The following is a 58838-nucleotide window of genomic DNA, read 5'->3' as shown; positions in this document are numbered from 1 at the left end:
TGAAATGCCTTCTTGAAGATGATTCTGGGGGTCGCTGGCACAGCCCGATGCCCTCTTACACCTGTTGCCCGATGCCCCCTTGCTCCTGTTGCCCGATGCCCTCTTACACCTGTTGTCCGATGCCCCCCTTGCTCCTGTTGCCCGATGCCCTCTTACACCTGTTGTCCGATGCCCCCCTTGCTCCTGTTGCCCAATGCCCTCTTACACCTGTTGCCCGATGCCCCCTTGCTCCTGTTGCCCGATGCCCTCTTACACCTGTTGTCCGATGCCCCTCTTGCTCCTGTTGCCCAATGCCCTCTTGCCCCTGTAGCCTGGTGCTCCCTTGTTGCTGCTCCCCGGACGCTCCAACCTTAAAGGGGACTCGGCGATACTGAGACACGCAAACTCTCTCCCAGCCTCTCAGAGATTTAAACCAGAATGAGAAAGCCCGAGTCTCTTTAGTGTCGAGTGTCCTTGGGGCGATTTTAATCGCTCTCATTGGTCGGGATGTTTTGATGGACTCAAATGGTAAATGCAGGGAGTTGGAGAGGGAAGGGGTTGGGATTTAAAGGGCCCCTGTCCTGTGTGATCTCAGCCCAGAGATTACTCACTCCCCTTCAGATATTCCTGGGCAAACTACAGCCAATACTTTCATAGTCAGACTGGCTGGCAGGTTATACTGTATTACAATGTTGTTTTAATTTAAATTGGGTTAGGAGTCACGGAACATAAATTGATAGGGACTATGCAGAGGTTAAACCTTTTTTTAAACAGACAAATATTTCCCCCAACTCTCATTAATCATTGTCTTTGGCAGTGAATGTTTTTCCGAACATGTTCGTCTTTCTCTCCCCTTTCTCTTGTGAAAACGCTGGCAGATGCGGCGATACTCAGCGCCCCCCTGTGCCCAGGTGGCCATTCATCCTGTGTGGCAGCCTAGCCAGTGAGGGTCCGCAGCGGTTTGACTGTGTGAGGCATCGCAAGCTCAACCGATCCCATCTCCGCGACGTGGTTACGGTGCTCCCTGTACAAAGCGTCAGCCGTGGCTCAGTGGGTAGCACCCTCTCGTCTCTGAGTCAGAAGGTCATGGGTTCACAGTCCCCACTCCAGCGACTCAAGCACAGAAAACCCAGGCTGACACGCCCAGTGCAGTACTGAGGGAGCGTTGCACTGTCAGAGGTGCCAGTGTTCAGATAAGGCATTTAACAGAAGCCCGGTCTGCCATCTCCGACCTAAGCTGACACTCCCAGTGCAATACTGAGGGAACTCCGCTGCACTGTCGGAGGTGCCGTCTTTCGGATGAGACGTTAAACCAGTCCACTCTCTCAGGTGGACGTAAAAGATCCCACGGCACTCTTGGAAGAAGAGCAGGGGAGTTCTCCCCGGTGTCCTGGGGCCAATATTTATCCCTCAACCAACATCATGAAATCAGATGATCCGGTCATTATCACATTGCTGTTTGTGGGAGCTTGCTGTGCGCAAATTGGCTGCCGCGTTTCCTACATTACAACAGTGACTACACTTCAAAAGTACTTCATTGGCTATAAAGTGCTTTGGGACATCGTGAGGTTGTGAAAGGTGCTATAGAAATATCTTCCTTTCTTTTACAATGTAACACCTGAGAGCACCTAAGGAGGTGGATTAGGTGGACCTGATCAGGAAAGTGGCTGGGATGGTGGGGAACTTACATGGGGGAGGGGAGACACAGTTACAGAGAAGAGTTTTAACGGGAAGACTTTTGAACTTAGGAAGGGAGAGAATTACAGGTAGCCCGTGCCTTGGACAGTAGACCTTAAACATCCACTCCATGGTTGCAGTGTGTACCATCTACAAGAGGCACTGTAGCAACTCGCCAAGGCTTCTTCAGCAGCACCTCCCAAACCCGCGACATCTTCCACCTAGAAGGACAAGGGCAGCAGGCGTACGGGAACACCACCACCTCCAAGTTCCCCTCCAAGTCACACACACCATCCTGACTTGGAAATATATCTGTAAGAAGTCACACAACACCAGGTTATAGTCCAACAGCTTTATTTGAAATCACAAGCTTTCGGAGCGCTGCTCCTTCTTCAGGTGGACTATAACCTGGTGTTGTGTGACTTCTTACATTTGTCCACCCCAGTCCAACTCCGGCATCTCCACACCATGGAAATATATCGGCCGCTCCTTCATTGTCGCTGGGTCAAAATCCTGGAACTCCCTCCCTAACGGCACTGTGGGAGCACCTTCACCACACGGGACTGCAGCGGTTACATAAGAACATAAGAAATAGGAGCAGGAGTAGGCCAATCGGCCCCTCGAGCCTGCTCCGCCATTCAATAAGATCATGGCTGATCTGATCCTAACCGCCAATCTACTATCACAGAACCATCTCCTGAATCTAACAGAATTAGACACACGAAATAGGAGCAGGATCAGGCTACACAGCCCCTGGGCCCACTCCGCTACCCATAGGGCCATGTCCGATCCGAACCTAGACTCATGTCCAAATTCCTGCCCGCTCCCCGTAACCCTTAATTCCCTTTACTTCTAGGAAACTGTCTATTTCTGTTTTAAATTTATGTAATGATGTAGCTTCGACAGCTTTTTGGGGCAGCATATTCCATGGACCTACCACCCTCTGAGTGAAGTAGTTCCTCCTCATCTCAGTTTTGAAAGAGCAGCCCCTTATTCTAAGACTATGCCCCCTAGTTCTAGTTTCACCCATCATCGGGAACATCCTCCCCGCATCCACCCGATCCAACCCCTTCACAATCTTATATGTTTCAATAAGATCGCCTCTCATTCTTCTGAACTCCAATGAGTAGAGTCCCAATCTACTCAACCTCTCCTCATATGTCCATCCCCGGGATTAACCGAGTGAACCTTCTTTGTACTGACTCGAGAGCAAGTATGTCTTTTCTTAAGTATGGACACCAAAACTGTACGCAGTATTCCAGGTGCGGTCTCACCAATACCTTGTACAACTGAAGCAATACCTCCCTATTTTTATATTCTATCCCCCTAGCAATGAAAGCCAACATTCCATTGGCCTTCTTAATCACTTGCTGCACCTGCATACTAACCTTTTGAGTTTCGTGCACCAGGGCCCCCAGATCCCTTTGTACTTCCCTTTGGCTCACCACCACCTTCTCAAGGGCAACTAGGGATGGGCAATAAATGCTGGCATTGCCAGGGACGCCCACATCCCGAGAATGAATAAAAATAAGTGTAGCCTGATGTGCATTCACATGCAGCTTCCACAGGGGTCACTAGATGGCGATCAGGCGCCAGAGCCCTGGCTGACTTGCCCAGGGGCACTGCAGCCAACTGCAGGAACCCTGTAAATAAAAGCACATGGGGTCCTGGGCTTTATTAACAGAGGCATAGACTAATGCAATAAAGTTTTGCTAAACCTTTATCAAACACTGGTTAGGCCTCAGCTGGTGTATTGTGTTCGGTTCTGGGCACCACACTTTAGAGGGTGCCGAGGGGATTTACTAGAATGGTTCCGGGGATGAGGGGCTTCAGTTATGTGGAGAGACTGGAGAAGCTGGGGTTGTTCTCCTTGGAGCAGAGAAGGTTAAGAGGAGATTTGATAGAGGCGTTCCAAATCATGAAGGGTTCAATTATTTCCAGTGGCAGGAGGGTGGGTAACCAGAGGGACACAGACTCAAGGTGATTGGCAAAAGAACCAGAGGGGGAGACGAGGAAAATTTTTTTTTTTTTTTACGCGGCGAGTTGTGATCTGGAACGCGCTGCCTGAAAGGGCGGTGGAGGCAGATTCAATCGTGGTTTTCAAAAGGGATTTGGATAAATACTTAAAGGGAAAAAAATTTGCTGGGCTATGGGAAAAGAGCAGGGGGGCAGTGGGATTAATTGGAGAGCATAATAGAGTCATAGAGTCATAGAGTCATAGAGGTAGATTTTCCCGAACCTGTCGGGAAGAAGGCGGGACTACAACTTTCGGGTTTCTGACCCGCCTACATCGACGTCCGGCCAATCCGCTCGATTTTCCCTTGATTGACCTTGTTGAGCCTGCCCAGCGGGCTCAGCAGGCCAATTAAGGGCCACCCGGCAACAGGTGACGTCACAGATTGACATTTCATCTGTCAAGAGTTCTTGACAGATGAAATATCAGTGTTTCACAGCTGTTTGAAGCTGTGAAACACTGACAATCTGAGTTCTAACATGAGTCCTTCTGCACAGACTCAGTTAGAACTGTCACTGACACTCAAAGCTGAAGGCTGTCACTTTTCACAGATCGCAGCCGTTCAGCTTTAAGTGCCGGCTGAGTGATAGGCTCCAGACGGCTACCGGAAGAAAGGCTGTTAAGGTAAGTACAGGTAAGTAAAAGTTCTTTACACACTTTAGACACACCAAACACACTTACCTTTACACTCATGCACCCATCACTCACCTGAACACCGACATCGTGACCCCTCCAAGTCCTTCAACCCGACGGTCCGCCTGCTCTAACCTGGCGTGGTTTGGAGCCGTCAGGAATCCCACACGACACCCCTCAAAATAGGGATTAGGCTAAAAACTGCCTGTTAACCAACAGGCAGTAAATTGGCACTAATCCCTTCCCGCCTGGTTTCGGCGGGTCCCAGTGCGGGGCGGGTACCCGCTGCCCCTGAAAGTTGCGTGGGGCGGGGTTTTGGGCGGGATGGTGTCGGGACCCCCGAATTCGGGATTTCCCCCCCCCCCCCCCACGCCTGAAATCCCACCTGACAGCTCCAGGAAAATCTAGCCCATAGATTAATAGAGTTATACAGCACAGAAAGAGGCCCTTCGGCCCATCGTGTCCGCGCCGGCCATCAAGCCCTGTCTATTCTAATCCCATTTTCCAGCACTTGGTCCGTAGCCTTCTATGCTATGGCATTTCAAGTGCTCATCTAAATGCTTCTTGAATGTTGTGAGGGTTCCTGCCTCTACCACCCTTTCAGGCAGTGAGTTCCAGATTCCAACCACCCTCTGGGTGAAAAAGTTTTTCCTCAAATCCCCTCTAAACCTCCTGCCCCTTACCTTGAAACTATGCCCCCTGGTTATTGACCCCTCTACTAAGGGGAAAAGTTCCATTCTATCTACCCTATCTATGCCCCTCATAATTTTGTACACCTCAATCAGGTCCCCCCTCAGCCTTCTCTGCTCTAAGGAAAACAACCCCAGCCTGTCCAGTCTCTCTTCATAGCTGAAGCGCTCCAGCCCAGGTAACATCCTGGTGAAACTCCTCTGCACCCTCTCCAATGCAGTCACATCCCTCCTATAGTTTGGCGACCAGAACTGCACACAGTATTCCAGCTGTGGCCTAACTAGCGTTTTGTACAGCTCCATCATAGCCTCCCTGCCCTTATATTCTATGCCTCAGCTAATGAAGGCAAGTGTCCCATATGCCTTTTTAACCACCTTATCTACCTGTCCTGCTGTCTTCAGGGATCTATGTACATGCACACCAAGGTCCCTCTGATCCTATGTCCTTCCTAGGGTCCTACCATTCATTGTGTATTCCCTTGCCTTGTTAGTCCTCCCAAAATGCATCACCTCACACTTTTCAGGGTTAAATTCCATTTGCCACTATTCTGCCCATCTGACCAACCCGTCTATATCGTCCTGTAGCCTGAGGCTTCCCTCCTCTCTATTTACCACTCCACCAATTTTCGTGTCATCTGCGAACTTACTGATCATACCTCCTACATTCATATCTAAATCATTAATGTACACTACAAACAGCAAAGGACCCAGCACCGATCCCTGCGCTACACCACTGGACACAGGCTTCCAGTCACAAAAACAACCTTCGACCATCACCCTCTGCCTCCTGCCACGAAGCCAATTTTGGATCCAATGTGCCAAATTGCCCTGGATCCCACGGGCTCTTACCTTCTTGACCAGTCTCCCATGCGGGACTTTGTCAAAAGCCTTACTGAAGTCCATGTAGACTACATCAACTGCACTACCCTCATTCACACACCTAGTCACCCCCTCGAAAAATTCAATCAAATTGGTTAGACATGAAATAACAACAGAAAACGCTGGAAAAACTCAGCAGGCCAGGGCAACATCCGTGGAGAGAGAAACAGAGTCAATGTTTCAGGTCGAAACCCTTCGTCAGGACTGAGAAAAAACACAGGAAATGAAACCGATTAAAAGGCCAGTTTGGGGGCTGGGAAATGGGGATGAAAGAACAAAAGAGAAGTGAAGAGACATTAAGAGGTATTCAAAACCAGACGAGATGGTGGTCGGACTAGTGGAGACAAAAGACGGCTCAGATTAGGTGTGAAATGCGCTGGCAGAATGGGAGACAGCTGCCATGTGGGAGAGAGAAAAAGGGGGAAGGGCACAAACAAAGGTGTGGATAAAAAGTATATATAAAAATGTAATAGGGGCCGAGGTTATGATCTGAAATTGTTGAACTCGATATTGAGTCCGGAAGACTGTAAAGTGCCTAATCGGAAGATGAGGTGCTGTTCCTCGAGCTTACGCTGAGCTTCCGTGGAACAATGCAAGAGGCCGCGGACGGTGAGGTCCGAGTGGGAATGGGGCGGAGAATTAAAATGACAGGCGACCGGAAGCTCGGGGTCACCCTTACGGACTGAACGGAGGTGTTCCGCAAAGCGGTCACCCAATCTGCGTTTGGTTTCCCCAATGTAGAGGAGACCGCATCGTGAGCAGCGAATACGGTATACTAGATATGGTTAGACATGATCTCCCCCTGACAAAGCCATGCTGACTATCCTTGATTGATCCTTGCCTCTCCAAGTGGAGACTAATTCTGTCCCTCAGAATAGCACTACCAAAGAGCCAGCACAGGCACGATAGGCCGAACGGCCTCCTTCTGTGCTGTATCATTCTATGGCTTCACTGTTGCCCTGGCTGTGAGTGATTAACCCACCACAGACTGGAGCTCAAGTCTGGTCTGTGCGTCTCAGGGAGATGCTGCAAATAGATCACCAACTGCACGGAAATAATGTGGACCAGAGTTTTAGACAAAGACCTTAACCAGTGTACGAGCAGAAGTCACTAACTAGTTAAAAAGTAATTAAGCTCTTTCGAAGTTTTCGTACAAAAGTTTATCATCCCAGCAGCGTGCCTATGGTGCCCTCTGGTGGCCGATTGCGACAGTACAGGTTTCAGCTCCTCCGGCCCAAGGCACTGATGCTCTGTGAAGCTCTTCCCATGTGTAAGAGGAATGGGGAGTTGCTGGAGGTTGGAAAAAGTCTGGGGTGATTGATCTATGAGTCATTCAAAGACCCACATGGGCCCCACTCCAGAAGACCTGAGTACATAATCCAGGCTGACACTCCCAGTGCGGTACTGAGGGAGTGCTGCACAGTCGGAGGTGCCGTCTTTCGGACGCGAGGTTAAACTGAGGCCCCCGTCTGCTCTCTCGGGTGGATGTAAAAAAATTCCACAGCCACTATTTCGAAGAAGAACAGGGTCCCCGGTGTCCTGGCCGATATTTATCTGTCAACCGACGTAACAAAAACAGATGATCTGGTCATTTATCACACTGCTGTTTGTGGGAGCTTGCTGTGCGCAAATTGGCTGCTGCGTTTCCTACATTACAACAGTGACTACACTTCAAAAAGTACTTCACTGGCTGTAAAGCGCTTTGGGAGGTCCGGTGGTCCTGAAAGGCGCTATAGAAATGCAAGTCTTTCTTTTTTTTTCTTTCGCTCCCGAGGCCTGAGCAGATAATCAAGGCTGACAGGCCACTGCTGCACTGCCAGAGGTCCCACCACAAACAATTACGGTAAGACAAGCCACAGATGCGCTGTGCTAAGATACCGTAGGGCATCCTGCGCTGGGGAAACCGCACCACAGCACGAGTCAGCGCAGGGAGGAGGGCTGGAGATAGAAAAAGATAAGCCTTCAAATTAAACATCACATTGCCGTTTTTCGGATGAGACGTTAAACCGAGGCCCCGTCTGCTCTCTCAGGTGGACGTAAAAGATCCCGCGGCCACTATTTCGAAGAAGAGCAGGGGAGTTCTCGCCAGTGTCCTGGGGCCAATAGTTATCCCTCAATTTTTCCCCTCCGACATGACAGCTGTCCTTCATTCTGCCAGCGCAATCCACACCCCATCTAGAGCCATCCTTTGTTCCTTAACCTGTCCCATTACCACCTCCTCTCGCCTTGAATATCTCTTAATGTCTCTCAATGTCTCTTAATCTCTCCTGCTTTCTATCCTATCACTGACCTTCCCTTTTGTTCTTTCACCCCCTCCCCCTTTTCCCAGCCCCTAAACTTGCTTTCCATTTCCTGCTTGTTTCTCAGTTCTGACGAAGGGTCACAGACCTGAAACGTTAACTCTGTTTCTCTCTCCACGGATGCTGCCCTGGCCTGCTGAGTTTTTCCAGCGTTTCCTGTTGTTATTTCGGATTTCCAGCATCCGCAGTATTTTGCTATCGTCACTAAAAACAGATGATCCGATCATTATCACATCGCTGTTTGTGGGAGCTTGCTGTGCGCAAATTGGCTGGCGCGTTTCCTACATCACAACACTGACTGACGTAATAAAACTCACTACGCACTTGGTTTGAGTATAAAGCAAGGCTTTAATCAACTTGTTTCAGAACATGGAGGTCTAGTTGTACTTCACTAGTTCCTGTCTTACAAAATGTCCCTGGTAAGCTGGGGCCCACGCCCAAGTATTTATACTCCTTGGACAGCGCCACCAGCTGGCCGTCCAGCATTATTTCGCGAGTAGTTTCTTGATGAATGATGAGATTTATAACAGTGACTACACTTCAAAAAGTACTTAATTGGTTGTAAAGTGCTTTGGGACGCCCTGAGTTTGTGAAAGGCGCTATATAAATGTAAAGTTCTTTCTTTCTTTATGATGCATTGGTCCACTGAGCCCTCACTGAGGGACTCTGCTCCAAACCCATTACGTAAAGCAAACACTGCGCTGTATTAAGCGTAAGGCGAGCGCTTTCAAAGGTTTTCTGTCCGCACTCATCCTGAAGATCGCACTAAGGCTCGAGGGGCCGATTGGCCTACTCCTGCTCCTATTTCTTATGTTCTTATGTTCTTATGATGCTACGTTCCTCGAGGTGGCGCTGTTGAAACACGTATGTGCTGTGAACATATTAAAGAGAAACAGTAACTGCCCCAGCCAGTGTTGCCAGCCCGCCGGGATTTTTTTTTTTAAATTCGTTCATGGGATGTGGGCGTCGCTGGCAAAGCCAGGATTTATTGCCCATCCCCTAGTTGCCCTCGAGAAGGTGGTGGTGAGCCGCCTTCTTGAACCGCTGTAGTCCCGTGCGGTGAAGGTGCTCCCACAGTGCTGTTAGGGAGGGAGTTCCAGGATTCTGACCCAGCGACGATGAAGGATCGGCCGATCTATTTCCGAGTCAGGATGGTGTGTGACTCGGAGGGGAACTTGGAGGTGGTGCTGTTCCCATGCTCCTGCTGCCCTTGTCCTTCTAGGTGGAAGAGGTCGCGGGTTTGGGAGGTGCTGCCGAAGAAGCCTTGGCGAGCTGCTGCAGTGCATCTTGTAGATGGTACACACTGCAGCCACGGTGCGCCGGTGGTGGAGGGAGTGAATGTTTAAGGTGGTGGATGGGGTGCCAATCAAGCGGGCTGCTTTGTCCTGGATGTTGTCGAGCTTCTTGAGTGTTGTTGGAGCTGCACTCATCCAGGTAAGGGGAGAGTATTCCATCACACTCCTGACTTGTGCCTTGTAGATGGTGGAAAGGCTTTGGGGAGTCAGGAGGTGAGACACTCGCCACAGAATACCCAGCCTCTGACCTGCTCTTGTTGCCACAGTATTTACGTGGCTGGTCCAGTTAAGTTTCTGGTCAATGGTGACCCCCAGGATGTTGATGGTGGGGGATTTGGCGATGGTGATGCTGATGGTATTGCCCTGGAGTCTCCAGGAATTAAAAGTTAACCTCCTGGCCAGTGCTGCGAGCAAACCCGGAAGAAAAATCACAGGTCCGTTAAAAAATGGTGTGCTCTTTACATCTTGAACACTTTCCTTTACTGGTTACAAAAATATTGGCGATGGGTGAAAAAAGGCTGTTTGATTGGGTGGGGCGGTTGGAGTTGGAGGTCTGGCGGACATACGCCCAACCAGAGTTGGCAACCCAAACACCCAGCCAAACCCTAACCCCTGGCCCCAGTCAGCAGGTCGTGGGTTCCAGGCCCAGCCCAGAGACTTGAGCACAAAATTCTAGGCCGACACTCCAGTGCAGTGCTGAGGGAGTGCCGCACTGTCGGAGGTGCCATCTTTCGGATGAGGCGTTAAACCGAGGCCCCGTCTGCTCTCTCAGGTGGATGTAAAAGATCCCACTGCCACTATTTCGAAGAAGAGCAGGGGGGAGTTCTCCCCGGTGTCCTGGGGCCAATATTTATCCCTCAATCAACATCGCTAAAAAACTGATGATCTGGTCATTATCACATTGCTGTTTGTGGGAGCTTGCTGTGCGCAATTGGCTGCCCCATTTCTTACATTACGACAGTGACCACACTTCAAAAAGTATTTCATTGGCTGTAAAGCGCTTTGAGACGTCCGGTGGTCGTGAAAGGCGCTATAGAAATGCAAGTCTTTCTTTTTTTTCTTTCACTCAAGTAGCACTGACGAAAGGTCATCGACCTGAAACGTTAACTCTATTTCTCTCTTCACAGATGCTGCCTGACCCGTTGAGTATCTCCAGCATTTTCTGTTTTTATTTCAGATTTTCAGCATCTGCGATATTTTCTTTTTGTATTGTTGTAGCACAGAACCAAACAGGTCTAGGAGACTCGGGGGGAAAATATTATAGCCGAACTATTATGGACTATCCCAGCTTGAATAAACCACCCTCGAGGTCCCAGGTCTGACCTCCCTCCCCCGGTCTGTGCCATTTTAGTTGACATCATCGGGGCAGCGGTTGTGGTTCTACAATTGGCCTCAGTGCCATTGAGGGAGGGAAGAAGTGGGAATGGGACGGAAATCGACCAGGGTTCTTGCTGCTGGTCCCTGGCCAGTGACTCCCACTGGCGAGTGCACCTATGGGCGTCAGGTGAGGGCCGGACAGGGGGCTGTGAGGCCTTTAACAGTTGAATAGCCCGCCGTCCAAGTTCGACCCGAGGAACGGGTTCGCGAGTGAGAGGCTAGCGGGCGGCTCATTCCCCAGCGCGAGCCAGAAATTTCAGGAGGAGAGCCAGTTGTAACGACATCACCAACTTGCATTTATATACAGGAACGGTAGCTTACTGCACTAGTAATCCAGAGGCCCGGACTAATGATCCCCGAGACGTGAGTTCAAATCCCACTCACGGCAGTTGGGGTTTTTAAATTCAGTTAATTAAATAAATCTGGAACAAAAAGCTAATGGCCCAGAAATTCGGGTCTCCACGGGTGAGTACGCACGGGGTACTCACCCGTAGGCCTAATGGAAGTGCCAGTTTCGTGCATGCACTGCGCATGCGCGGGAAACCGGAACTTCCGTTCCCCTGAAAGAAGGGGTTCAGAGGTCGAACACGTGCGCCGGAGAGGCAGCGCGTACGCATCGAACTAAGGTTTTTTTTCCAGGTTTCTCCGGGAGGGTAAGTCTCCAGAAGTTAGACATGTAAAAAGCAGTCGCAAGGCCTGCTTTTCACAAGGTAAGTGGTGAATTAATTAAAATTAAAACATTTTTTCCACAGGTTTATTATTTTTAAATACTTTAAAGAAAGGTAAGTTTATTTTTAGCCCCGTTAGAAAATGTAATTAATTTTTTCAAAAATTTAAATTATTGTTTAAAATAGTTATTTCATGTAATTTATAATTTATTTAAAAAATGTGATTTAAAAAAAAATGTATTTTAAGTTTTAGTGATGTTTTGGGGCTTATAGTATTTATAGTTTTGACAGCTCTTCCTGTCAAACTTATGAATGAAGCATTCCCTGCTACCATTGGCTCTCCATGGCCCATGTGATCCCAGGGGATGCATCGAACTAACTGCGCCCCTGGGATACGCAAGCACTGCGCGCCGGCAGCTGGAGGAGACCCAGGATCGCAATCCCACGTGGGCCCACAGCTCAACGGCCGGCGCGCTAGGTAGGTGCAGGTCGGAGGCTTGCACCCGCGGGAAGCCCCCGACCCGAATTTCTGGGCCATTATCAGTAATAGGTGACCATGTAACTACCGGATTGTTGTAAAAACCAATCTGGTTCACTAATGTCCTTCAGGGGAAGGAAATCTGCAGCCCTTACCCAATCTGGTCGATATGTGACTCCAGACCCACAGCAATGTTGTTGACTCTGAAATGGCCCAACGAGTCACTCAGTTGTAACAAACCGCTACAAAGAACAACAGTTGAAGAAGGCGGTGAGCCGCCACCTTCTTGAGGGCAATTAGGGATGGGCAATAAATGCTGGCCTTGCCAGCGACACCCACAGCCCAGGGACAAATAAAAAAAAATACAGCACCTTCAATGTAGTAAAACGTTCCAGGGCGCTTCGCAGGAGCGATTATCAAACAAAGTTTGACACCGAACCACATAAGGAAATATTAGTGCAGGTGACCAAAAGCTTGGACAAAGAGGTAGGTTTTAAGAAGCGCCTTAGAGGTGGAGAGGCGGAGAGGTTAAGGGAGGGAATTCCAGAGCTTAGGGCCCAGGCAGCTGAAGGCACAGCCGCCAATGGTGGAGCGATGGAAATCAGGGATGCGCAAGAGGCCAGAATTGGAGGAGCGCAGAGATCGCGGAGGGTTGTGGGGCTGGAGAGATAGGGAGGGGGGCGAGGGCAGGGCGAGGGATATGAAAATGTTAAAATCGAGGAGTTTTAAAATTACAGGGCAAACCTATTCACAGGTAACCACAGCAACCCTTTGCTTCACACCATTCTCATAGTGTGTGAATTGGAAAGCATCACAGCAAACAGCGGTGGTAAGGCAAAGCACAGATGCGCTGTGTTAAGTTACCATACGGCATCCTGCACTGGGGAATCGCAACCCCAGCAAGAGTCAGCGGATGTTGGAAACGAGATACAACAAGATAAGCCTTCAAATTAAACATCATACTGTCGTCTTTCGGATGAGACGTTAATTGGACCGGTTAATGTGAGAGAGGACAGGTTAATGTGTGAGAGGACAGGTTAACGTGTGAGAGGACAGGTTAATGTGTGAGAGGACAGGTTAACGTGTGAGAGGACAGGTTAATGTGTGAGAGGACAGGTTAATGTGTGAGAGGACAGGTTAATGTGTGAGAGGACAGGTTAATGTGTGAGAGGACAGGTTAATGTGTGAGAGGACAGGTTAACGTGTGAGAGGACAGGTTAATGTGTGAGAGGACAGGTTAATGTGTGAGAGGACAGGTTAATGTGTGAGAGGACAGGTTAACGTGTGAGAGAGGACAGGTTAATGTGTGAGAGGACAGGTTAATGTGTGAGAGGACAGGTTAATGTGTGAGAGGACAGGTTAATGTGTGAGAGGACAGGTTAACGTGTGAGAGAGGACAGGTTAACGTGTGAGAGTACAGGTTAATGTGGGAGAGGACAGGTTAATGTGTGAGAGGACAGGTTAATGTGTGAGAGGACAGGTTAATGTGTGAGAGGACAGGTTAACGTGTGAGAGGACAGGTTAACGTGTGAGAGGACAGGTTGATGTGTGAGAGGACAGGTTAATGTGTGAGAGGACAGGTTGATGTGTGAGAGGACAGGTTAATGTGTCAGAGGACAGGTTAATGTGTGAGAGGACAGGTTAATGTGTGAGAGGACAGGTTAATGTGTCAGAGGACAGGTTAATGTGTCAGAGGACAGGTTAATGTGTGAGAGGACAGGTTAATGTGTGAGAGGACAGGTTAATGTGTGAGAGGACAGGTTAATGTGTGAGAGGACAGGTTAATGTGTGAGATGACAGGTTAATGTGTGAGAGGACAGGTTAATGTGTGAGAGGACAGGTTAATGTGTGAGAGGACAGGTTAATGTGTGAGAGGACAGGTTAATGTGTGAGAGGACAGGTTAATGTGTGAGAGGGCAGGTTAATGTGTGAGAGGAGAGGTTAACGTGTGAGAGGAGAGGTTAATGTGTGAGAGGACAGGTTAATGTGTGAGAGGACAGGTTAACGTGTGAGAGGAGAGGTTAATGTGAGAGGACAGGTTAATGTGAGAGAGGACAGGTTAATGTGTGAGAGGACAGGTTAATGTGTGAGAGGACAGGTTAATGTGTGAGAGGACAGGTTAATGTGTGAGAGGACAGGTTAATGTGTGAGAGGACAGGTTAATGTGTGAGAGGACAGGTTAATGTGTGAGAAGACAGGTTAATGTGTGAGAGGACAGGTTAATGTGTGAGAGGAGAGGTTAATGTGTGAGAGGACAGGTTAATGTGTGAGAGGACAGGTTAATGTGTGAGAAGACAGGTTAATGTGTGAGAGGACAGGTTAATGTGTGAGAGGACAGGTTAATGTGTGAGAGGACAGGTTAATGTGTGAGAGGACAGGTTAATGTGTGAGAGGACAGGTTAATGTGTGAGAGGGCAGGTTAATGTGTGAGAGGACAGGTTAACGTGTGAGAGGAGAGGTTAATGTGTGAGAGGACAGGTTAATGTGTGAGAGGACAGGTTAATGTGTGAGAGGACAGGTTAATGTGTGAGAGGACAGGTTAACGTGTGAGAGAGGACAGGTTAATGTGTGAGAGGACAGGTTAATGTGTGAGAGGACAGGTTAATGTGTGAGAGGACAGGTTAATGTGTGAGAGGACAGGTTAACGTGTGAGAGAGGACAGGTTAACGTGTGAGAGTACAGGTTAATGTGGGAGAGGACAGGTTAATGTGTGAGAGGACAGGTTAATGTGTGAGAAGACAGGTTAACGTGTGAGAGAGGACAGGTTAATGTGTGAGAGGACAGGTTAATGTGTGAGAGGACAGGTTAATGTGTGAGAGGACAGGTTAATGTGTGAGAGGACAGGTTAACGTGTGAGAGAGGACAGGTTAACGTGTGAGAGTACAGGTTAATGTGTGAGAGGACAGGTTAATGTGTGAGAGGACAGGTTAATGTGTGAGAGGACAGGTTAATGTGTGAGAGGACAGGTTAATGTGTGAGAGGACAGGTTAAGGTGTGAGAGGACAGGTTAACGTGTGAGAGGACAGGTTAACGTGTGAGAGGACAGGTTGATGTGTGAGAGGACAGGTTAATGTGTGAGAGGACAGGTTAATGTGTGAGAGGACAGGTTAATGTGTGAGAGGACAGGTTAATGTGTGAGAAGACAGGTTAATGTGTGAGAGGACAGGTTAATGTGTGAGAGGACAGGTTGATGTGTGAGAGGACAGGTTAATGTGTGAGAGGACAGGTTAATGTGTGAGAAGACAGGTTAATGTGTGAGAGGACAGGTTAATGTGTGAGAGGACAGGTTAATGTGTGAGAGGACAGGTTAATGTGTGAGAAGACAGGTTAATGTGTGAGAGGACAGGTTAATGTGTGAGAGGACAGGTTAATGTGTGAGAGGACAGGTTAATGTGTGAGAGGACAGGTTGATGTGTGAGAGGACAGGTTGATGTGTGAGAGGACAGGTTAATGTGTGAGAGGACAGGTTAATGTGTGAGAGGACAGGTTAATGTGTGAGCGGACAGGTTAATGTGTGAGAGGACAGGTTAATGTGAGAGAGGACAGGTTAATGTGTGAGAGGACAGGTTAATGTGAGAGAGGACAGGTTAATGTGTGAGAGGAGAGGTTAATGTGTGAGAGGACAGGTTAATGTGTGAGAGGACAGGTTAATGTGTGAGAGGACAGGTTAATGTGAGAGAGGACAGGTTAATGTGTGAGAGGACAGGTTAATGTGGGAGAGGACAGGTTAATTTTGATTGTGTAGAAAAAACGCAGTGAAGATACACAATGATAGCATTGGGTGGATTATGTCAAAGTTTACCGGTTCCCCTTGGGGAGGGGGGTGTCTGTCTATTTTTAAAGGCCACCCCCCCCCCACCCCCTCATTCAGAAAAGTTTGAAAACCACCCCCCTTTAAATCAGGATTTAAAGGTGCTGTGTCCCTTTAAGAGTCGGGAGTTGCGTGGGGGGAGGAGCGGATCCTGGCGAGGTCCGGGGCAGCAGCCTCGGGAGGTGGAGACACGCGGCTGAGAGGCTTGGATTTATAAAAGGGTCGGAGCAGAGAGTGAGCAACGCGATCGAGAGCGTTTGAACTTTCGGGGAAAGGAGGGTGGGGAGAGAGAGAGAGGATCAGGATCAGGATCAGGATCGGGTTTCAGGAGGCGACTCAGCTGCCAGCCCCTGATCCCCTTTCACCGCGTCAGTTTCACTGAAACTGACAAGACGCGAAAAAGTTCTGCCAAAACTTTTTCAAAACTTTTTCTCAGCTTGTGAATTGCGCCCGCAGTTTTGAGCTGAAGATTTTATTCTAAGATATTTTTTTCCTGATTTTATATATATATATATATATACATATTTATCGTTGAAGTGAGCTATGCCTCCTCAGGATTTGTTGGATTACCGAACCGGGTTCGCTCCCCCGGTCCCACCGCACAAACCCAAAAGGAACGGCAGGAGCGGGTGTCCGCAGGAGCGCTTTATCAAATGTGTCTTACTGGGAGACGGGGCAGTGGGCAAAACTAGCCTGGTCGTCAGCTATACCACCAATGGTTACCCGACCAAGTATGTACCCACCGCCTTCGATGACTTTTCTGGTAAGTATTTTAAAATATATATATCTATTATTAAACGATAATTTGCGAGTTTGAGATATTTTTAAAATGACAGATGTATATTTAATATTGGAAGAATTTTATATGTATATATATCCTAAAATATCTCAAAGGAGCCTCATGTATATATTTAAAATATTGAAAGATTTTTTTATATAGATATAACCTAAAATATCTCAAAGGGGCCTCATGTATGTATTTAATATTGAAAGAATTTTTTATATATATCACCTAAAATATCTCATATTTCATGTATGATATTAGTTACTGTAATGTAAAGATACAAATATTCATGAAGATCCCAATAACATAATTATATGGCCAGTTATTTTTTTTTTAAACTATGGGAGTTTTAACATAATCCTAAAGAAATGGTTTGGGGGGGCCTCGGTTTAACGTCTGATCCCAAAGACGGCACCTCCGACAGCACCGCGCTCCCTCGGCACTGCAGTAGGGTGTCAGCCGTGGATTGTGTGCCCCTTGCAGTGGGGCTCGAAGCCACAACCTCCTGACTGCAGGCGTGAGTGCTCCCCACTGAGCCAAGCTCAGTACTTTTATTGCAACAGGCTGGAATTAATGTATTTGGGTAATTTCGCCACTTAAAGTAGGTGAAGGGGTAAAATAAGAAAGAACTTGCTTTTATATAGTAACTCTTGTAACCTCAGGGGGTCCCCACAGCCAGTTAAGTACTTTAAAAAAAAAAAAAATTCGCAGTCACTGATGTAATGCAGAAAATGTGCCTATGTTGGTCAGTTTGTATATTCTTTTGTCTCCTTCATTTCTGTTTGTAAACATGTAAAAAGTTTGAACTTAAAATTTCAACAGAAACTTTGCAAAGTCCTGTGGGGCGTGTGAGGTAAACTCCCATCAGACACTCCCAGGGCAGGTACAGCACGGGTTAGATACAGAGTAAAGCTCCCACTACACTGTCCCCATCAAACACTCCCAGGGCAGGTACAGCACGGGTTAGATACAGAGTAAAGCTCCCTCTACACTGTCCCATCAGACACTCCCAGGGCAGGTACAGCACCGGTTAGATACAGAGTAAAGCTCCCTCTACACTGTCCCGTCAAACACTCCCAGGGCAGGTACAGCACCGGTTAGATACAGAGTAAAGCTCCCTCTACACTGTCCCATCAGACACTCCCAGGGCAGGTACAGCATGGGGTAGATACAGTGAAAAGCTCCCTCTACACTGTCCCATCAGACACTCCCAGGGCAGGTACAGCACCGGTTAGATACAGAGTAAAGCTCCCTCTACACTGTCCCATCAGACACTCCCAGGGCAGGTACAGCACCGGTTAGATACAGAGTAAAGCTCCCTCTACACTGTCCCATCAAACACTCCCAGGGCAGGTACAGCACGGGTTAGATACAGAGTAAAGCTCCCTCTACACTGTCCCATCAAACACTCCCAGGGCAGGTACAGCACGGGTTAGATACAGAGTAAAGCTCCCTCTACACTGTCCCATCAGACACTCCCAGGGCAGGTACAGCACCGGTTAGATACAGAGTAAAGCTCCCTCTACACTGTCCCGTCAAACACTCCCAGGGCAGGTACAGCACCGGTTAGATACAGAGTAAAGCTCCCTCTACACTGTCCCATCAGACACTCCCAGGGCAGGTACAGCATGGGGTAGATACAGTGTAAAGCTCCCTCTACACTGTCCCATCAGACACTCCCAGGGCAGGTACAGCACCGGTTAGATACAGAGTAAAGCTCCCTCTACACTGTCCCATCAGACACTCCCAGGGCAGGTACAGCACCGGTTAGATACAGAGTAAAGCTCCCTCTACACTGTCCCATCAAACACTCCCAGGGCAGGTACAGCACGGGTTAGATACAGAGTAAAGCTCCCTCTACACTGTCCCATCAAACACTCCCAGGGCAGGTACAGCCCAGGTTAGATACAGAGTAAAGCTCCCTCTACACTGTCCCATCAGACACTCCCAGGGCAGGTACAGCATGGGTTAGATACAGTGTAAAGCTCCCTCTACACTGTCCCATCAAACACTCCCAGGGCAGGTACAGCACGGGTTAGATACAGAGTAAAGCTCCCTCTACACTGTCCCATCAAACACTCCCAGGGCAGGTACAGCCCGGGTTAGATACAGAGTAAAGCTCCCTCTACACTGTCCCATCAGACACTCCCAGGGCAGGTACAGCATGGGTTAGATACAGTGTAAAGCTCCCTCTACACTGTCCCATCAAACACTCCCAGGGCAGGTACAGCACGGGTTAGATACAGAGTAAAGCTCCCTTTACACTGTCCCATTAAACACTCCCAGGGCAGGTACAGCATGGGTTAGATACAGTGTAAAGCTCCCTCTACACTGTCCCATCAAACACTCCCAGGGCAGGTACAGCACGGGTTAGATACAGAGTAAAGCTCCCTCTACACTGTCCCATCAAACACTCCCAGGGCAGGTACAGCACGGGTTAGATACAGAGTAAAGCTCCCTCTGCACTATCCCATCAAACACTCCCAGGGCAGGTACAGCACGGGGTTAGATACAGAGTAAAGCTCCCTCTGCACTATCCCATCAAACACTCCCAGGGCAGGTACAGCACGGGTTAGATACAGAGTAAAGCTTTTATTATATTCCTTATCCATTTTCCTTATCCCTAAATTTAGAGCACCTATATATCGTTCAGCGAAACCCCACTTCATGACCGTTCGGGTCAGATCCCTGCAGACGGGGCACCTATTATTTGCTGTTAGTTTCCGTGCATTACCTGCCAAACACACCATCCTAACCCTTCAATTCTGTCTCTCCGACTGGGAGAAAGCCCTGGGGGTGTGGGGACTTGATCACAGTGAACGACAGCGACCCGTGTGGCCTTGAAATGGCAGCTGATAAGATTTTAATTACATAGCTACCGATGAACTTATTACTTCTGAAGAACTCATTGGGCAGGGCAGCGCCCAGGTGAGAGGGAGAGAAGAGGGGATAAATTAGGAAGTCGTGTTTAGGTGATATTATCTTGCGTTTTAAAAGCCTGTAGCTTGCAGGATGAAGGGAAGACAGAGGAAGGTGAGGAGTTTTGCAACTTTGAGAAGAAAATAGAGACATAGAGTAAGAACATAAGAAAATAAGAGTAGGACATTCGGCCCTTCGAGCCCGTTCCGCCATTCAGTAAGATCATGGCTGATCTTCGACCTCAAACTCCACCTTCCTGCACTATCTCCATCACCCTTGATTCCCCTAGAGTCCAAAAATCTATCGATCTCAGTCTTGTCTTGAATATACAAAAGGAAGTTATGGAATTGTGTCCAAATCTTTAGGATGGATGTCAAGGTCTCGGAAAGGGTGCGGAGGAGATTTACCTGAATGGTGCCAGGGATGAGGGACTTCAGTCATGTGGAGAGACTGGAGAAGCTTGGGCTTGTTCTCCTTAGAGCAGAGAAGGTTAAGGACGCGAGGATCCTCACAGTTGAATAGCCTGCCGACATTTACGGCCACGGCCCGCGCACAAAAGAAAAATAGTCTTGCATTTATATAGCGCCAGGATGTCCCAAAGCACTTTACAGCCAACGAAGTACTTTTTGAAGTGTTGTAATGTGGGAAACGCAGCAGCCAATTTGCGCACAGCAAGCTCCCAGAAACCACGACATGACAATGACCAGATCGTCTGTTTTTAGTGATGTTGGTTGAGGGATAAATATTGGCCCCAGGACACCGGGGGAGAACTCCCCCCTGCTCTTCACAGAATCACAGAAATCACAGAAACCTCACAGTGCAGATAGAGGCCATTTCGGCCCATCGAGCCTGCACCGACACATATCCCACCCGATCCCCGTAACCCCTACACCAACACATATCCCACCCTATCCCCGTAACCCCACGTATTTAATCCCCCTAACACTAATGGTCAATTTTATCATAGCCAATCAACCTAACCCGCACATCTTTGGACTGTGGGAGGAAACCGGAGCACCCGGAGGAAACCCACGCAAACACGGGGAGAATGTGCAAACTCCACACAGACAGTCACCCGAGGCCGGATTCGAACCCGGGTCCCTGGCGCTGTGAGGCAACAGTGCTAACCACTATGCCACCATAGTTCCATGATATCCTTTACATCCACCTGAGAGGGCAGACGGGGCCTCGGTTTAACGTCTCATCCGAAAGACGGCACATCCGACAGTGCAGCACTCCCTCAGCACTGCACTGGGAGCGTCAGGCTAGGTTTTTGTGCTCAAGTCTCTGGAGTGGGCGCTTGGCTGATGGGCCAGTGGAGAATGATCCACCCCAGACTGGAGTCAGCAGCTACAACAGTGGAAAAAGCAATGCATTTACATAAAGAACAGGTTTTCCTTTGTATAACCCGGAGGTCCCGGGGGGGGCAGCTCATGGAGTCTGGTCGAAGTTTCACTTTCCTGTGTGACCTTGTATGTGTGTGTGTGGGGGGGAGTTTGGTCAACATCTGTTGTTTGTGCAGCTTGACTATCCTGCCTCCTCTCACGGGTTTAGCGATGGGAAATGGAGGCTGTAAATGGCAATATCTTTTGAATCCCTTTTTAAAAACTAATTTGAAATTTTAGAAAAATATGTGAACTCTAAATGAGTATGGTCGCTGGGCTTATTTCCTGCCAATGTTGTATGGGGGACTGCAGACAGCACTTTAATGCCTGAAGATGCACTTGTAACAACAGTGTCCACTCGATTGGTCTTCATGGATGTATAGCTGTATACCATGGAGTCTCGAGGGGCCTTGTATATAAAATATAAACCAGTGTTGTACAGTGACAGACCTGTGCCCACCAGTACTGTACCCCAGTGTTATACAGTGGCAGACCTGTCCGCACCAGTACTGTACCCCAGTGTTATACAGTGACAGACCTGTCCGCACCAGTACTGTACCCCAGTGTTATACAGTGACAAACCTGTACCCACCAGTACTGTACCCCAGTGTTATACAGTGACAGACCTGTCCCCACCAGTACTGTACCCCAGTGTTATAGTGACAGACCTGTACCCACCAGTATTGTACCCCAGTGTTATACAGTGGCAGACCTGTCCGCACCAGTACTGTACCCCAGTGTTATACAGTGACAGACCTGTCCGCACCAGTACTGTACCCCAGTGTTATACAGTGACAAACCTGTACCCACCAGTACTGTACCCCAGTGTTATACAGTGACAGACCTGTACCCACCAGCACTGTACCCCAGTGTTAGTGACAGACCTGTACCTACCAGTACTGTACCCCAGTGTTATACAGTGACAGACCTGTACCCACCAGTACTGTACCCCAGTGTTATACAGTGACAGACCTGTACCCACCAGTACTGTACCCCAGTGTTATACAGTGACAGACCTGTACCCACCAGCACTGTACCCCAGTGTTGTACAGTGACAGACCTGTACCCACCAGTACTGTACCCCAGTGTCATACAGTGACAGACCTGTACCCACCAGTACTGTACCCCAGTGTTATACAGTGACAGACCTGTACCCACCAGTCCTGTACCCCAAGGTTATACAGTGACAGACCTGTACCCACCAGCACTGTACCCCAGTGTTGTACAGTGACAGACCTGTACCCACCAGTCCTGTACCCCAGGATTATACAGTGACAGACCTGTACCCACCAGTACGGTACCCAGTGTTATACAGTGACAGACCTGTACCCACCAGCACTGTACCCCAGTGTTGTACAGTGACAGACCTGTACCCACCAGTCCTGTACCCCAGGATTATACAGTGACAGACCTGAACACACCAGTACTGTACCCAGTGTTATACAATGATGGTGCAGGGTTATTTAGTCTAAGTCTGATTTTAACCCCAGCCCCTTATTTCAACCTTAGTACTGAAACCCCTGACCGATTGAGTGCGAGGTCTTGTTTAACGAGAGCTATTAACTGCGCATGTTGTGGTGTCATGCTGGAGGATGGGAAGCCAGCTCATACTGGGCACAGCGGGGAGGGGGAGTTGAGGAGGGGGATAGATTGCTACTGAATCTGCTGCCAATGTAATACAGATGTGTTACTGAACCGATGCCCACAGACGGGCCAGTTGGCTTCCATTTCCCTTGGGGAGCAGAGTGATCTCCATTTGTCGCCAGCAATCTGAATTGGGTTTCTGAAATGAGGGCATCCCTCCAGCTTGCTGCCGTCCCAGTGTTGGAATCAAAAGTGAAGCAATAATCAGTACAATGCTGTCTGGATTATGAGTGTTAAACGCTCCTGTTTTTTCCATGGTTTTTGTTGCCTCCGTATGAGTGATGCATTTGAGACACATTACACGAGTACAGCATCCCGCGAACATAATGTACGACAGGAAACTTTCTGATATCCGGCACTGACGGGACTGAGCTGGTGCCGTTAGATCAAAACTGCCGTATAAACCAGCGGCAATGTTAAAACATACAGAGCTTTTCAGCTCCGTGTGAATCAACAAACCCTGTTGCTTAGCAACAGCTTCAAAACAGTCGGCTGCAGCTGCAACTGTCTCTAGCTGAAGCTGTTGTTTAGCTACAGACCTTGCAGAGCCTGACTGGGGGAAAAAAAAGCAACGAGAAGTAAAAAAAACTTATAGAAAACGGCTCCTGAATTTTGCCGGTAGATAGAGCTTTCCGGACTTTTAACCGCCGGTTAAACGAAAGTTTCCTGTACTTGGAAAATGTAAACTAGCGACATCTAATGGTAGAATGCCAGTACTGTGTGTAGTTTTTTCTATGACAACAACAACTTGCATTTATGCCGCGCCTTTAACGTAGTAAAATGTCCCAGGGCGCTTCACAGGAGCGATTATCAAACAAAATTTGACACCGAGCCACATAAGGAGACATTAGGACAGGTGACTGAAAGCTCGGTCAAAGAGGTAGGTTTTAAGGAGCGTCTTAAAGGAGGAGAGAGAGGTAGCGAGGCGGAGAGGTTTAGGCAGGGAATTCCAGAGCTTGGGGCCCAGGCAGCTGAAGGCACGGCCGCCAATGGTGGAGCGATGAAAATCAGGGATGCTCAAGAGGCCAGATTTGGTGGAGTGCAGAGCTCTCGGAGAGATGTGGGGCTGGAGGAGGTTACAGAGATAGGGAGGGAGGGGGCGAGGCCATGGAGGGATTTGGACAGGAGGATGAGATTTTTAAATATGAGAATTTAATATTATTGTAATTGATTGGTTGGTTTGAGTCTTTTGTGAGTGCAGTGTCGCCCGCTCATTAGATCACTGGATCTGGGCTCTCGAAGGATAATCTAGTCAGGGGAACGGATAGCTGAGATTGGAGAGCAGCAAGGTGCCATGTTTGCTCCTGATCAGTGAACACTTGGGTGAGTTACTGGAGGCTGGAGCCCAGGAGGTGGGAAGAAAACTGGTGCTAAAAAGCAAACTGGCTCACTGGCTGCCTGTGCCCTGTCTGTGGATTATTGTGCCTTGTTTTGCTGTAAGGGTTAGTGGTATCCAAATCTGGCCTCTTGCGCATCCCCGATTTTAATCGCTCCACCATTGGCGGCCGTGCCGTCAGCTGCCTGGACCCTAAGCGCTGGAATTCCCTCCCTAAACCTCTCCTCCTTTTAAGACCCTCTTGTCACCTGTCCTAATATCTCCTCGTGTGGCTCGGTGTCAAATTTTGCTGAGCACCGACTGAGCAGGCAATTCAACTGGGGAGGGCGTCACATCACCGCCAAGTTCCAGCGAGCATTGCCCGTCAGAAGCGAAGACTCTGGCTGAGGTCTTAAAAGGAGGAGAGGTTTAGGGAGGGAATTCCAGAGCCTAGGGTCCAGGCAGCTGACGGCACGGCTGCCAATGGTGGAGCGATTAAAATCGGGGATGCGCAAGAGGCCAGATTTGGATACCACTAACCCTTACAGCAAAACAAGGCACAATAATCCATGGACAGGACACAGGCAGCCAGTGAGCCATAACCACGGTGGTATAGTGGTTAGCACTGTTGCCTCACAGCGCCAGGGACCCGGGTTCAAATCCGGCCTCGGGTGACTGTCTGTGTGGAGTTTGCACATTCTCCCCGTGTTTGCGTGGGTTTCCTCCCGGGTGCTCCGGTTTCCTCCCACAGTCCAAGGATGTGCGGGTTAGGATGATTGGCCATGACAAATATTGGCCCTTAGTGTTAGGGGGGGATTAAATACGTGGGGTTACGGGGATAGGGCTTGTGTGGGATGGCTGTCGGTGTAGGGACCGGGTGCTAGGGTTTTGATGATCAGCCATGATCTCGTTGAATGGCGGAGCAGGCTCGAAGGGCCGAATGGCCTACTCCTGCTCCTATCTTCTATGTTTCTATGAGTCATTCCCCCCCCCCCCCCCCCCCCGCTAGTCTAAGATTATCGGTCATCAACTAACTCAACAGGAACCCAAGGTCAAGCTCGGAACTTCCCTGCCTTAGTACTTCAAAAGGTGTATTTGTTCTCCTGGGTCACTGATACTTTCCCATAAGTATTGAGAGGGGAGAGAGAGGAGGGCTGGAGAATGTCACCAGCTGAACTCAATCTACACAACAAAGATGACCTCCCTCCCCTCTATCCTGCTGCAAGGCTCGATCACAAGACCGGTGGACCTTGACTCCCTCTTTTTTTCACTGCTGCTGTACTCGGGGGGGCCTGTTCCCTTTGATCTCCCGCAAGGGCGTGTTTGCACACAGCGCCGACTGCAATCTCTTGCCAAAGACTGTCCCTGCGATACTGAGTCTAAAGTCTATGATTGCATCTGATTTTCCAGAATAGGTTTTAAAATAAGCCACATCGGTTCTTATTGTGTGTGTATGTTTCCACACCCGCCCGCACTTCTCCGTTCCTTTGAAGATTTCCTCACCCCCCACCCCCCCACCCCCACCTCTACAAAGCTCAAGGCACTGACTCCACCCTTGGTGTTTGCTTTCACTCGGTGCCAAGTGGCCATTTTCATTATTTTTGTGTCAAGTTGGTGATTGCATCTGAATTTCCAGAATAGGTTTTAAAATAAGCCACACCGGTTCTTATTGGCTCCTGACGGGGGGTCCTCACCAGTCCGACGTCCTCACTCAAAGCCCTCCCAGGTTCAGGTAGGGGTCGCGAGGTTTCCGCTTTCCCCCCCCCCCCCCCCCAAAAGGATTGTCCTGAAGTCTCCAGGAAAGAAAAGAACTTGCATTTCTATAGCGCCTTACACCACCTCCGGACGTCCCAAAGCGCTTTACAGCCAATGAAGCACTTTTTGAAGTGTGGTCACTGTTGTAATGTGGGAAACGCGGCAGCCAATTTGTGCACAGCAAGCTCCCACAAACGGCAATGTGATAATGACTGGATCATCTGTTTTTTAGTGATGCTGATTGAGGGATAAATATTGGGCCCAGGACACCTCCCCCCCCCCCCCCCCCCTTCTTCGAAATAGTGGCCCTGGGATCTTTAACATCCACCTGAGGGGGCAGGCGGGGCCTCGGTTTAACGTCTCATCCGAAAGACGGCACCTCCGACAGTGCAGCACTCCCTCAGGTTGTCGGCCTGGATTATGGCAGCACGGTGGCATAGTGGTTAGCACTGTTGCCTCACAGCGCCAGGGACCCGGGTTCAAATCCGGCCTCGGGTGACTGTCTGTGTGGAGTTTGCACATTCTCCCCGTGTTTGCGTGGGTTTCCTCCGGGTGCTCCGGTTTCCTCCCACAATCCAAAGATGTGCGGGGTAGGTTGATTGGCCATGATAAAAAATTGGCCCTTAGTGTTAGGGGGGGGATTAAATACGTGGGGTTACGGGGATAGGGCTTGGGTGGGATGGCTGTCGGTGTAGGGACCGGGTGCTAGGGTTTGGATGATCAGCCATGATCTCGTTGAATGGCGGAGCAGGCTCGAAGGGCCTACTCCTGCTCCTAGTTTCTATGGGCTCAAGTCTCTGGAGTGGGGATTTGAACCCACAACCTTTTGCCTCGGAGGCGAGGGTGCTGCCACTCAAGCCACGGCTGACGGGTCGCACAGGAATCGTGTTGGGTTGACTGGATTTCCCCCCCCCCACCTTCCTGGAGGCTATAAGAAGCCCTGTGACTACCCTTGTCAGGTGTTCCAATTCTGAAATCCATGCCATCAGCACGGAGCGAATCTGATCCAAGGGGGCAGGAGTGCTTGGCTCCCGTGAGAATTAATCTAAACAGAGCTGTTCTTTCTTTTTGCCTTGTAGCGGTCGTCCAGGTGGATGGGACCCCGATCAGACTGCAGCTGTGTGACACCGCCGGCCAAGTAAGTAACTTGCTATACTGAACTCTCGCAAATTTACCTTGTGTCGTCAGGACATTCCATAGCACTTTATAACCAATGGATTGCTCTTGATGTGCAGTCATGTATCAATGTCGGCAAGCGCAGCAGACAACTTATCTGCAGCAAGCTCCCACAAGCAGCAATTTGGATAGAAGATCGGATAATCTGTTTTTAGTGATGTTGGTTGAGGGATAAATATTGGCCCCAGGACACCGGGGAGAGCTCCCCCCTGCTCTTCTTTGAAATAGTGGCTTTGGGATCTTTTACGTCCACCCGAGAGAGCAGACGGGGCCTCGGTTTAACATCTCATCTGAAAGACGGCACCTCCGGCAGTGCAGCACTCCCTCAGCACTGCACTGGGAGTGTCAGCCTGGATTTTTGTGCTCAAGTCTCTGGAGTGGGACCTGAATCCACAACCTTCTGACTCCGAGGCAAGGGTGCAGTCCACTGAGCCACTGGCCGACAGTACAGATTTGTGATTGAATCTGGGACCTACAGATCCATGTTGGTTTTAGTATTACCACCGGGCAGGGTATTTACTTGCTTAATTACCTTAAACCTTCTCTCTAATTCCTCCTTCTCCTTACCAGGATGAATTTGACAAACTCCGACATTTCTGCTACCACAAGACTGACGTCTTCCTGCTCTGCTTCAGCGTGGTCAGCCCGTCCTCCTTCCAGAACGTGACGGAGAAGTGGATGCCGGAGATCCGCAACCACTGCCCCGCCGCCCCGGTGGTCCTGGTGGGCACCCAGTGCGACCTCCGAGAGGACGTGAAGGTCCTGATCGAGCTGGCCAAGTGCAAGGAGAAGCCGGTGCCCCCGGGGGCCGCCCGGGCCCTGGCGGAGAAGGTTGACGCGGTGGCCTATGTGGAGTGCTCCTCGCTGACCCAGAAGAACCTAAAGGACGTCTTTGACATGGCCATCTTGTGCGGCCTGCGCTACTCCGACAGCCGGGCCAGCAGCGAGCGCAAAATGAAAATGTTGACTGCCAACAAAATGAGGACCCTGTCGAAATCCTGGTGGAAAAAGTACGTCTGCATTGTATGAGAACGGGGTGGGGGGTGGAAATCACTGGACTTTCATGGACTTGTTGGAGTTCAGGAACAGGAGACACCCAGTTGGGAGATGAGGGATGGCTCCGGCTCCATCCTAGTAGTGATTTGATGATGCGGGAGTTAATTTTTTTGACGAACGGTTAGACTCTCTGTCGCCGCGCTTTGAAAGGAAGATTCGGTGAGGGGGTGGGGGAGCCTTTAATTGGCCTCAGTGTCGCTGGGCTAGGGAGGGGGGGTGGGCTGACTGGTGGTAAGGGGGGGGGATATCAGCCAGGGTTCCCGCTCCTGACCACTGTCTAGACACCCCTCAAGAAACTAGGCCTGGCGTGTGGACTATGAGATCGGGGGCGGGGGGCAGGGGAGTTCGGCTGTGATGCCTTCCACAGTTGAATTGCCTGTCGCACTCAGATAAAGATTGGGCAGTAGGGTGAGGTATTGGAGGGAAGCACCCATTCCCCCTCCCCTCTCCCCACCCCCCCCCCCACCCCCACTTAATCAATGCCTTCAAGAAAAAATTTGGGTAGCAGGGAAGAGAGGAGAGGATGATTTCGACCAAACTTCTCTGAAATCTTTTATAATTCCCCCGCCCCCACCCACTCCATTCTTACTGAACGTTATTTTATTGAAAGAGAAAAGGACTTTGCATTTCAATAGCGCCTTTCAGGACCTCGAGACGTCCCAAAGCGCTTTTTACAACCAATGAAATACTTTTTTTGAAGTGCAGTCACTGTTGTAATGTAGGAAAACGTGGCAGCCAAATATGCGCACAGCAAGCTCCCACAAACAGCGATGAGATAAATGACCAGATCATCTAGTTTTTTAATGATGTCGGGTGGAGGGATAAATATTGGTCCGGGGACACCGGGGGGGGGGAGAACTCCCCCCTGCTCTTCTTCGAAATAGTGGCCGTGGGATCTTTTACGTCCACCTGAGTTAACGACTGTTGGAAGTGCTGGGAGCAGCGAGAAAGCTACTCCTCAGTGAAGCCATTGGGAGTATTACTTTTTTATATATATATTTTTTTGAAAACCGTCAGACAATCTGATTTCAATTGTCGGTGCCTCAATTGTTCTTAAATTACTCCTTGAATGTAGCAGCACAGACTCCTATTGTTTCTAGCAGACACAGACGGTCATTAACATACTGGCAACAAGGGGCTTTCAACTCTCTCTTGATGCTAATAGACATCTGATGCACCGTTTCCCCGGCAACAGCCACTTATGCCTGCTCAGTATGGCCGCTCCGCGTGTGTTTGTGTGTGTGTGACTGGTTTTGCCATCGTTTACATTCGCCTCGGACTTTGTCTGAATGGCTTGAGAACAATACACTTTTTATATATTTTTCTCTGAATCAGCCTAGAGAAGGGGGGGGGCGCGGTGGTGTGGAGGGCGTCGTCTTGAGACCCTCACAAAGAATAGAAGCCTCTCGCGGAATTGAGAACGTCCACAGTCAAATTGGGCTCCAAACACTCTGTCTTTTTATATAAAGGCTTTTCTGGCCTCGGATGGAGGAGGGGGGGGGAAAAAAAAAACCCATTGTAATCGTTAAGACAGGAGGCCCGAGTCTTGAGATTAGGCCTTGGTGAAAATGTAAATTCTGTGGCTTGTACAACTCTTCCCTCCCTCGCCCCTCCCCCCCGCAGCAAGCTAATAACCTCGTTGTAATGAAGCAGGAACAACAAACCACCTCGGATAACTTGACATTTAATGACTGGAACACACAAGTGAGGAGAAACCAGTAGTACCGTAACCAAGGGCAACCGTGACTGCAAGCCAACAAATAATTGGAAGAGGCCTACAGAGCAGCCTAAATTAAAATGTTTGAGAACAAGGGCCCTTCAGGGTACTATCTGCGGCTGCTAGATACCACGCCGGCCCAGTTCACTTGATTTTATTAATTTCCCACGATTATTCCACAGTTTGTTGTTGTCGCTGCTGCTGCTGACCTTTTTGCCTTTAAAAAAAAATATTATGGCGCCACTTCCAGTCAAAGCAGCCAAGTTGCTGACAAATCGCCCCCCCCCCCCCAACCCATTTCTACCACGCTCAGCCCCCGTCGCCATGCCATTCTGAAGTGGGAGCATCGGACCGTCGACCGGCCTGCATGCGGGGCAGACCCTGCCCGCCCGCTTGCTTTAGGAGATTAGGTGGCACTTGGCCGCTAACGCCGCCAGCTTGGCATCTGTCTCTCCCCCCAACCCCCCCACCCCCCGTGGCGCTTTCGCCACCCGCCCGGCTTCGGTCAGTGGGGTGTTAACATTGGCCCGTTAGCGGTGGCGCAGTCTGGGCACTGAAGCATTGCCCACAGGGGCGGCCGGGAAGGGGGGGTGAGGTGATCGTGGGCACAGCTGGTGTGAAGACAACTATGGGCAGGAGTTTTTGATGGTGAAGCGAGGGCGGGGGGTGGGTGCAGGAAGGGGGAATAAATATCAGACTTAGTTCTAACAACCTGGGAAATCAATAATGGTTTAAATTCTCCCAGTGCAAAAAGGTGAAAGTTAGGGGAGAAAATAAAGGGGTAAAAATTTGTTTCTGGTCTCATTCGACCGGGAATGTGTGAAATATTATATAAGACACTTCTTTTTTGCAGAAGCTTATATTGTTGCTAAATATATATATATATGTATATGTATATGTGTGTGTGTGTCGGTAAAATAAGTAAACACTACAGTAAAGATTCAGCGGTGTGGAAGTGGCATCGAACATGCAGACGACTGTCTTGGGTCAGTCCAACGCAGGGCTGCTTCGATGGAATGAAATAACTCTGTCTGTGCGCTGGGACTCTAATCGTTCGGGAGACTCTCTGTTGTTCCGCGGGGAGGGGGCACTGCTTCATAAGCAGTTGGTCTCGGCGGTTGCAGTGTGATTGAGACAAAATTTAAAAAATAAACATGATTTCTGTATTTTGGAAGGATAAAAGACATTGTTTCGCCTGTCCCGTCTGTGTTCATGTCACAAATGCGCCTGCCCGCTCACCAGAGTGCCACATTCATCCCCAGCGTGCTCATTCATCGGGCTGTGGGGTAACCCGGGCACATGGGTTTCGATGGGTACTGTCAGCCACTCCTAGATTAACATCGGAGCTGTGCGTGTCTCTGTCTCTCGCTCTGTCTGTCTGTGTCTCTCTCTCGCTCTCTCTCTGTTTCTCTAACTCATTCTCGCTCTGTGTGTCTGTCTCTTGCTCTGTCTCTCTCTCTGTTTCTCTAACTCGTTCTGCGTCATTCTCGCTCCGTGTCTGTCTTTCTCTTGCTCTGTTTCTCTAACTCGTGCTATCTCTCTCGCTTTGTCACTCTCGTTATGCCTGTGTCTGTCTCTCGCTCTGTCTCTCTCTCTTATTGTTTCTCTAACTCGTTCTGTCCCTCTCTCGATCTCTGTGTCTCTGTCCCTCTCTGTCCCTCTTTCTCTATCCTCTTCTGTTTCTGTCTCTCTCCCTCCCTTTTTCTCTATCTTTGTCTCTGAGTGTCTGTTTCTCTGTCCTCTTTATCTCTGTTTGAGTCTCTGTCTCACTTCCACCTCTGTGTACTTTTTTTTTTCTCATTCTCTTTCTTTCTCTCTGTGTCTGTTTTCCAGTCCTCCCTTTGTCTCTCTGTCTCTTAGTCTATCTGTCTTTCTTTCATTTACAAATTACAAATGCCTCCGCATTATCATAAAGTTTAGTTTATAGAATTTAAATGAATTCAAATGGATGGAACCGAGACAGTGAGAATCTTACTGATCACCCACTCCAAGCGCCAACATTTCCTCCTTGTTAGCATTTCTCAAAAAACATCCACATTTTCCACTGGCCTTGGAGGTGGTCCTCATCAACTAACCGGAGTGTCAGAACCAACGAATAAAATTGGGAATAACAACAGAAAACGCTGGAAAAACTCAGCAGGCCCGGCAACATCCGTGGAGAGAGAAATAGAGTCAACGTTTCAGGTCGAAACCCTTCGTCAGAACTGAGAAAAAAGCAGGAAATGAAACAGATTAAAAGGTGAGTTTGGGGGGCTGGGAAATGGGGGAGGGGATGAAAGAACAAAAGGGAAGGTCTGTGAGAGGTGAAGAGATATTAAGAGATATTCAAGGCGAGACGAGATGGTAATAGGACAGGTAAAGAGACAAAGGATGGCTCGAGATGAAGTGTGAAATGCGCTGGCAGAGTGAGAGACAGTTGCCATGTGGGACAGAGGGAGAAAAGGCACAAACTTTGCTGAGCTGCACTGGACTTGAGGCAGAATTTTTCATTTTTAAAAAATGAGCTGATGGTTTCGGAGCATTGCGGTTAAAGGTATGTTTATTTAATGCTCCCCACGCCCCCCCAAAAAATGTAATTTTCCTGGAGGGGAAATTCCTAGGACTGACATTTGCTGCGTTCATTGTGAGGGCTGCAGTTGCCTTTTCAAGAAAAAGGGGAAGTTCCTTGATGTGAATGTATTTAACTGGCTTTATCTCCGTAGTCCCGTCACTGCACTTATCGAATTGCCAAGGTTTGCAAATAAAGGGGACTAGTAGTGGTGATAAGTTTTATCTTTTATTTAATAAAAGTGATTTAGGATTCTTCCGCAAGTGCTACTGCGGTAGATAAAGAAAGAACTTGCATTTGCATAGCGCCTTTCACGACCTCAGGACGTCCCAAAGCGCTTTACAACCAATTAACTACTTTGTGAAGTGTACTCACGGTTGTAATGTAGGAAACGCAGCAGCCAATTTGCGCACAGCAAGCTCCCACAAGCCGCAATGAGATAAATGACGAGGTAACCTGTGGGTGGAGGGATAAATATTGACCTGGAGCGGGACTTAAACCCACGACCTTCTGATTCAGAGCTGAGAGTGCTACCAACTGAGTCGCAACTGACACAAAGAGCCGGCACAGGCACGATGGGCCAAATGGCCTCCTCCTGTGCTGCAAGGTTCTATGAAGTGTAAGGCTGTGTGGGCAGGAGGGTGGTTGTCCCTTCTCCTGTTCATATTCGCATTTACTGCTCGAGGCTCTGTCTTTGACTAGGGTTGGGAAGAAACTCGGCTCGTGGTCCAGCCCCTGAATGGGTGAGAACAGGTTCAGCTCTGACACTCTCCGTGGTCCAATACAACAACAACAACAACTTGCATTTATATCGCGCCCTTTAATGTAGTAAAACCTCCCAAGGCGTTTCACAGGAGCGTTATCAAACAAAACCGAGCCACATAAGGAGATATTAGGACAGGTGACCAAAAGCTTGGTCAAAGAGATAGGTTTTAAGGAGCGTCATAAAGGAGAGAGAGAGAGAGGCGGAGAGGTTTAGGGAGGGAATGCCAGAGCTTAGGGCCCCAGGCAGCTGAAGGCACGGCCGCCAATGGTGGAGCGATGGAAATCGGGGATGCTCAAGAGGCCAGACTGGGAGGAGCGCAGAGATCTTGGAGGGCTGGAGGAATCCACAAACACACGTGCACATACCGTGCCCACACAGCACAAACACACACACACACTCACAAAGGGATCATTGAATTGCACAGCACAGAAGGAGGCCATTCGGCCCATCATCCCTGTGCTGGCTCTTTGAAAGAGCTCTTCAATTCGGCCCACTCCCCTGCTCTTCTCCCATAGCCCTGAAAATGTTTCTGCCGTTCTAATAAAAAGAACCCCCTGTCTCTCCTCCCAACTGAATCCTCTCATCGATGGAGTCATAAGAACATAGAATCAGAAGTAGGAGTCGGCCACACGGCCCCTCGCGCCTGCTCCGCCACACGGACCCTCGAGCCTGCTCCGCCACACGGACCCTCGAGCCTGCTCCGCCACACGGACCCTCGAGCCTGCTCCGCCACACGGCCCCTCGAGCTTGCTCCGCCACACGGCCCCTCGAGCTTGCTCCGCCACACGGCCCCTCGAGCCTGCTCCACCACACAGCCCCTCGCGCCTGCTCTGCCACACGGACCCTCGAGCCTGCTCCGCCACACGGACCCTCGAGCCTGCTCCGCCACACGGACCCTCGAGCCTGCTCCGCCACACGGCCCCTCGAGCCTGCTCCGCCACACGGCCCCTCGAGCCTGCTCCGCCATTCAATAAGATCATGGCTGATCATCGACCTCAATTCCACTTTCCCGCCCGCTCCCCATATCCCTTGATTCCCCTAGAGTCCAAAAATCTATCGCTCTCAGCCTTGAATATACTCAAAGACTCAGCATCCACAGCCCTCTGGGGCAGAGAATTCCAAAGATTCACCACCCTCTGAGTGAAGAAATTCCTCCTCATCTCAGTCCTAAAATGGCCGACCCCTTATCCTGAGACTGTGACCCCTGGTTCTAGACTCACCAGCCAGGGGGTAACAATCTCTCGGGATCTACCCTGTCAATCCCCCCTCAGAATCTTGTATGTTTCAATGAGATCACCTCTCATTCTTCTAAACTCCAGCGAGTATCGGCCCAGTCTACTCAATCGTCAACTTAACCAAGCTCTTCGGTACCATTCCCATTACCGCAGCAAAGAAGCAGCTTTTGTGAGTGTTCTGATTTTGCTGTCCCATTCCCACAGCTTCGCTTCTTCCCGGCATCTGACGCGGAATGTGGGCCAGGTGGGAATTTAAATGAAGGGGCAACCAGGGCCGTTTTGGCCACTGATATTGCACCAGACTCCCGGAATCAGAAGAGCCCAGTGACAGTCCCTGGAACCTGGCTGTCAGTGTCCCGTTGGGCAATGCCGTTAACTGGCAGACAGACAGTGGGAAACTGTGTAATGTTTCTCCATAATTACCCCCCCAAAAAACACAGGGTAATGGAGCTGGCTGACACTTTGCCTTTTGTTCGCTGTGGGCACGGGCTTGTTTTTTGTGCAGTGAGAACTCAGTGTGTTCTGCCAAGCTCGAGCGTGTTTTGATTAGGTGAGAACAACCCTGAGCAGAGGCAGTCGGAGGGACAGGGAGAACTTAAAACTGCTGTGTGTTGTGTATGGGTGTGCGTGCATCTGCCTGTGTGTGTGTGCACGTGCATCTGCCTGTGTGCATCAGTACGCGTGGATCTGCCTGTGTGCATCAGTACGCGTGGATCTGTCTGTGTGCATCAGTACGCGTGGATCTGTTTGTGTGTGTGTGTGGATGCATGTTGTGTGTGCGTGGATGTGTGTTGTGTGTGGATGCGTGTTTTGTGTGTGTATGTGGATGCATGTGTGTGCGTGGATGCGTGTTTGTGTGTGGATGCATGTGTGTGCGTAGATGCGTGTGTGTGTGGATGCGAGTTTGCGCGTGGATCTGTCTGTGTGCGTCAGTGTGCGTGCGTCTGTGTGCGTGTTGTGTTTGCGTGGATGCATGTTGTGTGCGTCTGTGCGTGGATCTGTCTGTGTGCATGTGTGTGTGGATGCGTGTTGTGTGCGCGTGGATCTGTCTGTGCGTCAGTGTGCGTGCGTCTGTCTGTGTGCGTGTTGTGTTTGCGTGGATGCATGTTGTGTGCGTCAGTGTGCTTGGATCTGTGTGTGTGTGTTGTGTGCACGTGGATCTGTCTGTGTGCGTCAGTGCGCGTGCGTCTTTCTTCTTTCCCAAGTTTCTCTTCTCTCCCCGCTGCCCCGAAGGTGCTGACACTTACTGGGCCACGTTTCCATGGTGACTGATTTCCCTCAAGGGACCCTACCCAAATGGTCTTGGATCCGTCAGCCTTGGCATTGAGTGGTGGCAGGCCATTTGACCAGAGGGGCCAACTCGGGCCAAGGCCGCACCCTGGCCTTACACACGCATGCACATTCCGGTGGGGGGAGCGGGGATAGCGTCGGGATGCGGGGGGGGGGGTTGCTGCTGCGAGAGGCCTGTCGAAGCTAAGGCCCGTTGCAGCGACCCTGCTCGGGGTCAGGCCAGGGGATTGAACCTGGGATCTTGCTGGCTCGCAGGGCTCGGTACCACTGGCTCGCTGAGTCATCTGGGGAGCTTAACACGGCTTTGAGCAGTTCTTTTTCTTTGCTTACACAACTGGTTGCTCACAGCTGTGACCGGGGGGGGGGGGCCAATTCATGCACAGCTGCCAGTGCCAAGAGCGAGGCAGGATTTATTTTGTGCCTTTCGGAGCCACATTTTAACCATTCCCGGTTCGGGCCGACTTAGCCGATCTGAGTCGGCAGGAGGATTAGGGACGGTTGGGGGGAAAAAAATCCGCCAGGATACCCGCCTAGGGGTTGCCAACTCTGGGTGGGCGTATTCCTGGAGGTTCCATCACATGACCCCTTTGCCTCTATCCGCCGCCCCCTGTCAAATAGCCTCTAGCCCATTTCTAAAAAATTTTAAAACTCATAATCGAAAGCGTTCAAAGACCACATGGTTTTCTTTTAACCCAACTTTTGCTCGCCGCTGGTGTCCGTCCACGAGATGCACCTGTCGATGCCTGGAGACTCCAGGCCAATCCTGGAGGAGTTGGCAACCCTAGTTCCCGCTCCTTCTCGTTATCCAGGAGCCAGCGCTCGCGAGGACAGGAGCAGGTTGGGGGGGGGTAATTCCGCTCCCCCGGGTTGCATATCCTGCCAATAGGAATGGGCACGAGGACTCGTCGAACCCGCACCCCAACAAGGGTCAGCGATTCGGAAGAGAAGAAAAAAAAGACTTACATTTCTAGAGCGCCCTTCACCACCTCAGGGCGTCCCAAAGTGCTTTACAGCCAATGAAGTACTTTTTGAAGTGCAGTCACTGTTGTAATGTAGGAAACGCAGCAGCCAGTTTGCGCACAGCAAGATCCCACCAACAGCAATGTGATACTAATGGGTGGTTGTTGATTGAGGGATAAATATTGGCCAGGAATCCAGAGCGAACTCCCCTGCTCTTCTTTGAAATAGTGGCCACGGGATCTTTTACGTCCACCTCAGACAGCAGACGGGGCCTTGGTTTAACGTCTCATCCGAAAGACAGCACCTCCGACAGTGCGGCACCTCCTACAGTGCGGCACTGGGAGCGTCAGCCTGGATTTTTGCGCTCAATTCTCTGGAGTGGGACTTGAACCCACAACCTTGTGACCCAGAGGCAAGAGTGCCGCCCACTGAGCCACGGCCGACACAGACAGCAGTAATGTTTCATCGGGCTTATCAAAAGTGGGACCGGGGCCAAACGTCAAGATGTTCTCGGCGGGGGGTTGGGGGGGGGGAAAGTGGCTAAATGCACTGGAACCAACTCAAATCGGCACAGTGAGATGGGTCTCACTAAACGCTCCACTCGGTGTCGGGCATAGGCTCCGCTCACAGTTCAGTCAAAGGGAAACCAGGTGGGGAAACAGGGGGCCTCTACATCTGAGAGGATTTGCACATTGTCAGATCCTGTCGAATTCGCTCCAAGCCTTGCACAAATCGAATAACAAGTCCTTCAGTTCAGTCCCGCCCCATCCCGCCCTCGCTACCTGATCCGCTAATACTTCCCGACATATAAAAGGCCTTTATTTTTCTTTCACTTTAATCCACTCCCTCCCTTCCTGAAGGAGTTGACTCTCACTGGGGTACGGGCACCCTCCCCGACCTCACCCAAGCAACCATTCTTCCCTTGTGGGGCTAAATAATTAGGGTTGGCAGGCTATTTGCCCAAGAGGGGAATAGCGCAGTCAGGCCTGATCATGTCACACATAGGTGCCATGAAATGGAAAGGACTCAGGCTTGGTTGTGATGCCTTCCATGACTAAATAGCCCAGTGAAGAAAGAAAGACTTGCATTTCTACAGCACCTTTCACGCCCTCAGAACCTCCCAGAGCGCTTCACAGCCAATGAAGTACTTTCTGAAGTGGAGTCACTGTTGTAATGTAGGAAACGCGGCAGCCAATTTGTGCACAGCAAGCTCCCACAAACAGCAATGTGATACTAATGGGTGGTTGTTGATTGAGGGATAAATATTGGCCAGGAATCCAGAGCGAACTCCCCTGCTCTTCTTCAAAATAGTGGCCGCGGGATCTTTTACGCCCGCCTGAGAGAGCAGACGGGGCCTGGGTTTAACGTCTCATCCAAAAGACGGCACCTCCGACAGTGCAGCGCTCCCTCAGCACTGGCACTGGGAGCGTCAGCCTGGATTATGTGCTCAAGTCTTTGGAGTGGGACGAGAAGGCACGACCTTCTGACTGAGAGGCGCGAGGGCTAGCCGCTGAGCCACGGCTGACACCTGGTCAAGGTACTGCAGAACAGCCTCACCTGTGAAAGGTCAGGAGCAGAGCCGGAGCGGGAAAGTTGGCTGAGGTTAAGAAGAGGGTCTTGACAGCGAGACTCCCTCTTTAAGGGTTAACAGCCACGCTGCTCAAAGACTCATCAGCCAATCAGCTGCAGATAGTCTCCTCCTGGTACGAAGGCCATTTATTCTGCCAGAGCATTACATCATCAGACCTTCTTCAGTCAGCCAGAGTTCCAATGCATCAGGGGACAACTCAGCCCAACACTATCAGCTTACCGCGAGCACAACCTGTTAACCCTCTGCACTCCCCAGATTTATTTTCCGTGACCTTGCAGGAAAGCAGTGATTTCCCAGCTTGGATACGCTTGACCTATGGGAGTTGATTTGTAGAGGGGCAATCACCATGTCAGTGCTGAGCATAAGAAGAAACTATCAAAGCCCCGGGGCCGCTAAACCCTGAGTGATTTACAAGCTGCACAGGAACGATACAAGGTCACAGCGCATAAGAGGCCCCATTCCGTTTCCCGTAAGGATTTAGAATCGCCCCCTGGCCCTCAAGCGTGCCCCTACCTCTTCCTAAACTAACGCTGGGTACAGTTTCCCAGACGCTGCAGCCTATCTCTGCCAAACCGGCCATGTATTCAAATGTGATCCCCAGGAAGGGGAGTGTTATGGAAGAACTATCACAGCCGAATCTAATGTCAGCTTGGTTCAGTGGGCAGCGTGCTCGCCTCTGATGTGAGATAAAGCGTGGGTTCAAGTCCCACTCCACAGACTTGAGCGCATAATCTAGGCTGACGCTTCAGTGCAGTGCTGAGGGAGTGCCGCACTGCCGGAGGTGCCGTCTTTCAGATGAGACATTAAACCGAGGCCCCGTCTGCTCTCTCAGGTGGACATAAAAGATCCCACGGCCACTATTTCGAAGAAAAGCAGGGGGAGGTCTCCGCGGTGTCCTGGGCCAATATTTATCCCTCAACCAACATCACTAAAAATAAACAGATTATCTGGTCATTATCACATTGCTGCTTGTGGGAGCTTGCTGTGCACAAATTGGCTACCGCATTTCCTACATTAGAACAGTGACATAAGAACATAAGAAATAGAAGCAGGAGTCGGCCATTCGGCCCCTCGAGCCTGCTCCGCCATTCAATGATCTTCTACCTCATCTCCACTTTCCTGCACTATCCCCATATCCCTTGATTCCCTTAATATTCAAAAATCTATCGATCTCTGTCTTGAATATACTCAACGACTGAGCCTCCACAGCCCTCTGGGGGAGAGAATTCCAAAGATTCTCCGCCCTCTGAGTGAAGAAATTTCTCCTCATCTCAGTCCTAAATGGCCGACCCCTTATTCTGAGACTGTGACCCCTGGTTCTAGACTCCCCAGCCAGGGGGAAACAACCGCTCAGCATCTACCCTGTCAAGCCCTGTAAGAATTTTGTATGTTTCAATGAGATCACCTCTCATTCTTCTAAACTCTAGAGAATATAGGCCTAGTCTACTCAATCTCTCCTCATAGGACAATCCCCCCATCCCAGGAACCAGTCTGGTGAATCTCCGTTGCACTCCCTCTATGGCAAGTATATCCTTCCTTAGGTAAGGAGACCAAAACTGTACACTACTCCAGGTGTGGTCTCACCAGGGCCCTATTTAATTGCCTTTCAAATATAATTGACTACACTTCGAAAAGTACTTCATTGGCTGTAAAGTGCTTTGAGACGTCCTGAGGTCATAGAGTCATAGGGTCATAGAGTCATAACGACACAGAAGGAGGCCATTCGGCCCATCGAGTCCGTGCCGGCTCTCTGTAGAGCAATCCAGTCAGTCCCATTCCCCCGCTCTCTCCCCGTAGCCCTGCAAGTTTATTTCCCTCAAGTGCCTATCCAGTCTCCCCTTGAAAACATCGAGTGTCTCCGCTTCCACCACTTCCGTCGGCAGCGAGTTCCAGGTCCTCACCACTCGCTGCGTAAAAAAGTTTTTCCTGACATTCCCCCTGTATCTCTTGCCCAAAACCTTAAATCTGTGTCCCCTAGTCCTTGTACCATCAACTAGTGGGAACAGCCTTTCCCCGTCTAGCCTATCCAAACCCGTCATAATCTTGTACACCTCTGTCAAATCACCCCTCAACCTCCTTTGCTCTAATGAAAACAAATCCAGCTTCTCCAACCTGTCCTTGTAGCGAAGATCCCCCATCCCCGGAACCATTCTGGTAAATCTCTGCACCCTCTCAAGGGCCTTCACATCCTTCCTAAAGTGTGGTGACCAGAACTGGACCTGGGTCGTGTGAACGGTGCTTTAGAAAGGCAAACATAAAATTTGCTGAAATAACAACAGAAAATGCTGGAAAAACTCAGCAGGCCAAGCAACATCCGTGGAGAGAGAAACAGAGTTAACGTTTCAGGTCGAAACCCTTTGTCAAGACCCGAAACGTTGACTCTATTTCTCTCTCCACGGATGTTGCCTGGCCTGCTGAGTTTTTCCAGTATTTTCTGTTGTTATTTCGGATTTCCAGCATCTGCAGTATTTTGCTATCGATAAAATTGGCTGTACCGTCTGCCAGAGGTTACAACACAAAGGGATTCTGGGCGTGCGCCAATATTTGTACGGGATCCCCACACAACAAACCTCAGCACTGGGCCACGGCGGAGGGAGGGGCAGGGGGGTGCGGTGGAGAGCGGTCTAAATGGAGGATTTAGTCAGGAAATGGTCAGATAGAGTTTAAGACCGAGCCTCTCGTTCCCTCTTCACCTCCCTTGACCACAGCTCATAGCGCAGGCGAGTGACAGAGTGCAGGCTCCCCATGCCGGATCCACCCTGGAAACTCTCAAAAGCAGCCTTGGGTTACGGGTTAAGCTACTTCAGAGTGAATGACTCAACCCTGCTTTGACACACGTTATCTGTTTAATTTATGGCTGGCTGTTTTATCTTTAAACAAACACGGCTTTTGTTATTTAATTCCAGCCCAAACCGGAGTGTTTCTAGCCCCTGTGTGTTTTTTTTTCCCAGCGAGGACAACGGCTGTAGGTTTCCGATTGGCTGGCTCCCGTTTCTCGGGGCAACCATCCGCCATCTTATTGGTTACTTTCTCGCCCAGTTTTTCACGGGGTGTCTCTCTGTAGCGCGTGGACCGGACCATGACCTAACGCTGCCATTCTGGCGCGGGGCTGGTTTCCACAGAAGCGAGCCCACAATGCATTTGGGGGCGCCGGGGGAGTGGGGGGGCTGCTGTTCATCTGAATTCAGCCCATTTACGTTGCGAGGGGTTTTGTGGGGGGTTGTGGGGGGGAGGTGGGTTGCAGAGTTAGAGGGCCTCCAAAACTCTGCTGTCCCGTGTCCTAACTCGCACCAAGTCCCGTTCACCCATCACCACCCCCCCACTGTGCTTGTTGGCCTACACTGACTCCCGGTCCGGCAACACCTCAAGTTTAAAATTCTCATCCTTGTTTTCAAATCCCTCCATGGCCTCCTCGCCCCCCCCCTCCCTAACTCTGTAACCTCCTCCAGCCCCGCAACCCCCCGAGATCTCTGCGCTCCTCCAATTGTGGCCTCGTTCGCATCCCTGATTTTCATCGCTCCACCATTGGTGGCCGTGCCTTCAGCTGCCCGGACCTCTAAGCTCTGGAATTCCCTCCCTAAACCTCTCCGCCTCGCTACCTCTCCTCCTTTAAGATGCTCCTTGACACCTTGCTCTTTGACCAAGCTTTTGGTCATCTGGCCTAATGTCTCCTTATGTGGTTCAGGGTCAAATATTGTTTGATAATCGCTCCCGTGAAGCGCCACGGGAGGTTTTACTACGATAAAGGCGCTATATAAATGTAAGTTGTTGGTGTTGTTGTCCCATGGTAACGATGAAACAGCAGACAGAGGCAAGCTCGGTAGAGGCTACCAGTGTAAACGGACCTGCTCCCCTCTCAATAGCTCATTGGGTGATACCATCTCAGGTGGACGTAAAAGATCCCGCGGCCACTATTTCGAAGACGAGCAGGGGGGAGTTCTCCCCGGTGTCCTGGGGGCCAATATTTATCCCTCAACCAACATCACTAAAAAACAGATAATCTGGTCTTTATCACATTGCTGTTTGTGGGATCTTGCTGTGCGCAAATTGTCTGCCGCGTTTCCTCCATTACAACAGTGACCACACTTCAAAAAAAGTGCTTCATTGGCTGTAAAGCACTTTGGGACGTCCTGAGGTTGTGAAAGGCGCTGTGGAAATGCGAGTTCTTTCTTACGCAGTGTGGGACTGAGACCAGGGATGTCAGGGGCCCCCCTTTGCCCGGCCTGTGCTGAGTTGTCTGATCTCAGCCCAAGGGGGGAGGGGGGGGGGTTTGCATTTGGGGAAAGCTACGGGTAGCCTCGGGGGGTTCCCCTGTCCCGCAGCGTCGGCTCAATGAGGGGGGAAGGGCTCCCCGATCTCCCTCGTCCGGCCACTCCTTCCAGAGAGCGCGCGGGATCGCGGGGAACGGGGACTGGGGGCCCGGCGGCAACGCACCCCGCGGTCGAATAGCCCAGACCCCCCACGGGTGGGGAAAGGGCCACTTTGCTGAGGGGGCCTGCGGAGGTGCGTCCCGGCGAGAGTCCGTGCCCCAATGGAGAGGAGGGAGGGGGGGGAGAGCGGGGAACCCCCCATCTTGCTCTGCATTGCCCCCCAAGTTTGCACAATGACTGACAAAGCCTTGTGCAATTAAGAGATCAGAGTGGTCTTTAACTTAGGGAACGGCCTTGTTGTTTCATGCCCCCACCGCCACCCCCGCTCTTTCTCCTTCAAAGCGAGGAAAGAGGATAATTGTAGGGCTCAATCCGTAATCATTAATGGGCACTTAACTTGACCGAAGGCTCTGGAAGGGACCCCCCCCACACCCGCCCCACACCAACCCCTCAAACCTTCCAACCCCTCCCCCACCCCCAGAGTGCAAAGGTCAGGCAGTGCAACCATGCAAACATAACCAGTGCTGAGGGTTACTTAATGAGGGCAGGATCGCCAGAGAGCTTAGCAAAGAATGGACACAATGAAACAGCAGAAGGCCGGTAATGGTGTTTGAAAAGGAAGAGTGTCGCCCGATCGCGCGTCACAGGCCACAATGGAAACACAAACAGCTTGTCCTCGGGCTCGCGGAGCAGGGCAAACAAACGTTCAGATATACCTTGCCTGCTACTGACATGTGGGACCGTTGAATGATGGAATATGAATGTGAAGGCATTCGTTTATTTGGATTTATTTATGTGTGTGTGTGGGGTGGGGGTGGGGAGTGGGGGGTTTCATAGAAATTTACAGCACGGAATGAGGCCATTCGGCCCGTCGTGTCTGTGCCAGGGTTGAGGGGAGTAAGAAGCCCATCGCACTTCGAAAGAACTTGCATTTCTATAGCGCCTTGCACTGACCTCAAGACATCCCAAAGCGCTTTACAGCCATTTAAGTACTTTTTGAAGTGTAGTCACTGTCATAATGTAGGAAACGCGGCAGCCAATTTACGCACAGCAAGCTCCCACAAACAGCAATGCGATAATGACCAGATAATCTGTTTTATTAATAAATATCGGCCAGGCCACCGGGGAGAACTCCTCCTGCTCTTCTTCAGTAGTGCCGCGGGATCTTTTACGTCCACCTGAGAGAGCAGATGGGGCCTCGGTTTAACGTCTCATCCGAAAGACGACACCTCCAACAGTGCGGCACTCCCTCAGCACTGCACTGGGAGCGTCAGCCTAGATTTTGCACTCAAGTGGTGTGGGGACTATGAACCCACGACCTTCTGAGTCAGAGACGAGAGTGCTGCCCACTGAACCACTGGCTGGCACACACCCCGGACGCGAACAGGATCGGGCTCGGCTAGGATACGCCCACAGCGAAGCCCCGCTGACTCGCAATGCAGGTGAAGAATCCGAGGGCACCAGCAGGCCATTGATTTAACACCCGGTCTCAGTGCCCCTGGGAGAGGAGAGAAAACAGGGGGGCATTGGCACTGGTCAGGCAATTCCAGGCAGATTCAAACAACAACATCACCTTGTATTTATATAGCGCCTTTAACATAGTAAAACGCCCCAAGGCGCTGCAGGAGTGCCATAAGACAAAATTCGACATCGAGCCGCATAAGGAGAAATTAGGGCAGGTGACCAAGAGCTTGGTCAAAGAGGTAGGTTTTATGGAGCATCTTCAAGAAGGAGAGAGAGGCGGAGAGACGGAGAGGTTTAGGGAGGGAATTCCAGAGCTTAGGGTCATGGCAGCTGAAGGCACGGCCACCAATGGTGGAGCGATTAAAATCGGGTTAGAGCAAGAGACCAGAATTAGAGGAGCGCAGAGATCTCAGGGGGGTTGTGGGGCTGGAGGAGATTACAGAGATAGGGAGGGGCGAGGCCATGGAGGGATTTGAAAACAAGGATGATAATTTTTTTAATCGAGGCGTTTATTAAAGGCAGGTCGTACCGCCTTGAATAAACAGATCTGTTTTTGAGACTAATCCACTCTCCCATTTTTCCATTCTGTAAATCAAAGGTCAAATATCCCTCCCATCGGAAGTTTTAGCTCAGTGTTCACTCCCTTATCTGCAGTTGGCTTAGCGCAGACATGCGAGGGATGTCCTGTCGGAGGCTGTCTGTTTAGGTCGCACTCTTTGAACTCTTATCATGTTCCTCTTCCCTTCCTTTTCCACTTTGCTCCCCTTCTCTCCTTTGGTGCCCTCTAGTTCATAAGAACATAAGAAATAGGAGCAGGAGGCGGCCATTCGGCCCCTCGAGCCTGCTCCACCATTCAACAAGATCAAGGCTGATCATCGACCTCATCTCCACTTTCCTGCACTATCCCCATATCCCTTGATTCCCTCAATATTCAAAAATCCATCGATCTCAGCCTTGAATATACTCAATGACTGAGCCTCCACAGCCCTCTGGGGGAGTGAATTCCAAAGATTCACCGCCCTCTGAGTGAAGAAATTCCTCCTCATCTCAGTCCTAAATGGCCGACCCCTTAGTCTGAGACTGTGACCCCTGGTTCTAGACTCCCCAGCCAGGGCAAACATCCTCCCTGCATCTACCCTGTCAAGCCCTGTAAGAATTTTGTATGTTTCAATGAGATCCCCTCTCATTCTTCTAAACTCTAGAGAATATAGGCCTAGTCTACTCAATCTCTCCTCATAGGACAATCCCCCCATCCCAGGAACCAGTCTGGTGAACCTTCGTTGTACTCCCTCTATGGCAAGTATATCCTTCCTTAGGTAAGGAGACCAAAACTGTACACTGTCCAATGACAAGAAATTACTCCTCATCTCAGTCCTAAATGGCCGACCTCTTGTTCTGAGACTGTGACCCCTGGTTCTAGCCGGGGGAACCGTTCCAGGAGTGCCAGCGGCCGTTCTCCACACAGTGAGCGTCAGTGGGCAATTTAACCACGGGAGCCATCACGGCCAGGCCCAGTCTAGGCCTGGGTCGCTGCGCCCATTAGAGTTGCCAACTGGAGATTTCACCACGTGCCCTCCTGGACGGTCAAACAGCCATTTTGTCCCCATCTCCAATATTTTTAGAACTAATCAACAAAAGTGTTCAAAGCTTCTTCTTCTTCTTAGGCAGTCCCTCGGAACTGAGGATGATTTGCTTCCACAGTAAAAATGAGTTCTCAGGTGACTGATGAGTCCAATGCGGGACCTACAGTCTCTGTCACAGGTGGGGCAGACGGTGGTTGAAGGGGCGGGTGGGTGGGGTGCTTGGGTTGACGTGCGCTCCTTCCGCTGTTTGCGCTTGGCGTCCGCTTGCTCCCGACGAAGAGACTCGAGGTGTTCGGCGCCTTCCCGGATGCTTCTCCTCCACTTTGTGCGGTCTTGGGCCAGGGATTCCCAGGTGTCGGTGGGGATGTTACACTTTTTCAAGGAGGCTTTGAGGGTGTCCTTGAAGCGTTTCCTCTGCCCACCTGGGGCTCTCTTGCCGTGCCGGAGGTCCGAGTAGAGCGCTTGTTTTGGGAGTCTTGTATCGGACATGCGGACAGACGGTGGTTGAAGGGGGCAGGTGGGTGGGGTGCTTGGGTTGACGTGCGCTCCTTCCGCTATTTGCACTTGGCGTCCGCTTGCGCCCGACGAAGAGAACTCATTTTTAATGTGGAAGCAAGTCATTTTGGTTCCGAGGGACTGCCTAAGAAGAAGAAGACTGACTGAGGCCAATGTTAAGAGGTATCCTGGCCGAGATCGGCGAAGGGACAGAATCCGGGGCCTTCCTGATTTGTATGGCTTCGAAGCCAGTAAAGGGCAAAGGTCAGACTGATTTTGGGATGTTGTTCTTCAGTCAAGGCCTGGAAGAGGGTCAGGATAGAGTATCTGCTCGATCAGCAGACGGCTTGATTCAGTTCTCAACCCGTGGCTCAGTGGGCCGCACCCTCGCCTCTGAGTCAGAAGGTCGTGGGTTCACAGTCCCCACTCCAGAGACTTGAGCACAAAAATCTAGGCTGACCCTCCCAGCGCAGTACTGAGGGAGCGCCGCACTGTCGGAGGTGCCGTCTTTCAGATGAGACGTTACACCGAGGCCCCGTCTGCCCTCTCAGGTGGACGTAAAAGATCCCACGGCCACTATTAAAAGAAGAGCAGGGGAGTCCTGGGGCCAATATTTATCCCTCAATCAACATCACTAAAAAAAAACAGATAATCTGGTCATCATCACATTGCTGCTTGTGGGAGCTTGCTGTGCGCAAATTGGCTGCCGAGTTTCCTACATTACAACAGTGACTACACTTCAAAAAGTACTTCATTGGCTGTGAAGCGCGTTGGGATGTCCTGAGGTCAGGGCATCAGATTGTGTTAGTTACCGAAATGCTAAAACAGACAATGGTGTTGTCTTGTGTCTGCACTGCGATCAGTGGTTCAGGTCGTTTCATTCTTGCTGTCTCCCTTTACTTGTGCTCCTCCGAAACCCGGCTGCCCCGTGTCCTAACTCGCACCAAGTCCCGTTCACCCATCACCCCGCCCTGTGCTCGCCGACCTACATTGGCTCCCCGGTCCGGTAACGCCTCGATTTTAAAATTCTCATCCTCGTGTTCGAATCCCTCCAAGGCCTCGCCCCACCTTCCCTATCTCTGTAACCTCCTCCAGCCTCCGAGAGCGTAGTGAAATATCTCAAGGCGCTTCACAGGAGCGAGTATCAAACAATATTTGACACCGAGCCACGTTAGGACAGGCGTCCAAAAGCTTGGCCATAGAGGTAGGTTTTAAGGAGCGTCTTAAAGGAGGAGAGAGAGGCGGAGACGTTTAGGGAGGGAATTCCAGAGCTTGGGGCCCAGGCAGCTGAAGGCACGGCCGCCAATGGTGGGGCAATGAAAATCGGGGGGTGCGCAAGAGGCCAGATTTGGAGGAGCGCAGGGATCTGGGAGGGTTTGTAGGGCTGGACGAGGTTACGCAGATAGGCATCTATCGGCAATCAGCTAGCTCGGCACAGATACTGGGGACGAAACCTGAGACTCCTTGCCTAATCTTCCGATTAGGCACTTTATAGCCTTCCGGACTCAATATCGAGTTCAACAATTTCAGATCATAACCTCGGCCCCTATTACATTTTTACTTATATTTTTTTTCCACCCCTTTGTTTTGGGTCTTCCCTTCCCCCCACCCTTTCCTTCTTTTTTTTCCTCTCTCCCACATGGCAGCTGTCTCTCATCCTGCCAGTACACTTCACACCTAATCTGAGCCATCTTTTGTCTCCACTGTCCTATTACCATCTCGTCTGGTTTTGAATACCTCTTAATGTCTCTTTACTTCTTTTGTTCTATCGTAGCCCTGCCTTCGATCTATTTCATTTCCTTTCCAGTTTTGAAAAAGGGTTTCGACCCGAAACGTCGACTATAATTTCTCTCCACGGATGTTGCCTGGCCTGCTGAGTTTTTCCAGCATTTTCTGTTGTTACTCCCTGGTCTCTTTGCTTTAGCACCACACCAGGCCGTGCCATCAGGAACACTTCCTATTTATGGGATGAATTAAACCCCTCGCCGCTGGATAGCGGCCGCACTGCCGGCGCTCTTCACCCCTTTCTCGTCTCCTTCATGTTGCTCTTCCTCCTCACGCAAAATGGACGATTGGAATGCCCTTGTCGAGAAGTTACTGAAGAGCGATCAGCACCGGGAGTGGACTCCTGGGCGGTGAAGCCAAAAAACCTTGAAGACATTCAGATGCCATGATAGGTGGGTTCGGGGTGGACTTGCAGGTCTGTACAAGTGGGTGGATGAGCGGATAGGGGCCGAGTGGCTTTTCCCATCAGTATCTGTCTTAGGATCTGGATGAATCGCTACGATCGACAGACTTTGCCCTCTCCATCATCCAAGGGTGTATTTTTAGAGATGTTTGAATGGGGGATAACACTGGGCAACAACCGTTACAAGTGGAATATCTTTGATTTATCAACATCCTGGGGGTCACCATTGACCAGAAACTTAACTGGACCAGCCACATAAATACTGTGGCAACAAGAGCAGGTCAGAGGCTGGGTATTCTGCGGCGATTGTCTCATCTCCTGACTCCCCAAAGCCTTTTCACCATCTACAAGGCACAAGTCAGGAGTGTGATGGAATACTCTCCACTTGTTTGGATGAGTGCAGCTCCAACAACACTCAAGAAGCTCGACAACATCCAGGACAAAGCAGCCCATTTGATTGGCACCCCATCCACCACCTTAAACATTCACTCCCTCCACCACCGGCGCACCGTGGCTGCAGTGTGTACCATCTACAAGATGCACTGCAGCAACTCGCCAAGGCTTCTTCGGCAGCACCTCCCAAACCCGCGACCTCTTCCACCTAGAAGGACAAGGGCAGCAGGCGCATGGGAACACCACCACCTCCAAGTCACCCTCCAAGTCACACACCATCCTGACTTAGAAGTATATCGGCCGATCCTTCATCGTCGCTGGGTCAAAGTCCTGGAATTCCCTCCCTAACAGCACTGTGGGAGCACCTTCACCACACGGACTGCAGCGGTTCAAGAAGGCGGCTCACCACCACCTTCTCAAGGGCAATTAGGGATGGGCAATAAATGCTGGCCTTGCCAGCCTGCCCGGAACCCATAAGTGAATAAAAATAAAAAATAAAATAAAAATCTCTGCAGCGTGACTTTGTCACTCCAGGTCTGTTTATAGAGATCTACTTAAAGCCCTTTCAAAGAAAACGCCCCAACTTACAGTTGTGGTGAATGAGTCCCGGCAACACGCGGGCCTGGTTATTATTGGATTTCAGCGGGCGGGTGTTTAACAAGCGCGACAGCCCTCCATTTTAACACAGGCGCTAATTTTTAGCAGGTTGACACCGCACTGAAATACTGAGAACGGAGGAATGATCGCATTGCTGTTTGTGGGATCTTGCTGTGCGCAAATTGGCTGCCGCGTTTCCTACATTGCAACAGTGACTGCACTTTGAAAAGTACTTCATTGGCTGTAAAGCGCTTTGGGACGTCGCGAAAGGCATTCTATAAATGCTTTTTGTTTACTCAGTGAGAAGACTTGGGTAGTAATGGGGGTTCACAATTGGCCTGTGCTCTCCTGGGTTGGATGGACTGGAGGCGGGGGTGCAGGGTAGGGGAGGGGGAAGGGAAAGAGAAATGTTCCACAGGATTCCTACTCCTGATCACTATTTCCTGACTTACTGACTCACTATTTGACTTTGAAGAGCAACACTTTCTCTCCACTTCCCACACACCTGAACAATTTCCAGATTAGTCTCTACGACAGAGGTAGCCTCTGACGTGTCCCAAGTGACTGGAGGTCGTGAGCCTGTTACTGAATGACTGCAGCAGTGAGCGAGAGTGAGACGAGAGCGAGAGAGCGAGCGAAAGACAGCGAGAGAGAGAACGAGCGAAAGACAGCGAGCGAGAGAAAGAGCCCCCGAGTCTGAAGGCTGTGGGTTCAAGTCCCCACTCCAGAGACTTGAGCACAAAATCTAAGGCTGACGCTCCCAGTGCGGCGCTGAGGGAGCGCTGCACTGTCGGAGGTGCCGTCTTTCGGATGAGACGTTAAACCGAGGCCCCGTCTGCCCGCCTCCGGTGGACGGAAAAGATCTTTCTTTTTCACAAACTCGTTCAACCATCCACCCACTAATAACGCAAGATTAATTTTCCTGGACCTTCAAAGGTTATGACTAACGTAAAGTCCGAACACAGAGTGAGGTTTCATTTGGCATCTTCTCACTCCCAATTGGTGGGAAATAGAGAGAACAATCACACAGTAAGGGTGGTCAGAGGCCGTGGTCACCCACACATACCTCGTGATAGAGATTGAAAGAAAAAAACAACAGATGTGCATTTCTATAGCGCCTTTCACCACCTCAGGACGTCCCAAACGCTTTGCAGGCAACGAAGTACTTTTGAAGTGTGGTCACTGTTGTAATGAGGAAATGCGGCAGCCAATTTGCGCACAGCAAGCTCCAACAAACTCTTCTTCTTAGGAACCGAGGATGACTTGCTTCCACATTAAAAATGAGTTCTCAGGTGACTGATGAGTCCAATGCGGGACCTACAGTCTCTGTCACAGGTGGGGCAGGCGGTGGTTGAAGGGGGCGGGTGGGTGTGGGGTGTTTGGGTTGACGTGCGCTCCTTCCGCTGTTTGCGCTTGGCTTCCCGCTTGCTCCCGGCGAAGAGACTTGAGGTATTCGGCGCCTTCCCGGATGCTTCTCCTCCACTTTGTGCAGTCTTGGGCCAGGGATTCCCAGGTGTCGGTGGGGATGTTACACTTTTTCAAGGAGGCTTTGAGGGTGTCCTTGAAGCATTTCCTCTGCCCACCTGGGACTCACTTGCCGTGCCGGAGCTCCGAGTAGAGCGCTTGTTTTGGGAGTCTCGTATTGGGCATGCGGATACACAAACAGCAATGTGATAATGACCAGATAATCTGTTTTTTAGTAATGTTGGTTGAGAGATAAATATTGGCCTCAGGACACCGGGGAGAACTACCCCTTGCTCTTCTTCGAAATAGTGGCCATGGGATCTTTTACGTCCACCTGAGAGGGCAGCCGAGGCCTCGGTTTAACGTCTCATCCGAAAGACGGCACCTCCGACAGTGCGGCGCTCCCTGTAAATTGAGCCTGAAACACCAGAAAAATTAAAACCATGAGAAAAAAAATGGCGCGTTTTTCTTTTCATTTTCGTTGAAGGCTTTTGTTTTATCAGTTTGAAAAAATACTGGAGACGGAGGAAACAAAGACTGTTTGACCGGGCGGGGCGGTTGGAGGCGGGAGGTCATGTGATACATTCGAGTTGGCAACTAGAACCTCACCAAATGGCCGTTCCTCGCGGTGGCGCCCACGCGGTGAAGCCGAGATATTCTCAGCGGGGTAACTGCACTGCTGCCGTTGCGGCATTTAAAATAAATGCGAGCACAGGGGCGATGATGGGTGAGCCAGTTGAGGTAACAGCACTGTTGGAGCACCTTCACCACACGGACTGCAGCGGTTCAAGGAGGCGGCCCACCACCACCTTCTCAAGGGCAATTAGGGATTGTTGTATCCGTGTGTTAATGGAGACACGGAATGCAGGAGTTGGTCTACAGGTGTTTATTGAACAAAGTCTGGAGGTGAACTAAAAGATACAAGACACTATACAGGCTTATATAGCCCGAGTGGCCACTACCGGCATTACAGTACACAGGGGCTCTTAAAGGTACATACACCACAGGGATGGGCAATAAATGCCGGCCTTGCCAGCGACGCCCACACCCCGAGAATGATAATAGCGTCCATCTTATAGAGAGACCTTTAATGTAGCAAGACGTCGCGCGCAGTTTCACGGTGCGGTGTGGGGGGGAGTCATTGCTCTACACATAAAAACATAGAAGATAGTAGCAGGAGTAGGCCATTCGGCCCCTCGAGCCTGCTCCACCATTCAATGAGATCATGGCTGATCATCCAAATTCAGTACCCTGTCCCTGCCTTCTCCCCCTATCCCTTGATCCCTTTAACCTTAAGAAATATATCCAACGCCTTCTTGAATATATTTAATGAATTGGCCTCAACTGCCTTCTGTGGTAGAGAATTCCACAGGTTCACCACTCTCTGGGTGAAGAAATTCCTCCTCATCTCTGTCCTAAATGGCTTACCCCTTATCCTTAGACTGTGACCCCTGGTTCTGGACTCCCCGACCATCGGGAACATCCTTCCTGCATCTAGTCTGTCTAGTCCTGTTAGAATTTTATAAGTTTCAATGAGATCCCCTCTCATTCTTCTAAACTCCAGCGAGTATAAGCCCAATTGACCCAATCTCTCCTCATACGTCATTCCTGCCATCCCAGGTATCAGTCTGGTGAATCTTCGCTGCACTCCCTCCATGGCAAGAACATCCTTCCTCAGATAAGGCGACCAAAACTGCACACAATACTCAAGGTGTGGTCTCACCAAGGTCCTGTACAACTGCAGCAAGACACCCTCCTTACAGGCACGGTGAGAAAGGGTTAATAAACCCTGAGCCTCGAAGGCATGCGGCTGCACGCAGGCTGCGTCCTCGATACATTTGATCTCTCTGAGAGTCTTGCAGCATCAGATCAAAAGGCGGTTTAAATCCCGGCAGGTCAGGACAGGCTGAGCTGGGATCTGACCAGGTGTGTGTGTGTGTGTGTGTGTGTGTGCGGAGCAACAAAGCAAACAGCAACAGGGGCACCGGCACAGATTAGGTGGCCGAGGCCTTTTGAAGTGGCCGAGTGTTGTTTTGGTGACAGAACCTCGCCCTTTATTTTCCTTTTTCGATTGCCTCGGGCCTACTTTCACAGGGAGGCCTGTATCCCCACTCCTTGGCTACAGCTGAACTCCACGGGGACACGGGACTGACTGAGCGATGCAATCCCGCACTAGGATCTCAGCAGCCTAGCCTCACGATGGCACCATGGACCCTGGTGTGATAAGCTGCCTTTATGCCACGCCAAGATCCCATCTTGGCGCCAACTCCTGACGCCTGATTTACACCAGGCCTACCAAAACCCGGCAACAGCAACCTGCATTTATATAGCGCCTTTAATGCAATAAAAACATCCCAGGGCGCTTCACAGGAGCGAAAATTTGACGCTGAGCCACATAAGGCAATATTAGGACAGGTGACCCTTCTTCTTAGGCAGTCCCTCGGAACCGAGGATGACTTGCTTCCACATTAAAAATGAGTTCTCAGGTGACTGATGAGCCCAATGTGGGACCTACAGTCTCTGTCACAGGTGGGGCGGGTGGGTGGGGAGCTTGGGTTGACGTGCACTCCTTCCGCTGTTTGTGCTTGGCTTCCGCTTGCTCCCGGCGAAGAGGCTCGAGGTGTTCGGCGCCTTCCCGGATGCTTCTCCACCACTTTGTGCGGTCTTGGGCCAGGGATTTCCAGGTGTTGGTGAGGATGTTGCACTTTTTCCAAGGAGGCTTTGAGGGTGTCCTTGAAGCGTTTCCTCTGCCCACCTGGGGCTCTCTTGCCGTGCCGGAGCTCCGAGTAGAGCGCTTGTTTTGGGAGTCTCTTATCGGGCATGCGGACAATGTGACCCGTCCATCGGAGCTGATCGAGCGTGGTCAAAGCTTCGATGCTGGGGATGTTGGCCTGAGCGAGAACACTGACGTTGGTGCGCCTATCCTGCCAATGGATTTACAGGATCTTGCGGAGGCAGCGTTGGTGGTACCTCTCCAGTGCTTTGAGGTGTCTGCTGTACATGGTTTGACCAAATGCTTGGTCAAAGCGGTAGGTTTTAAGGAGCGTCTTAAAGATGGAGAGAGTGGCGGCAGGGTTTAGGGAGGGAATTCCAGAGCTTAGGGCCCAGATGGCTGAAGGCACGGCCGCCAATGGTGGAGCGATTAAAATTGGGGGATGCGCAAGAGGCCAGAATTGGAGGAGCGCAGAGATCTCGGAGGGTTGTGGGGCTGGAGGAGGTTACAGAGATAGGGAGGGGGGGGTGGTGGTGTGGCGAGGCCTTGGAGGGATTTGAACACGAGGATGAGAATTTTAAACTCGAGGCGTTGCCAGATCGGGGGCCAATGTAGGTCAGCGCGCACAGAGGGTGATGGGTGAACGGGACTTGGCGTGAAGTTAAGACACGGGCAGCAGGTTTAGTTTCGAGTTGTAGCCATCTCTCCAAGGTCCGGGGGTCAGGAGCCCGGATGAGATGTTAAACCGAGGCCCCGTCTGCTCTCTCAGGTGGACGTAAAAGACCCCGCGGCACTATTTCGAAGAAGAGCAGGGGGAGTTCTCCCCGGTGTCCTGGGGCCAATATTTATCCCTCAAACAACATCGCTAAAAAACAGATTATCCGGTCATTTATCACATTGCTGTTTGTGGGAGCTTGCTGTGCGCAAATTGGCTGCCGCGTTTCCCACATTACAACAGTGACCACACTTCAAAAAAAGTGCTTCATTGGCTGTAAAGCGCTTTGGGACGTCCTGAGGTTGTGAAAGGCGCTATAGAAATGCAAGTTCTTTCATTCATGTAACCCCCCCCAGTTGAAAGTGTGAGCGCGTGTGGACAGGGTCGTACTTGACTGTAACACCCCTCTCCTCACGCACCCAAGTCCGAAGTCGCCTACAAAGCTCAAGTCTAGATTTTCCATGCCATTGACCCATTCATTTTAAATGCCGTAGCGGCAGCAGCGAGGTCACACCGGCGAGAATATCTCGGCTTCACCGGATGGGCTCCCATTTGAGGAACGGCCATTTGGTGAGATTCGGGTCGCCAACTCTGGTCAGACATATTTCTGGGGGCTTCATCACGTGACCGCCAACCGCGCCCCCACCACCGGGTCAAACAACCTTTATTCACCCGCCACCCTCCCGACCATCTCCAATATTTTTATAACTAATAAAACAAAAGCGTTGAAAGAAAATAGGGAAAAAATGATCTTTTAAAAGGCTTCTATTTTGCTCCTGGGCGATGAAGCTATCATTCCTGGAGACTCCAGGGCAATCTTGGGGAGTTGGCAACCCTGGTGCACTCACATACACTTTCGAGCAGTGTGACAATCGAGAGGTTTGGAAAGCCGAGGCGAGGGGCAGGAGGTAGCTGGCCCACACCCCAGCAAGCCTCAGTGCCTTCAGGCGACAGAGGACAAGGAAACATTGAAGCAGAGGAAGAAGTGCTTCACCCTATTGAACAGTGGCCAATTGTTTGATCAGCATCTGCAAGAGACAGGGAAAGGTGCACACCTCAGAAAGCAAGTGTTTCAACTTGCTTCAAGTAACAAAAAAAGACGAGCTTTGTAAAAACAGTTGAGGTGTCACCGCACCGCGCTCCGAGCGCAGCTGTTTCTAACTGCCTTCTCCTCTCCTCTGTCGGTACGTGACACTCCACCTGGAGCCTCGCGCAGTGCCTAACTACTTGTACACAGTGGTGCAGGAGACACAGTGTCAATACATCAGCATCTTGCATTTATATAGCGCCGTTAACACGGTAAAACATCCCAAGGCGCTGCGCAGGAGTGTTATCAAACAAAATTTGACACCGAGCCACAGTTCCTGGGACTAGGGACAGGGTCACTGGCAAGGCTTGGAAGCTAAGCAGAGCCAGGCCTGGTTAGTACCTGGAGGGGTGACCATCAGGGACGACCAGGTGCAGAAGGTCACGGAAGGAGCCCCCAGGAGGGGCGGTTGGTGAGAAGGGCACGGAAGGAGCCCCGGGAGGGGTGGCTGGTGAGCAGGCCCGGGCGTTGGGCTGAAGATTGTCGGACAGGAGGAATGGTGGAAATGGAATGGCGGCGCGCACAGACGCAGCGGCTTTGCTTCTCCCAGGACGGTGCTATTTACGTTTAATGTTAATGTTATTTGTACTGGACTCATGGGAGCTTGCAAGATCACATTTCGTTGTTCATGTACTTGTGCATTGTACAATGACAATAAAGTTGAATTATTATTATTAAAAAAAAAAGAATTATAAGGCAATGACTATCTTCTTCTTCTTAGGCAGTCCCTCGGAACCGAGGATGACTTGCTTCCACATTAAAAATGAGTTCTCAGGTGACTGATGAGTCCAATGCAGGACCAACAGTCTCTGTCACAGGTGGGGCAGACGGTGGTTGAAGGGGCGGGTGGGTGGGGTGCTTGGGTTGATGTGCGCTCCTTGCGCTGCCTGCGCTTGGCTTCCGCTTGCTCCCAGCGAAGAGACTCGAGGTGTTCGCCGCCTGTCCCCAACAAGCGAGAGTCGAACCACCGCCGCTTGACATTCAACAGCATTACCATCGCCGAATCCCCCACCATCAACATCTTGGGGGTCACCGTTGACCAGAAACTTAACTGGACCAGCCACATAAATACTGTGGCAACAAGAGCAGGTCAGAGGCTGGGAATTCTGCGGCGAGTGTCTCACCTCCTGACTCCCCAAAGCCTTTCCACCATCTACAAGGCACAAGTCAGGAGTGTGATGGAATACTCTCCACTTGCCTGGATGAGTGCAGCTCCAACATTACTCATGAAGCTCAACACCATCCAGGACAAAGCAGCCCGCTTGATTGGCACCCCATCCACCACCTTAAACATTCACTCCCTCCACCACCGGCATACCGTGGCTGCAGTGTGTACCGTCTACAAGATGCACTGCAGCAACTCGCCAAAGCTTCTTCGGCAGCACCTCCCAAACCCGCGACCTCTACCACCTGGAAGGACAAGGGCAGCAGGCGCACGGGAACACCACCACCTCCAAGTTCCCCTCCAAGTCACACACCATCCTGACTTGGAAATATACCGGCCGTTCCTTCATCGTCGCTGGGTCAAAATCCTGGAACTCCCTCCCTAACAGCACTGTGGGAGCACCTTCACCACACAGTCTGCAACGGTTCAAGAGGGCGGCTCACCAACACCTTCTCAAGGGCAACTAGGGATGGGCAATAAATGCTGGCCTTGCCAGTGACGCCCACATCCCGTAAACAAATTTTTTTTAAATAAGGAGCTATTAGGACAGGTGACCAAAAGCTTGGTCAAAGAGGCAGGTTTTAAGGAGCATCTTAAATAAGGAGAGAGAGACGGAGAGGTTTAGGGAGGGAATTCCAGAGCTCAGGGCCCAGGCAGCTGAAGGCACGGCCGCCAATGGTGGAGTGATTAAAATCGGGGATGAGCAAGGGGCCAGAATTGGAGGAGCGCAGAGATCTTGAGCGCGGAGGGTTGTAGGAAAATTAGCACTTGTATATTTGCATAGTTCGGACCCTAACAGTGAGGTTTTTAACCTGTGGAGATGTCCAGATCAATTATTTCTACTCCAATATCCAAAGCTCCATTAAACATCCGTCTTCTGCTCCAATTATTTTGTTCCCCTCCAATTTTCTCTCTCGTCCCGAAGGCTCTGACTGGGTAGTGTCCAGGCTGCACAGAGCCAGTGCTCTAACAGTACTTCACATAAGTAACACCTCCTTCAACCCTAGGAGCCTCAGTAGACTTTGACGTTTAACATGTCCAATTGATACGGCGATCAACAGAGGCCTCCTGCGAAACCCCGGTTTTAATCGTTCCGCCATTGGCGGCCGTGCCTTCAGCTGCCTGGGCCCCAAGCTCTGGAATTCCCTCCCTAAACCTCTCCGCCTCTCTCTCCTCCTTTAAGACGCTCATTAAAACTTTGTTCAAGCTTTTGATCACCTGTCCTAATATCTCCTTATAGAGTCATAGAGTCATAGAGTTATACAGCACAGAAAGAGGCCCTTCGGCCCATCGTGTCCGCGCCAGCCATCAAGCCCTGTCTATTCTAATCCCATTTTCCAGCACTTGGTCCGTAGCCTTGTATGCTATGGCGGTTCAAGTGCTCATCTAAATGCTTATTGAATGTTGTGAGGGTTCCTGCCTCTACCACCCTTTCAGGCAGTGAGTTCCAGATTCCAACCACCCTCTGGGTGAAAAAGTTTTTCCTCAAATCCCCTCTAAACCTCCTGCCCCTTACCTTGAAACTATGCCCCCTGGTTATTGGCCCCTCTACTAAGGGGAAAAGTTCCTTTCTATCTACCCTATCGAGGCCCCTCATAATTTTGTACACCTCACCTTATGTGGCTCGGTGTCAAATTTTGTTTGATCACGCTCCTGTGAAGCACCTTGGGACGTTTCACTACTTTGAAGGCGCTATATAAATGCAGGTTGTTGCCGTTACACGAGCCTGCCGAGTGTCAATAGGCTATTCGAATACGGGTTGAATGGATGTTATTAAGCCGCTCAGGAAGGTGCCAGGTATAAAATTGCCGTCAGTCGGATCAGGGGCAGGAAAGGAGTTGGGAAATCCCACGGCTCCGTTTTAACAGCCTCGCCCCCCATGTCCGCCAGGGGTGGCGGGCGGGGGGCGGAGTTAAAATCAAGCCCTGGACGTCTAAAATGGACTGTGTTTCATTCCCCAACACTAAGGCCCCACTTTGGATGAGCACACAAGGGGGAACAGAGAAGATCCTCCATGGCGTTGCGAGAGGAATAGCTGGCTGAGGGCAGCAAGGTGTTACAGTGGGAGGAGGGGGGGTTAATTGAACCGCAATCTACATCTCCACGTCTCGCCATGGTGACACCATTGAGCAAAAGACGGACTTCAGTGGGGGGGTTTAATTGAACCGCAATCTACATCTCCACGTCTCGCCACGGTGACACCATCAAGCGAAAGACGGACTTCAGTCCCAATCAGCCGCAGGGTTTGCTGGCTGGCAGATCGACATGTTATTGGCAACGGGCGGCTCGTTGGCTAGTGAGGAGTGTTAGTGATTTGGCAACAGAGCAGCGGTGTTGAAATCAGTGTACGGCGTCAGACATTAAAGGAGGCTTGTATCCGGGAGACAGACAGGGTCGGGAGCAGTTATAGATTTTATTGCAGGTCATCGCAGAACACTGGCTGCTTTTGCTGATGAAGGAAATTGAAAATTTAAAAACAAATCTCATCTCTTAAATCTGCAGGACTGGAGTTGAGTAAATATTCCCAACAGTCAGACCTCTGTTATCCACAGTAACGAAAGCTTCCCCAAATCCCCACTCTCTCCCGGATCCCCCATTCACCCCACCACTCCCACTCCCCACCTCACTCACAGTAACACATTCTGATATACCCCACATCCCTC

At 50.5% G+C, this 58838-nt stretch overlaps 1 protein-coding gene across 1 annotated transcript; it reads left to right on the top strand.

The window, feature by feature from the left end:
• The first annotated feature begins 14973 nt into the window (after positions 1-14973).
• On the top strand, positions 14974-30733 carry rhoub (ras homolog family member Ub). Its single transcript, XM_085973382.1, has 3 exons — positions 14974-16563; positions 26682-26740; positions 27349-30733. Exons 1-3 carry the CDS (start codon positions 16344-16346, stop codon positions 27805-27807), a joined length of 738 nt encoding a protein of 245 aa, XP_085829508.1. The 5' UTR covers positions 14974-16343; the 3' UTR covers positions 27808-30733.
• Positions 30734-58838: the final 28105 nt, after the last annotated feature.

This window comes from Somniosus microcephalus, chromosome 34 (assembly GCF_052327205.1).
Source record: "Somniosus microcephalus isolate GS21.2 chromosome 34, FLI_Smic_1.0, whole genome shotgun sequence".
Taxonomy (NCBI): domain Eukaryota; kingdom Metazoa; phylum Chordata; class Chondrichthyes; order Squaliformes; family Somniosidae; genus Somniosus; species Somniosus microcephalus.
This window is presented reverse-complemented; position numbering and strand designations above follow the sequence as displayed.

Coding starts and splice junctions, on each gene's coding strand:
- rhoub (XM_085973382.1), top strand. CDS start 16,344: ATGCCTCCTCAGGATTTGTTGGATTACCGAACCGGGTTCGCTCCCCCG. Junction 16,564..26,681: donor CGCCTTCGATGACTTTTCTG/GTAAGTATTTTA, acceptor TTTGCCTTGTAG/CGGTCGTCCAGGTGGATGGG. Junction 26,741..27,348: donor TGTGTGACACCGCCGGCCAA/GTAAGTAACTTG, acceptor TCTCCTTACCAG/GATGAATTTGACAAACTCCG.